At 38.6% G+C, this 65,436-nt stretch overlaps 1 protein-coding gene and 1 long non-coding RNA gene across 2 annotated transcripts; both read right to left on the bottom strand.

Annotated features, from left to right (window-relative positions):
• Window positions 1-31,810: 31,810 nt before the first annotated feature.
• On the bottom strand, window positions 31,811-35,420 carry LOC121881966. Its single transcript, XR_006091971.1, has 3 exons — window positions 35,361-35,420; window positions 32,137-32,184; window positions 31,811-31,831 (listed from the first exon to the last, which is right to left on the bottom strand). It is a non-coding gene; the product is annotated as an uncharacterized LOC121881966 (long non-coding RNA).
• A 3,637-nt stretch (window positions 35,421-39,057) lies between these two features.
• On the bottom strand, window positions 39,058-64,924 carry LOC121881885 (NLR family CARD domain-containing protein 3-like). The gene is made up of 9 exons (XM_042389679.1): window positions 64,651-64,924; window positions 64,240-64,468; window positions 62,157-63,960; window positions 61,068-61,241; window positions 60,701-60,874; window positions 45,764-45,937; window positions 45,396-45,569; window positions 40,405-40,451; window positions 39,058-40,176 (listed from the first exon to the last, which is right to left on the bottom strand). Exons 1-9 carry the CDS (start codon window positions 64,843-64,845, stop codon window positions 39,602-39,604), a joined length of 3,546 nt encoding a protein of 1,181 aa, XP_042245613.1. The 5' UTR covers window positions 64,846-64,924; the 3' UTR covers window positions 39,058-39,601.
• Window positions 64,925-65,436: the final 512 nt, after the last annotated feature.

The raw sequence follows: 65,436 nt of genomic DNA, 5'->3' as shown, positions 1-65,436 counted from the left end.
GAAGCTCATGTGATGTGGTCGAAATCCCCAGAACGAGCCAGTAAGTGGACCTTGAGTTGAGACTTCTCTGTTTCCATGGTGAAGAATAAACTTTGAAGCTCAGTTTGATCTTTAATGTTTTCAGTCTGCAGGTCGGAGTTAAAGATCTCTGTCTCCTGTTTGTTTACATTACCCAGAATGCAAAGCTGTGGCTCGATTGGAAGTCGCGGCTCCGTCCGAGAGGAGTCTCAGGGGGGTCGTGGGAGGGGAGGGGATCGGAGGGGGGGTCGGCGAATGGGAGCGCAGACCGCAAGCACAGCATGTTTTCTCAACTGCTGCTGATTATCAGGAGGCTGAAGTGACGAGACTAAACAGACGAGCCGTCAGACTGCAGACAGAAGAAGAAGAAGAAGAATCTGAGTCACTGAGTTCAGGGAGGTTTAGTCGTGTAAATAAGCAGCGTGAAAATACGACGTTTGTCCTTGAACTAAACAATTTTATAAGCAATTTCTGATCTGATGCCTCTGTGGTTCAAGGATGAATTCACAATTATTCCAGTGTGTTAAAGCAGCAGTCAGGTGTCTGTAATCATTCCTCCTGTTCATACTGGATATTAAAAGATCCTTCAAATGTGCTTTCAATGGAAGTGATGGAGGCCAAAATCCACAGTGTGTCCACACAGTCATTTAAAAGTCTGTGTGAAGCTTCTATTCAGCTTCAGCAGTCTGAGTTAGTCATATCAAGTGGATATCTGACACATTTACAGTCTTTTTAGCATCAAATTCCCTCTTTGTGTTTCCTCGGACAGTGTTTCCCTGTTGAGCTGCAGGTGGAAGTATAGTAACAAAAAGAGGAACTTTGGCACTAAAAAGACTGTAACGTTGAAAGATATCTACTTGATTTGACTCATTTGGACGCTGAAGCTTCATATTAGCTTCAGATAAACTTTTAAATACATTTTTTGCACAGAAGGAGGACTGTGGATTTTGTCCTCCATGTCAAGAAACACAGCTTTAATGTTCATTTGGGCTCCTGACTGTTGTTTTACAGACTGGAAACATTGTGAACTCGTCCTTTGATGCCGAAGGCCAAAAATTCACTTTGCAATCAGTGTGAACTCTGCGTTCAGGGAGGAGGTCGGGGGGATAGTTGTATTTACTTACTGTACATAAAAATGATCCATTTCACTTAATTTACTGATGAACTCATTCATATTTTTATTCTGTAGATGTTTTCTGTTGATACTTTGACCACAAAGTGTTTCTTCTGTTCGTCTCGTTAAACTTGCTTCTTTTTCTCCTTCAGAGCTTCACTAACAAGGAGACATATTTGAAAACACTTGACCTAAATATTCAGAGACCGTATCTCACAGCTTTGGGAATGTGTGTGTGTGTGTGTGTGTGTGTGTGTGTGTGTGTGTGTGTGTGTGTGTGTGTGTGTGTGTGTGTGTGACTTCACACTGCAAGAAGAGTGGATTTAACTTTATTCTGTTTTCACACATCGTAACATGAACGTGATGTTTCTGTGATGCTCAATATTCATTTTTAAGATTTGTCCTGATGTAGAAATGTAAATATATATATAACATTCACTAACACCACATATCACAGTATTTATAGCCTGAGCTAGTTTGTAACGCACGTCCCTGTGGGCTTTTAAAATATATAAAACTCAACAGTAAAATACAGATAAACAGATAAAACTGCACAAGACTCAATAATAGATACACTGTAGACACATTACAACATGAACCTCAACAACAAAGTACATACAAAGCAGCACAAAACAGACAACTCACAAATATAGCATAAATAAAATATATATAATCAATTATATTAGATTGTTTTCTCCTGATCACATGATCAATGTTATCAATCCACCTTCCAACAGCTCTGTGTTGATTTACTGCACATGTCTCCAGTTCAGCCAGTGTAGCCAGTAAACAGCTAGCATGATCAACATGTTTGGTAAAGCTAGTTGATGTTAGCTTATCTGTTGCTAGCTGATGTTCAGGCAGTTCAAAACACAACGATGCAATGATGAATTTAAATCTTGAGTGCTAAACGATAAAAGATGTTAAAATGATGTTGAAGAATGCTAACATTAGCTGGCAAGCTAATGCTAACGTTAGTGTGCAGAATATGTAGAAATAGTGACTGATGCTATTATCAAGCTAACATGATAGCTTGTTAAAGGAACATGTAGGTCCAGGATGTGTTTAGCCTAGTTTAGCAGACACTGCTAGCCTAGCTCCATCATAATAAGAAATAATCCACCTCTCAACACCTCCATTGCTGTCTGATTCATATGTTGTATGTTGTTCATGTAGAAACAGAAATATAAAAAGAATTATTCTGGTTTTAGCAGCAGTTAGCATTGGAGCTACTTGTTGACCAACAACCACTGGGTGCTAGCTTGTTAGCCAAAAATAACATGTTAATAAGACAAGATTGGATCAACCGGAGGGACAATTTGTGAAACTCTTGCGAGACTTAACCTTAACCTAACCTTAACCTAACCTTAACCTAACCTTAACCTAACCTAACTCTAACCTAACCTTAACCTAACCTAACTTAACCTAACCTTAACCTAACCTTAACTCTAACCTTAACCTAACCTTAACCTAACCTTAACCTAACCTTAAGCTAACCTTAACCTAACCGTAACCTAACCTTAACCACACTGGAGAGAGCTCGTCTCTCTGTCTGATCCAACCTTGCATTTACTATCAGACATGAAGTTGTTTAAAGTCACTTTAACCAAGAAATTCACTAAACATTTTCAAACATTTTGACGTTTACTGGAAACTTTGACATCATTTTGTTTGTTTGAGGAAAATAAGACTGAAAAACAGACAGAAAGTCTCTTTCAGAGGGAGATTTTTTTCAGTGTTTACATCTCATACAGCTCAGAGTTTCAGTCTGATGAGTCTTTGGATTAAAGGTCAGTCTGAGTTTCTTCACAACATTATATTATTATCAGCGGCAGCGGCGTTGGACAGTGACATCACAGTCTGTGATTGACGTGCTAATATGAGCCGAGCGCTGTGATGTTCTCGTCTGTGGATGAGTTTAAAGCTCCGGCTGCGTCATCTTTAAGGCCTCGATGACAGAAAAGCTCATTTTAGCTTCAGCGGAGGACAAAGAGTCTGTGTTTACTGCTGTGAGCTCATCGTTTCATGTTTCTGTCAAATACCATCAACCTCACTGGAGAGAAAACCTGAGAAAGACTTTTTACTTGTTACCAAATGTTCCTGAATATATAAATATAATTATATAAAACATATATTAAATTATATAAAAGGTTTTCAGACACAAATGACCAAAATACAGTAAAACACATCCAGTAGAATATGAAAGAAAACAATAAAAACACTGAAGTACTGAGAAAAAGTACTATTTCCATGTTTACATGAACCCGAAGCCTGAAGGAGGAAATAAAAGGGAGACAAACGATGGAGGACTAATAAAGACATCAAACAGAGTTATGACTGAAGACAAACAGACACACAGTTTAAATCAGTCTGCTGCTTTAAAAGTTAATGAAGAAACACTGAAGGAGGTAACGAGACAGACTGAGACTGAAAATATCAAAGAAAAGAAGAAACTCAGTTGATAATATGTCCACATTACGTAGGTTGATTACATTTAGAAATGGTTGTTTTCTCTCTTGCGTTGTCTTGTGGAACTGTTGAACCACAGGAACTCATCCTGAAAAGACTGAAACATTAGAAAGTCGACAGTTGTGAAAGGAACATGGTGAAATCTCCTGGTTCTCACTGGGACTCGTCCGCTGACGACTGGTTTGGAGTTTTAGAGACTAAAGACAACCTGAGACAAAATGTGACGACCGCTACGACCCACGACTGCAAACCAACCAATCAGAATACGACATGAAATGACTCAGAATACACTGGAGATGAACCATATGAACCATAACCTCGTTTGTATAATCACACAAAACCTGTCGGATTACAGTACTTGACAGGGAAGATCTTCAAACCCAGAAGGTGTCTGTGTAAGTTCAGAGACCGTCCTCCTTCATTTCTTCTTCTGTGGTACCAACTATAAATCCCTTTTACCCTCTGTGATAAATAATAGGACGGATTATGATAATGAATGGTGAAAAGAGATGAAACCAACATCTCCCACAGGATGAGAGAGAGGTGGGTGTCATGTCTTTTAATTCATTCATTGTCCTAATCCGTCCTGTTATAGCTCATAGTTTGTTGTGTATATTTTTGTTTTCAACAATATTATAATGTTTATAGTTATAGAAAAGATGGTGATACATTTAAAAAGCTTTAATACTTCACGGCTACTCAGTCATAGTTAAAAACATACCTACATGTTTCGGTCATTAAGGTCTTCATCAGGGCGAGAACAACATGGTCGCCTTTAGGCTGCTTCCTGTATATGTTGGCAAGTAGTCACATGATTAATGTGGACAGGTGAAGTCACATGACAGACACAGTTCAGCAGAGGAAACCACACATCTAAACGTTTACATATCAAGGCAAAAAACATCAATAAACTAACATAAGAATATCTATAAAAAACATTCAAATGTTCTAGTTTTCAGTAAACACAACAAGAAGCACATGATGCTGTTCAAAGAACCCAGAAACCAAAAACAATTACAGAAAAGGAGAGAAGTTCCTCATTCAAACCAGGATATTTGATTCTCTTCTCTGAGTCACTGAGTTTGCTAGATGTTCTCTGCCTGATATCTTCAGAGAAGGTCAGTCTCTCTATAACGTAGAGCCGTGGGGTGTTGGGGGTTGATAGTTCTTATAGCATGTTAATGTTCGGCCAGTTTGCTCTTTGTTCTCCCAGTATAAAAACAACCACATGGACACTGGAGTCTGTAAACACATATGAGGTATTGCAATTTATAAATGACTTAATGTTAAACTTACGACCTGATGTTATAACAGTAAAGTAGTTGTTATCGGTCATAAAACCACAATGATTACAATTTCCATACTTGTGGTTTCCTGCTCTGATCTCTACGGGGGGGGGGACGTGACTCTTCACCACTTCATGATTCAGGGTCGACGCTCTGCTGAAGCTGCTGCTGCTGGAGCATCTGGAAGAACTTCTCTAACAGAACTGTTGTTTTTATTATACTGGGAGAACAAAGCACAAACTGAAGGAAAGATCGTTTCCTCTGTTGAACTGTGTCTGTCATGTGACTTTACCTGTACTTTACATGTGACTACTTGCCAACATATACAGGAAGCAGCCTAAAGGTGACCATGTTGTTCTCGCCCTGATGAAGACATTAATGGCTGAAACATGTAGGCATGTTTTTAACTATGACTGAGTAGCCGTGACGTATTAAAGCTTTTTAAATGTATCACCATCTATAACTCTAAACTAGTAGGATCCACAAACTGAAGAGACTCCTCTCTACACCCAAGCAGCACTCCATACATCTGTCTCCACCTGTTCATGTATAGTTTTCAGTGCACTGGCACTTTAAAGTAGTTGTTTATAACAGTTGAGAGCCGCGAGATTAAACTAAAACTCATGTTTCGCTTGTATATTTATTTTATTTGTGTAGAAGCTTCACTGTGTTTCATCTGTTCTGGTTTTATGTGTCTGCAGGTTTAGTTGAACTGCTGCAACATTCAGAGAGAGAAACAGTCCTGCAACACACACACACACACACACACACACACACACACACACACACGCACACACACACACACACACACACACACACACACACACACACTCTGTGGAAAAATCAGACGAGGTCAGACGGGGCCAAGCGCCTGCTTCCTGTCGCTCATTTCCCACCTCCCTGAACTGACCTCAGGCTGTGTGTGTGTGTGTGTGTGTGTGTGTGTGTGTGTGTGTGAAGCAGAGCTGAGCAGGAAACTGTCTGAGGACACAAATCTGTTCTCATCAAGAAACACTGAACGATATTCAAACATTACGTGTTTCTTTGATGCATGTTGTAGGTGGTAGTAAATGAACGTCCATCACTGCAGTTTCACTGTAGCAGGGCTGCAACATCACACTCAACACGACTTTATTGTCAACTCATGTACGCAGTAGGGATGAAACCATGTTTCTGTGGTACATTCAACATTTAAACAGACATCTTCTGCTTTTAGTGGTTTTCTGTTATTTATTTAGTTCTGATGTCGGATGTTAAACTTGGTCAAAGTTCAAAAACTTGAGTTGAACATATGTAGAAATGCTGCCTGCTAGTCAAAAGTCAGGGCTTCAACCTGCCCTGAAGACTTATTTGTAATGTTTTGTTCTACCTTACTGACAACCACCTTAGCAACCTTGGTTGCTAAGGTGGTTGCTAAGGTGGTTGCTAAGGTGTTTCCATGTGTTGTTCAGCTCCAACATGTACGGATGGATTTGAGAAGTTGACATTTGGAGTAAAGGAGAAGAAAAAGAAGTGAAATCCTGCTACTATAGTTTGTTTACGTAGCCTCCGGAGCCGGAGGAAGCTTCCTGAAAGCTGACCAATCAGAACAGAGTGGGCTCATCAGGAGGCGGGGCCTTAAAGAGACAGGAGCTAAAACGGCCTGTTTCAGACAGAGGCTGAACTGAGGGGCTGCATAAAGGACCAGTAGAAGATAAATAAGGAGTTTTTAACTGGAAACCATGCAAAGATATTCCAGTAGAACCCAAGAATATAAATATAGAGGCTGGAAATATGCTGCACAAAGTGCAAAAAAGACAACAAAATAAGGTGTCAAAAAAGCAAAACAGTGCAAAGAGTCAATACAAGGATACTGATTATTTTCTCTATTAATCAATTAATCATTTGGTCTATAAAACGTTTGAATATTATGGAAGATGCTTGTCACAAGTTTGCAGAGTCCAGTAAGGTGACGTCTTCAGATGTCTTGTTTTCTCCGGCCGACAGTTCAAAAAAAAAAATTTCCGTTTACTGTCACGGAATAATAAGAAAATCACAACACAAGAAGCTGATTTTTGCTTGAAACATTACTTCAACAGTAAATCATTTGTATCTGTACTGTTTTATTATAACTGGATGTTGTGACTCGTCTGTAGTGTGTGACTGTTGTTACAGTGTTCCTGCTGCTCACTCAGCCAGGTCTTTGTGGCTGAAGAGGTCTGAATCTTAACGAGACGTTTACCTGCTTCAATGTTTGTGTTTATTTCTGCAGGTGAAGCAGATTCAGCAGATATTCGGGTCATTTTAAACACAGGAAGGATTCCCTCTTTAATACGTGTTGACTGTTTTATTCCTTCCTCCTGATGTGTCGGCGGGGCCTCAGACCTCCAGGGGCCTCCGTCAGGGGCCGCCGCTCCCAGCAGGCTTAGCTTTATATCCCAGCAAGCGGCGGCGAGTCTGCTCTCAGACACATCAGATGTGTGGATGAATAATGCATTGTGGGTAAAAATGCCACATAATGAGAGGGGCCTCCAGGGGCCACCGCAGCTCAGACTCCTGCATCCAGCTGTTGTTATAGATTCATTTGATCCTCGTATTAATCCAGGAGGAGTGATGTGTTCAGGTGCAGTTGGAACAGAGAGCGTTGCTGCTGCTTGGAGGTTTTCTACTTGAAATAAACCAGATTTTTTTAAAAATTATATTTCTTTTTGATTATTTTGATATTTTTTCACTGATATTTCATCACCTTTTAAGTTGATATGTTGAACTTGTTTCTTCATTCAGCAGTTACGGAGCAACATTATCATTCATGTGGAGTTGTGTTTCTGTCCACCTGGTGAATGTAAGTCCAATATTCACTCTCTTTTAGCTCTGTTTTTACTCTCTACCAACTCCTGAGGGAAATATCTGGCTCTTTAGCTGCTAAATGCTCCACTATGTTCACCAGCTAGTCTACAGCTAACTGTGTCTGTTTGCTGTTTGGTGCTGAGCAGGTAGTGTACAGCGGCTTTTTAGGGCTTTTTCTCTGTAAACAGCGACGACGCTATGAGACGCTGAGAGTGAATCAGAACAGTAAAGTTGCAGCCGGACAGATAAACAATGAGCTGAAACTCACTATAAAGCTCTGTAAAGCCGAGAGGAGCTGCAGAGTCAGAGAGCCATGACAAACACATGACAGTGAAAACAGTTGGGATGTGGATGAGAGGTGGGAAGGGTGTAAATTTGCCCTAACCTAGCTACATTTTTCTACTATCACTACTCTTGTCTACATGAATCACAACTCAATTACAAAAAATCCCCAAAACAAAACAAAACACTTGTTGTCAAAGAGAAAAAGTGACGTTTCAGGAAACACCCCAAAACAACACGTGTAATACTTTTTCTCTAATCTTTGATTTTTGCTGAAATATTGGATCATTTGAACATTTATTGAAATGAAAGCATGTGAGAAGTTTAGAGGGAAAAATCACTATTTGGTGGAGCTGTTAACAACTCATAGACATGTGAAATGTGACCCCGACTACACACTGCTTTTTGTAAGACGTCAAAAGACAAAAAGGTTGGAAACCACTGGTTTCATCTTTAACAATGTGTTGTATTTTAAAAGCTTGTTATATTATCCATTGTGTCAAATCTTCATCTGAAAAGTAACTTAAGCTGTCAAATAAATGTAGTGGAGTAGAAAGTACAATATTTCCCTCTGAAATGTAGAAAGTAGCATCACATGGAAATACTCAAGTAAAGTACAAGTACCTCAAAACTGTACTTAAGTAAATGTACTTAGTCACTTAGCTACAGATGAGCTACTGGCTCAGTAAACAAAAGACAAACATAGTGAGAAATACATCAAAGTACACGTGGTCTCACCTGCTTCATAACATTTTATTCCCCAAAACACCTGAGGAGGAAAATCACAGCTTTTTAACCCAAATCATGATGTTTCCCTGAACTCAAACCTTCACTTTACATCATAACAACTCTTCTATGTGTCGTTCTGCAGGAAATGAACCGACGCTGTATTTTGTATTTAATTTAAAGGACTTGTTGATGTTGATTCATTTTATCTTCAATTGAAGTGCAACAGGAAACAGATCAGACTGTAAGAAGTGGATCGTTGCTCTAACAGCAGAGGACTGTAGCCTCTGTCTCTGTCGGGGTTTCGGGGGGGTCGGGGGGGGTGGGGGGGGTCGCTCTCTTCCTGGGTGTCATGGTGAGATCAGTCGTGGGCGTCGACGTCATGCTCAGCTGCTGCCTCTAATGAAACCTTCATGGTTGGACGAGGAGGAGAATTTAACACACACACACACACACACACACACACACACACAAAACTGTGATAACAGCGGTTTTTGTCTGCATGTCGACTGGTTTTCAACAGTTTAAATATATATGAATATGTATATGTGTATATATGTTTATGGATTTTGTTCCTGGACTCTGATTGGGGGATAATCTCACTCTCAGTGTTGGAACATTTATAAAACACTTTGTGGGATGTAAACAGGAAGTGTTACTTGCATTCAGTGAGCTGTGGCCATATTTGTTTACATTTTGTCTCCATTTAAAGTCATGTGAATCAGCTGTTAGCAGCTCCTGTCTGCAGTTTAACATGATGTACAGATAACTTTAGGTTCTTCTCTGGTTTGTAAGTGGATTTATGGAGGTTTATTAGTGATGACATCATAGATAATGATCCTCAGGAGGTGTAAATCACACTGAATAATATCAATATGTGTTTCATGTGTCTCTGTGTTCAGATCTGACTGAGTTATGACTCTGAGGACGAGTTTGCACCTCTCGTCTCTGGCGTCTCTTTAACTTCTTACTTTGATCTTTACCATCACTACCAAATGCATAAACCTTCAACTGAGCAAGAGCTGCACCTAACGATCATTTTCATTATTGATTGATCTGTCAGTTATTTTCTCGGTTAGTTGATTGGTCTATAAAATGTCAGAAAATGGTGAAAAATGTGGATCAGTGTTTCCTGAAGCCCAAGATGACGTCATCAAATGTCAGTTTACTGTCAAAGACTAAAGAAACCAGGAAATATTCACAGTTAAGAAGCTGCAATCAGAGATTTATTTTGTTAAAATTAACTCAAAGTGATTAATTGATTATCCAAATAGTTGACAATTAATTTAATAGTTGGCAACTAATGCATTAATCAACTAATCATTGCAGCTCTAAACTGAACATAAACTTAATTCTAATTGACAGCAAAACAAAGGAAACAGGTCTTTATTTGGTCCAAAAACTGGGTTTATATTTACCCCCAAAAAATGACAAAAAAGCAAAGAAAAAGTGATTAAACTGGACCATAAAAGAAAGAAGTCAACAAGCTGAACTCAATACAGCAACAGAACTGTGACTGAGTGCTGACACAACGAATAAAATACCAAAATTCTTCTATTCCAGCTTTTCTTTAGTCTATGACAGTAAACTGAATATCTTTGTGGACAAAACAAGACATTTGAAGACATCATCTCAGGTTTTGGGAAACACTGACTGACATTTTTCAGCATTTTCTGACATTTTAGGACCAAACAACTAATTTCATAATCAAGAAAATAATTGACAGATTAATCAATAATGAAAATAATCAACCAAAGTATCAGTCTGCTGGTGTGTCTGTGGCTGCAGCTACAATAACCTCAACTTTAAAACCAAGGCAGAAAAAAACTACCATTTGAATGTTTGTCCTAAAGTGACGAATGACTCAATAACAGGGTTTAAAACTCAAACTGGTCCTCACAAAGATATACAGGTAAACACACACACACACACACACACACACACAGACTCTATTTAACTGAAGGAGATGATGTGGGAGGAAGAAATGTTTTTATTCTTCAAAAGCAGAAATGTTCAAGAATGTCAAAAAAGTTCCAAAACATGTTATACTGTGCAAAAAAGATAAAAATGTCTCAAGACTTTAAGAAAATCTCATATTTTGTGACGTTAGCGGCTCCGACTTGAATCAGTCTGTTGGTGGTTGCAGATATTTTTTACAGTGTGGTGTGTTCGAGGCCTCTCTGTGTTTCTGGAGTTAAATCTGATGGTTTTTAATGGGAGCTGGTCTGGAAACCATTCACACACACACACACACACACACACACGTACAGTAGCGGTGTTAGCGTCAGGCCTGGCTGCTTCAGTTTCCTCTCATGTGTTTATGGAACATTTGCTCTCAGATTATTTCCTCTAACAGCTGCAGATGTTTCACCTCCTCTTCTCTTCTCAGAAGTTTCTTTAATTTAACCTCTTAAACCCTGTTTCCCCCTTTTCTTTACTGTCGGTTACCTGCAGGGATCAATACTGAGTCCACATGTTCAAACTCTTCACACAGTCAGATTCACACAGAAAGCTTTCAGTGACTACAGCCTTGACATGTTTACATCCTCACTTCCAAACTCTTCTGTTTATGTTCAAACACTAACATGTATTCACACTGAAATACATCTATATTCAACCAAAACAACAGGATGAAAGCTTCCTGCTGCATTTCTATGACTCGTTCCTGTAGATACACGGTAGTACGTTCTATAGAGAGCTACACATCTGACTGTATTTACACTATATACACATTTATACACTATCAACCATTAAACTACATAAACACAATATACACATTTACACACTATCAACCATTAAACTACATATAAACACAATATACACATTTATACACTATCAACCATTAAACTACATAAACACAATATACACATTTATACACTATCAACCATTAAACTACATATAAACACAATATACACATTTATACACTATCAACCATTAAACTACATAAACACAATATACACATTTATACACTATCAACCATTAAACTACATAAACACAATATACACATTTACATACTATCAACCATTAAACTACATATAAACACAATATACACATTTATACACTATCAACCATTAAACTACATAAACACAATATACACATTTATACACTATCAACCATTAAACTACATAAACACAATATACACATTTATACACTATCAACCATTAAACTACATATAAACACAATATACACATTTATACACTATCAACCATTAAACTACATATAAACACAATATACACATTTATACACTATCAACCATTAAACTACATAAACACAATATACACATTTATACACTATCAACCATTAAACTACATATAAACACAATATACACATTTATACACTATCTACCATTAAACTACATATAAACACAATATACACATTTATACACTATCAACCATTAAACTACATAAACACAATATACACATTTATACACTATCAACCATTAAACTACATAAACACAATATACACATTTATACACTATCAACTATTAAACTACATATAAACACAATATACACATTTATACACTATCAACCATTAAACTACATAAACACAATATACACATTTATACACTATCAACCATTAAACTACATATAAACACAATATACACATTTATATACTATCAACCATTAAACTACATAAACACAATATACACATTTACACACTATCAACCATTAAACTACATATAAACACAATATACACATTTATACACTATCAACCATTAAACTACATAAACACAATATACACATTTATACACTATCGACCATTAAACTACATAAACACAATATACACATTTATACACTATCAACCATTAAACTACATAAACACAATATACACATTTATACACTATCAACTATTAAACTACATCAACACAATATACACATTTATACACTATCAACCATTAAACTACATAAACACAATATACACATTTATACACTATCAACCATTAAACTACATAAACACAATATACACATTTATACACTATCAACTATTAAACTACATAAACACAATATACACATTTATACACTATCAACCATTAAACTACATATAAACACAATATACACATTTATATACTATCAACCATTAAACTACATAAACACAATATACACATTTATACACTATCAACCATTAAACTACATATAAACACAATATACACATTTATACACTATCAACCATTAAACTACATAAACACTATATACACATTTATACTCTATCAACCATTAAACTACATAAACACAATATACACATTTATACACTATCAACTATTAAACTACATAAACACTATATACACATTTATATACTATCAACCATTAAACTACATAAACACAATATACACATTTATACACTATCAACCATTAAACTACATAAACACTATATACACATTTATATACTATCAACCATTAAACTACATAAACACTATATACACATTTATATACTATCAACCATTAAACTACATAAACACAATATACACATTTATACACTATCAACCATTAAACTACATAAACACAATATACACATTTATACACTATCAACCATTAAACTACATATAAACACAATATACACATTTATACACTATCAACCATTAAACTACATATAAACACAATATACACATTTATACACTATCAACCATTAAACTACATATAAACACAATATACACATTTATACACTATCAACCATTAAACTACATAAACACAATATACACATTTATACACTATCGACCATTAAACTACATATAAACACAATATACACATTTATACACTATCAACCATTAAACTACATATAAACACAATATACACATTTATACACTATCAACCATTAAACTACATAAACACAATATACACATTTATACACTATCAACCATTAAACTACATATAAACACAATATACACATTTATACACTATCAACCATTAAACTACATAAACACAATATACACATTTATACACTATCAACCATTAAACTACATATAAACACAATATACACATTTATACACTATCAACCATTAAACTACATATAAACACAATATACACATTTATACACTATCAACCATTAAACTACATATAAACACAATATACACATTTATACACTATCGACCATTAAACTACATATAAACACTATATACACATTTATACACTATCAACCATTAAACTACATAAACACAATATACACATTTATACACTGTCAACCATTAAACTACATAAACACAATATACACATTTATACACTATCAACCATTAAACTACATATAAACACAATATACACATTTATACACTATCAACCATTAAACTACATATAAACACTATATACACATTTATACACTATCAACCATTAAACTACATAAACACAATATACACATTTATACACTATCAACCATTAAACTACATAAACACAATATACACATTTATACACTATCAACCATTAAACTACATAAACACAATATACACATTTATACACTATCAACCATTAAACTACATAAACACAATATACACATTTATACACTATCAACCATTAAACTACATATAAACACAATATACACATTTATATACTATCAACCATTAAACTACATAAACACAATATACACATTTATACACTATCAACCATTAAACTACATAAACACAATATACACATTTATACACTATCAACCATTAAACTACATATAAACACAATATACACATTTATACACTGTCAACCATTAAACTACATAAACACAATATACACATTTATACACTATCAACCATTAAACTACATAAACACAATATACACATTTATACACTATCAACCATTAAACTACATAAACACAATATACACATTTATACACTATCAACCATTAAACTACATAAACACAATATACACATTTATACACTATCAACCATTAAACTACATAAACACAATATACACATTTATATACTATCAACCATTAAACTACATAAACACAATATACACATTTATACACTATCAACCATTAAACTACATAAACACAATATACACATTTATACACTATCAACCATTAAACTACATAAACACAATATACACATTTATACACTATCAACCATTAAACTACATAAACACAATATACACATTTATACACTATCAACCATTAAACTACATAAACACAATATACACATTTATACACTATCAACCATTAAACTACATAAACACAATATACACATTTATACACTATCAACTATTAAACTACATAAACACAATATACACATTTATATACTATCAACCATTAAACTACATAAACACAATATACACATTTATACACTATCAACCATTAAACTACATAAACACAATATACACATTTATACACTATCAACCATTAAACTACATAAACACAATATACACATTTATACACTATCAACCATTAAACTACATATAGTTCGAGGTTTTTTTTATATTAAACTTTGGTCAGTGAGGATATTTTGTGTAAAATCAGTAAAAGGTTTTGCACAGTTTGGTTCACTGCTGAGAGAAATGTGTTTAAAATGTAAAAAAAATGAATCTACATGCTGACATTTAGAGACTGAAAACAGGGGAGGAGGAAGAGGAGGAAGAGGAAGAGGAGGAGGAGGAAGAGGAGGAGGAAGAGGAGGACTGATGGGTGGATGATGGAGGAGTTTTTTGTGGTTTTTGTTGTTTATTTGTGGAGCCGCTCAGACAGCAGATGGAGAGCAGAGCTGAACTCCTGCTGTGTGTGTGTGTGTGTGTGTGTGTGTGTGTGTGCGTGCGTGTGTGCGTGCGTGCGTGTGTGTGTGTGTGCCTGTGCGTGTGCGTGTGTGTGTGTGTGCGTGTGCGTGTGTGCGTGCGTGCGTGCGTGTGTGTGTGTGTGTGTGTGTGCGTGTGTGTGTGCGTGTGTGCGTGTGTGTGCGTGCGTGCGTGTGTGTGTGTGTGTGTGTTATTATTGACCTGCTGCTTTATTGTTTCTTTTTATTTTATTTATTCTTTTCATCCGTTTGGCTCGTTCTAGTTCTGTTATTTAATTTCTCAGTAAATCTTTTTGACTATTTATTCAACTATTTACTATTTAGATCTATTATTATTGTTATTGTTATTAATATATTGTATTTATTTATTATTTTATTGATTTATAATTTTATTATTATTATTTTTCCAGCGTTAAATTCTCCCATCAGAGGGAGCGCCAGAAAACATTTTTTTAAAGGTTAAAGAAGGAAAAGATCATGAATTTTCTGATGAAATTAAACAATAAAAGAACTTATATTTACATAAAACAAATATTCATATTCTCACACTGCAGCTGTGTGAAAACTGAGAAGCTGTATGTTTTACATAAATCAACAAACATAAAAAAATTAAATGACTTTTGTAGATGTTTGCAGTAAAAGCTGCGCTGTTTGTTTTGTTATTTATGCATATTTTTAATTTGTGCACAAAAAATCTGAATTTGAGTCGTGAACAGAACGAGTTCCAGTTTTCCTGTTTCTCCTGATAGTCAGTGAATGCAGCGTGAGGGAGGACGGGGTGTCCGTCCCCGTTTCCTCGCCGTTTGGGACGTCCTGGTCCCGCCTCAACATGGAGTCATGTCCCCTGACGGAGGGCTTTGATTGGCTGCTCGACAGCTGAGGTCAGAGTGTGTACCGGAGGTCAGAGGTCAAAGTGTCAGTAGGTAGCACCTTCAGATGGGACGTCACCAAGCAGAGATGAGTGACGATGGATGATGATGAAGGTCTGTGTGTGTGAGGAGGAGCTGTAGCGAACACTCAGAGATCCTTTAGAGGAAGCTGCCTTTAATTAATGAACATCGTTTCCCAGAAGTCCTAGAGGTTCACAGGCTGAACGTCACGGTTCAACAGAGGAGACGAGTGGAGGACTGACAGCGAGTTCAGACATGTCTGTAATAACAGCAGGACAGATAGAAGTCGTTCCACAGCTCAGATTACAGCTGCAAACAGCAACAGTGACTGCAGGAGTTTGATATCAGGGATGATGTACAGCGAGCGTCATTATTGCCAAATGAACCCCGACCCGTCCTGCATCACCCTGTCAGGGTTCATTTGGCAATAATGACCCGCTCACTGTACATCATCCTGCTTATTACACGTCTATTTACTAAAGAAATCAATAATTTGACACAAAATATTAATTTAATATGATTTTATTGCTTCCACTAAAAAAATAGTCCATTAGATTCTACGGCTGGATCAGCGTCCGTATCCATGTAGCATACGGAAGCTACTTCAGGCAACGATGCAGCACTGCTGGTCTTCTTCTGGTCCGGACAAAATGGAAGTAAAATAGCAAATATGGCCCAAATAGGTATGTGTAGGTATGTGTATCCTGGATGTGGGCCAGTTCTGGTTTATCTGGTTTGTTCTTGGTTGACAAACAGTTTGCTTGTGGTCCAGATCTGGGAAACAGGAACGGACCGAACAAGTACCATCATTCCTACGGTATGCAGGCTGGATGAAGTGTCGGGTGTGAGCCTGATCTGGGCCACAGTTGGTTGCAATCTTTAACTTTCACAAAGGTTTAAATGTCTGACAGCAGCTGCTGTAGTGGAGCCGAGCAGCAGGAAAGTAAACTTCAGCTTCATTTTTTCACAAAGACCGATGAAAGAAAAGCTGAATGAGAGATTGTGTTGAGTTACAGAAGCTAGACAGGAAGTGATGTCATGACTTTGGCTCTGTGTAGTGAGTTTCAGCTCGTTGTTTATCTGTCCAGCTGCAACTTTACTGTTTTGGTTCACTCTCAGCGTCTCATAGCGTCGTTTCGGGCTGCAGCAGGAAGCTGTTTTCAGAGAAAAAAAGCCGTAAAACGTCACTGTGCACTACCTGCTCAGCACCAAACGGCAAACAGACACAGTTCGCTGTATTTCTAGTTTCAGAGAGGAATGAGCGGCTGCTGCTCTCACAGTAATCAGAGATATCAGAGGAAACACTGATCAGATGTTTGGCAGCAGATCAGAGGAGGCAGCGTTCACTCTCAGCTGGATCGTCTCCAGGCTGATAAATCTGCGGACTCTGTTCGGGATAATTGAGACAGATATTACAGCGAGATGAACTCGAGCATTCTGGGTAATGAAAACACAAGGTCGAACAGAGGTCACAGAGGTAAAAACACTAAAATATATAAAAAGTTTTACCTGCAGAGAGCCAGAAACCAGAGGCTCAGAGGTCAAAGGTCGCAGGACACATATAAAACATGCAGCAGATATTAAGAAGAGAGAGGAGTGAGAGCTCCTGTCGCTCTTTAACTCCTCTCTGCAGGTGTTTCTGCTGCTGCGGCTGTAAAACAGGAAGCTGCTTTTCAAAATATGGAAATGAACAAATTATCAGCTCAAAGCTCGACAGCAGGGAGCCGACGGAGGAGAGGAGGGTCATACAGGGACAGGTAACAGAGAGGATTGTGGGAGCAGTTTGAGATCTTTGGGGTTTCTCAGCTCAGCTTTTTTCTCTCTGGTTCAACCGTCCAAACTGAAACTGAGACTTTCTCCCACAAAAACTCATCCAGAGTGTTTGAATCTTACTAAATAAGCTGCTCAGTGAAGGTCTGAGTGACTTAATGTTGCGTCTAACTTTCTCAGTGACTGATCAACATACAGAGCTGCAGTCATTAACCTGCGTTTACGTTATGCAACTCAGTCGCCAGAATAAAATGTTTGCATTGTACGTTCCTGCAAACCACGTATACGTTGAATCTTTATGTTTCAACGTTCATTTAATGCTGCATTAAATGGTCATTATCAGTTGAATAATTAAGTTTTATGTTGTGACAGCACTGTAGTTAAGGTCTGGTTAGGTTTAGGGAAAGATGTCCCAACTTCTTGCTAAAAATACCTGATTATGTCAGTTGGGCAGTGACATCTAATCCCCCAGCCAACCACCCAACCTGCCTCCTCGTAATAAAATTAGCCTATATAGACGTCATCTGAACTATGTCACTTTCCCTATAATACGTATAGTAGAAATGTTGATATGAAACGTAGAGATTCAGCGTATCTGTGGTTTGTAGAAACATTCAATTCCAACATTTTGTTCTGGTCACTGAGCTGTTTGTCCTGGATCCTCAGTGGATGTTTGTGATGCTGTGATGCAGTTTTGTTGTTGGCTGACTGAAAAGAGGACGAAGAAGATATTTAACAGTTTGTTTACCCGTGGACAGAGCTCTCACATGGTTTTCACACATATTCTGCACATTTCCAGGTCTATATTTATATTCTGGTGCTCATATCTTTGAATAAACTGCAGTAAAGGATCTGAATACTTCCTCCACCACTGGCTGACTCTAATGTTGGAAATAAATCCTCCTCAGTTCGAGTCCAGACTGAGTTGAACCTCAAACATCAGCTCTGAGCTCCTGGTTGTGTTTAGCAGCAGCTAATGACAGACTGAGCAGCTGTGCAGCTTTTTAATCCTCCCTCTCATTTCAGCCTCTTATCCTCCATCTGACTCGGCTTCCTCTCTCAGTGATTTGCATATTTTCACCGAACCTTCAACTCTGTTATCTGTAAAACACGACGAGGTCAGCGGCTCACAGACGTTAACGTGATAATTTAACAGAGGTCAGTTTTATCTGAAGCATCTCAGCAAAACAGCAGGAGTTTTATTTTTAGCTCTGAAAGTCCTTATGGTCAGAATATTTAGCTTTTATCCTCTGCTGATGCTCAGACTTTATCTCCTTCAGGTCATGCTTTCCTACATTCCCCATAATGCCTTTTGGCATCAAGGCCTGGTCACACCAGAAAGTGGTGCAGCGAAAGGAATCTGCTAAATATTTGGGTCAAGAGTCTTGATGACAAAGTGACGACTCGTTAGTGACCTGCGGTAGCTGATGAGCTAACCGCTAACCTGCTATTTTAGCTCTTCCTGACATTTTATTCACCATTTCATCAATAAAAAGTTACCAAAGGGGGAAAATGAATCTAAAATGAAGCTAATAAGCTTGCTGTGATACAGTTAATAAATTCACCTGCTATTTTTCTTGATTAGCCCGACTCCTTGTGGATGGATATAAGAATTAAGAACATTTTCTTGCAGATTTTCCGGAAATTTGGTTAAAATTTTCCCCATTTGGAAAACTGAAGTGATTTAAGTCGTCTTTCCTTTTATAAAGTTCAACATCTGGGAGGATCCTTGTGCTTTTACGTTTGTGTTGGGTTACACTTAGAAAGTTGAAGCTACTGTAGTTAGCCTAGCTTGCTAACATTGGCACTGATTCCCAGGGCTGTTAATGTTAACAAGCTAACTCGTTAGCGCTAGTCAGTCACATTAGCTCTGATAGTTTCTTTCTATTTTCTCTCTGCTCTTCTGTTTACTTCCTCCTGACATTTTCTTCAAAATTTCATACAGTAAAAAGCTAACAACCAGTAAACACATTGTTTCTTTAGGTTTATTAACAACACTCAGATCTTAAATTACAACATATCAGACTCTGTTCGAGATAAAAGTCCTGGACTTTTTTCCTCCTTTCTCGGGTTTTTCACTGTTCAAATTTGTTAGCTTAGCTTGGTTTCTAACTGAACAATAAGTTCATGCAGTTTATTGTGAAGTCATATTAGTATCATGGCCTCCTGTCAATTACTGTGTGTAAAACAGTTTTTATTCCGACAGAGGACGTTCAATAAAACTGGATGTTAGCAACACAGCTAATAAGCTACAATAGCTTCCTCCATTTTGGACTCTCTGCTCGCAGGTCGATCAGCTCGGTCAGGATCATAGACTGTATAAAAATATGGACGTAGTTACCGTGACGTCACCCGTTGGTTTCTGAAGAGCGGTTTTGAAGCTCAAAGTGAGCTGCTCCGGCCGTCGCCATCTTGGCAGTGTGTGACGCTGCCTAACTCCCAGCCAATCAAAAATGGGCAAAGAGGCGGGGCCGAATGGCTGAAACAAGCCACCTAGCGGCTGGCGGACCTGTCACTCAAAGCAGCCATGTCCTTCATTATGCATAACTTTATGGCTTAATAAAATTTAAACAAGTGAGTTATAAAAAAATTCACCCCCCGTACAGTTGTCATGAAAGAGGAAATTAGCTACAGAGACCAAAACCGTTATTTATACCAGGCTGTAAACATGTTTATTTCTGCTGTAAAGTTGGGTGTTTTAACATGGGGGTCTATGGGGATTGACTCGCTTTTGGAGCCTCAAGTGGTCGTTCAAGGAACTGCAGTTTTTGGCTTCATTTTACAGCCCCGGAGGTTGCTGCTCGGTCAGGGCGGCTTGTTATTTGTTTGCATGAATTCACAGGTAAAAGTTTTCACAGATTTTCTTTGAGAGTCCATTGGAATAAATGAATGAACCTCAAAATGTGACGATTTCAAATGCCGATGTGAGCAGGACTTTATAGAGAAAGGATCTAAACATGTTGCTTACAAACTTTAGTTTTTGAAAATAGCAAGAAAAATCCACATCGTCACTGTGCATCTGCTCCTCCTCTGACTGGACAAATACATCTCTGATTTATTTCTCACTGTGTGTAGAAACAAACTCTCCTCTCTGATTCTGTGTCGCTGAAACCAACACTTTTATTTTTAACCTTTATTTATTCTCTCTTTTGCAGGAACACCCTGATCACACACAGTTACACACATTCACACGAGAAGCTGCCCAGTACAACCACAGTCTGACCTGCTGGGTTGAAGGCCTTGCTCAAGGGCACCTCAGTGATGGTGATGAGGGGGCACAGATTTATCCTGCTATCAACCTTCTGGTCATAAGCTGGCTTCTGTAACCTTTAGGCCACCGCTGCCCCAGCTTACTGTTGATGTTTCTCATGTCGGCTTTAACAACCAGCAGAGTTTCAGACGGTCAGCTGACTTTGTTTATGGAAGAAATGAACAGGACTGATCTGATGAACTGCAGGAACACCAGATAACAATCCTCACTTCCCTCTCTCCTCTGTAGATAAAACCTTTACATATTAGATTTATCCAGAGAAACTTTTGCATGTTGTTGTTTCACCTTCAGTGTTTGTTTAAACAGATTTAACCCTTTACATCCTGTTCATATTCTAACTTTCACAGTTTCTCCTCATAATGAGTCTCTGTACAAAACGTCTGAACCACAAATGTATTTTTCACTCATAAACATCTCATCAGTCATTAATAAACTAATAATAAATCCCTAATGAAGCTTTCAGAGAGCAGAGAGAGTTTATTCTTTAGTTGTTTATGGAGAAAAATTTTTCACAATCACACAATATACTGATCCGATGTTTCCTAAAACATGACAGACATCATGGTTTCAAGGAATTTTACTGAATGTGGAGAATGCAACAACATTCTTTGGATAAATACAGTCAAAGTTAACCAGGAAAACAGTTTTTTTCATGTTTGTATATTCTGGGTCACTTTCAGAAAAGTCATACAATTTCAGGCTGAAAGAAAAGTTGTTTAGGTTGTTTATACTGCTCTCGAATGTACAAATGGGTCAAATTTGACTAAATTGGTCTAACGTATGATAAAATACAGTGTTTAGAAGAAAAGAAGGATGGGGTTTTTTTCGAGTATGTTCTGTTTCCTCCCTGTCTCTCTGCAGGATCACGTTTCTGTGTGACTTAAATATCCCTGCTGACTTTGAACGCAGCACCACGGGGTGAAACCGGATCCAGGAGCCGGGCCTCAGCGCTGCTTTGAAGTGACACCGCTGGGTGTAAATGTCACCGCTGGCCAGAGGTGAAGGCGGGGGCGCCGCCTTAATAATTCAACAGGAAAGACCACCATCACCCACAGACTGAGGTCGGATATGTTAGTCAGCAGAAAGAGGACAAAAGAAACCTGCAGCTTCAGAACAAAGTCAACTTTATTGGTGTCACTTTTTTAAAACTTTCTCTAAATTCACATTTTTTAAACGATTTCCTCAATGTGACTCAACACAGAAACTCAGGACTCTCCTGGATGATGATACGATGACGTATGTTTATGTTATAAACATCCATTTCTATTATTTCAACTTTGCTTCTGACAAATCTGGTTTGTTTCTGTCAGTTTGGTGGACGGCTCTAAATACTACAATTCCCATGAGCCTCAGCTGCTGTTGCCACAGAGAAGAAGTCAGACAGAGCGGTAATGAATTTAAAATGCATCATGCTCCTCATGGTGACTGAATTCATCCAAAGTCGACTTGCACATTTTGAACTGTCCTCTCTACACATACATGGTGTCAACACAAACTCAGCTATACGTCTAATTCTTCTCATTTTGTGTCAGTTTAACAAATTATAAAACCTGAAAATAAAGAAAAATGACACAGATGATTAGAAAAGTGTTTTGTTTTGTTTGTGTGTGTGTGTGTTGGGGGGCTGAGACTGAAAAGACAAATGACACAAGACATCAAAGTTTAAAAAACCAAAACAAACAAAATAATTTAACCTGTTTTCACCCTAAAATTTAATCATTTTTATTATGGTTTTGTGCTCAAAAGGGAGGCGAGTCCTCACAACATGAGTAATACCAGAACACACACACACACACACACACACACACACACACACACACACACACACACACACACACACACACACCTGGATGTCAGCTGGTCTGTGACTCCACCTAATGGAGACTTTCCCACATTACAGTCTGTTTGGTCACATGATGTGAGAAACTGTTTCAGCCACCAGATGTCCTGATAACACCAGGACTGACTCAATCTCCCATCATCCTCTCTGTTTCTGTGTCTACCTGCAGCGACAGAAGAAGAGTTCACATCCTTTAGTTCAAGTATAAAAATACTTCGTTACAGGTAAAAGTACTGCAGTGAAAATCTTACTGAAGTAAAAGTACATAAGTTCTGTTCCCTCAGATACACTTTTAATGTTTAATTAATTATTCCAACTTTATCTCCTCATTTTGTTTGTGATTATTTGTGTCTCAAAAGACTTTCTAGTTACTATTTATGTTTAGAGTATACTGTCTAGCAGAGCTGCAATGATTAGTCGATTAATTGAATAGTTGCCAAGGATAAAATTAATCTATTTTGATAAACGATTCATAATTTTTAGTAATTTTTTAAGAAGAAAATGTCCAAATTCTCTGATTCCAGCTTCTTAAATGTGAATTAAGTAAATTATCGTAATACTTCTTCCATCACTGCCCAAATATAATGAGTGGCTACTTACCAACTTAATATATTTTCTTATAATTTGTACTAAAATTTCACCACCTTCTGTAAAATGTCCTAAAATGTACAGTTACATACCTGCAAATTACTCAGGAAAGTTTCAGGAAATTTATAAAAAAAAAAGTTAAGAGAACCCTAAAATAAAGTTTTTCAGTGGTGATGTGCAGAAATTTGTACTGTATTAACTGGGTTTGGGTGTTAAGTGACACTGAGAAGATATTTTTGCATATTCGTCACCAGTTATGATTGTGATGTGTGTTGGAGGAAGCAGCATGTTGATATATAACATCTCCATAATCCAGAACTGAGAGGAAAACTGCTTCAACAGCTGTTTACTGCTCAGAGGGAAACTGTTTGGTAAAAGAGGAGGAAGAGGAGTGTTGCTGTTTTGTTGTGAGATCGTGAATTCCCAGAATTCATTCTGTCATAAATGTTCTAATGAGAGAAAACACAAGTAGTGTAGTAGAAGTAGAAGTAGTATAACATTACACATTGATGTAAAAAACAAGTGATGTTCTCTGAATAAGTAGTGAATGAATATTTTTATTCAAGTGTAAAACACCCAAAGCTGCCCAGCATACATGAGCTTACAAGACAATATTTACATCACCTGCAGAGGCAAGAAAAACTAAAGGAAAGCAACCCATACATGTTATTATATACATACATGTCAGACACATTACATCAGATAGAAACATACGTTGATGTTCATGATTTAACACAAACTGAGCTGATGTCAAACAGACTGGGATGTCTGCTGGACATTTTCAGGAAAAACTTCACTTTAAGATCCTGATAAAATGGAATAACTAACAGCCACTAACAGCTACTAGATGCTGCTCCAAGAAAACTTTACTGAAGTCAATCAGAGTCAACACAGTTTATACACATAAATTCAGCCCAGAGGAGATCATTTCACTACTTCTAAGAGAAACAATATTCTGACATTAAAGCACAGTCAGTGATCCAAATGAAACCAGAGTGAAACCTCGTCCACCATCAACATTTAAACACAGGAAGCTGCTGTCACTTCCAGTTTCTGTTGTTCACTGGTGAACAGAGTGAACAGTGATTTCAGCAGCTGTCTTCAGTCAGCAGTGTGACTGTTTGTCTACACAGGAGGAGACTCTTCCTCAGACAGAGGACACAGAGACACTGAGGAATCAGACCCAAACCCAAACCCAGCATACAGAGGCTGAGTGAATGTGGTGTTGAAGGTGTGGAGGTGGATCAGTGTGTCAGAGGAGACTCTGTAGAAGGACAGAGTGCCAGCAGGACAGTCCACATACACTGCTACTCTGTTAGAGACAGAAGAGGAGGAGGAGGAGGAGGAGGAGGAGGAGGAGGAGGAGATGGATGTTCTTATCGTATTGTGACAGACAAAGTAACCACCATCAGAGCAGTTCAGATTCCAGGACTGATCAATACATCCAAACAAACAGTCATCATTGTTTCCTTTCCTGCTGATTCCTCTGTAAGTCACTGATATATCAACTCTTCCTCTCCACTCGACCTCCCAGTAACAGCGACCAGTCAGACCATTTCTACAAAGCAGCTGTTCCCAGTAGTCAAATCTGTCTGGATGATCAGGATATGACTGATTCTCTCCCACACGTGTCACCTTCCTGTTGTTGTCAGACAGTTTGAGGTATCTGTGTACTGTGTTTGTGTCCAGTGTGAGTTCACAGAAATCTGATGAAGAGAAGAAGAAACAACACAGCAGCAGTTTATCATCTGACACACCTGATGGATTTATTCTCTGTTTAAGTTCTGATCTGTTGTTCATTTCTATAAAGTTTAATGACACATTTTGTCAGTAATGTTTTAATGAATAAATACCGCAAAGACCAACTTTGTATTTAAAGAGAAACTGACTGTGTGCTGTTTAGTTGTCATGAATCAAATTAAATCCACACTTACACTTCTTCAGACCAGGTTTTAACCACTGCTCTCCACCATGGTCCAACCTGGAGGAAGAAACACAGTCAGAATGATTTTCTATCCAACATGAGTCGTGAAGAAGAAGATGTGATGTACAAATATGTCCTCAGACATGATGAATCAGAATATTAAATATTGACCTCTGCATGTTGTGCTGAGGATAGAACCTGTCATGACTTCAATATTAAAGGAAACTTTACTTCAAGGTGAAAATTAAGGAGCGATTTTGAAGTTATGAGAGAATAACTGCAGCTATAAGACAGCAAAACATTTTAATGCAATTATATGCATCTGCTCATTTGTTAGCTTTGAATATGATAATGATGATAATAATAATAATCATAATAATAATCATAATAATAATCATAATAATAACTAGGGATGTACGATATTGGATTTTTTGCCAATATCCGATATGCCGATATTTCCAACTCATTGTGGCCGATTGCCGATGCCGATATATGCACATATTTTTTTCCAGCTTGTTGAGGAGACTATTATGCAATCATAGATTGTACTAAGTATGATCAAGAAAGACAATATATGAAGGAATAACTTAGGAAGACTGTATTCAGTAGCTCAGCGTTAAAACTTTAATGAACCTGCCAAGTGGGAGGAGCAGTAGAGTTTTCTTTGAGTTTATTAGACAGACAGGATAAATGTGTAGGATTTAATCTCTGGTCCACACTCCGGAGCAGAAGGTGGCGGTAATGCACCTAATACGCTGGTTGCAAACTGCCGTTATAAACCAAAAAGAAGAAGATGAAGTTTTTTATTTTTCAAACAGAGTGATACATCCTGTCAGTCAAGGTGTTTCCTATCTGTGCAGCCGAACATAGCAGCTCCCCGATAGACTGTTTCTGTCTGACAGTCCTGGTGCCTCCTCCACTTTAACCTGAATAACAAACCGGGGCTCGGTGCTCCGGTTGGATCCACACAGAGAGCCGGGGCTAACATTTGCTGGGAGGCTAACCGAGCCCGGTTTGTTATTCAGGTTAAAGTGGGAAGAAGCAGCGGGTCTGACGGGCGGCTGAGTGAAGTGGAGCCTGCAGAGGAAACACCGGGACCGTCAGGGTGAAACAGTCCTTGGAGGGAAGCACAGTCAGGGGACGAAGAAGGCAACAAATTGGCCTCTCATTATGGGCCGAAATGGTCGATGCCGATATTTCACTTTAAAGCTTTTATCAGCCGATACTGATGATGTGCCGATAATATTGTGCATCCCTAATAATAACAATAATATCTAAATCAATGACAAGTAATAAAGTTCTTTTAAACATCACTGCATAACTACAGTAACCTCTTAACATATCAGTCAAACTACAAAATTCAATTTGTAATGTGTCATTTACAAACTCCATCTTGAGGCTCTGAGCATGTCATACAGGAAATGTGTGATTTGGTGCTGCATAAATAAAATTGACTTGACTTCAATACAATAATTCAATATCGAAAGAAGATTTCAAGGTGAAGATAAAGGAGTAATTTCAGAGTTAGAGAATAAATGAACCTTTAAGGCTGTTCATTTATTTGGTTTGAATATATAATAATTATAATAATAATAATAGTTGAAAGACACAATAAGAAGCAACAACAACAAGTTAGAAAGTTCTGAATAAAGTTCATGATACAAGTGAATTTCTATATAATAAACAGCAATTACATGTATAATAATATAATAGATGGACTCTTCTCTGATGAGCTCAGGGACACAAGGAGAACATGAAAGTTTAACAAAAGAATAACTTTAGGTCGACTTACTAGCCTTTTTCCAGAGGTTTCACTCACATCACATGATCTTCAAACTATTGCATTCATGATGGAGAATGAACTATTATGTTCAGCATCAAAGTTGTTTACCTGAGAGTGTCCAACTATCCCTCCATACCTGAGAGTGTCCACCTGTCTGTCCATACCTCAGAGTGTCCAGTCTCCAGTGTGGATCCTCCAGTCCAGCAGACAGCAGTTTCTCTCCTGAGGCTCCCGGATGATTGTAGCTCAAGTCCAACTCTCTCAGATGGGAGGGGTTGGAGTTCAGAGCTGAGGCCAGAGACGCACAGCCTTCCTCTGTGATCAGACATCCTGACAGACTTGAAATATAAAAAGGTTGATAACGCAATGTTTTTTAATCATAAGTACCAGAATCCTACAGATGTTGTGCAGAATAATTGACATTGATCTAAATGTAAAACAGCATGAAAAAGTCTCTCAGAGTGAGCTTTATTCCCATTGTTCAAGATAACAAAATTATAGATGCTGTATCCTGACCTGAGAGTTTCCAGTGTACACTGTGGACTCTCCAGTCCAGCAGACAGCAGCTTAACTCCTGATTTTTGCAAGTTGTTGTTACTCAGGTCAAGCTCTCTCAAACTAGAGGACTGGGAGCTGAGAACTGAGGACAGAGCTGCACAGCTTCTCTCTGAGAGGTTACAGCCACTCAGCCTGAGGAAGAATTAATGATGAACACAAACAGAATTCTTTTTCATTTATAAAATTAAACATATTTGACATTGTTGATTCACATTAATGTATCCACCTACAGAGCTTTATTTGAAGCTTTGACCACTGGCAGCAACCTCAGAAGAGCCTCCTCTGAAGCAGAATATTTCTTCAGGTCAAACACGTCCAGATCTTTTTCTGATGACAGTAAGATGAAGACCAGAGCTGACCACTGAGCAGGAGACAGTTTATCTGTGGAGAGACTTCCTGATCTCAGGTACTGTTGGATCTCCTCAACTAGAGAACGATCATTCAGCTCATTCAGACAGTGGAACAGATTGATGCTTCTCTCTGCAGACAGATTCTCACTGATCTTCCTCTTGATGTACTCAACTGTTTTCTGATTGGTCTGTGAGCTACTTCCTGTCTGTGTCAGCAGACCTTGTAGGAGAGTCTGATTGGTCTGCAGTGAAAGACCCAGGAGGAAGCGGAGGAACAAGTCCAAGTGTCCATTTGGACTCTGTAAGGCCTTGTCCACAGCACTCTCATAGAGATTTTTTAGTTTAGGGTTGTCTTTCAAAACTTTAGACAACTGGGATGTTGTTTGTTCTTCTGCCAGCAGGTTGACTCCAGAGTTGATGAATGTCAGATGGACATGAAGCGCAGCCAGAAACTCCTGAACGCTCAGATGGACGAAGCAGAACACCTTGTCCTGGTACAGCCCTCTCTCCTCTTTAAAGACCTGTGTGAACACTCCTGAGTACACTGAGGCTGCTCTGATATTGATGCCACACTCTGTCAGGTCTGATTCATAGAAGATCAGGTTGCCTTTCTGCAGCTGCTCAAAAGCCAGTTTTCCCAGAGACTCAATCATCTTCCTGCTCTCTGGACTCCAGTGTGGATCTGTCTCAGCTCCTCCATCATACTTGATGTTCTTCAGTTTGGCCTGAACCACCAGGAAGTGGATGTACATCTCAGTCAGGGTCTTGGGCAGCTCTCCTCCCTCCCTGCTTTTCAACACATCCTCCAGAACTGTAGCAGTGATCCAGCAGAAGACTGGCATGTGGCACATGATGTGGAGGCTTTGTGATGTCTTGATGTGGGAGATGATTGTGCTGGCCTGCTTATTATGTCTGAATCTCTTCCTGAAGTACTCCTCCTTCTGTGGGTTAGTGAACCCTCTGACCTCTGTCACCATGTTAACACACTCAGGAGGGATCTGATTGGCTGCTGCAGGTCGTGTGGTTATCCAGAGGTGAGCAGAAGGAAGCAGTTTCCCCCTGATGAGGTTTGTCAGCAGCACATCCACTGAGGTGGACTCTGTAACATCAGTCAGGATCTCATTGTTTTGGAAGTCCAGAGGAAGTCGACACTCATCCAGACCATCAAAGATGAACACAACCTGAAACTCTTCAAATCTGAAGATTCCTGCTTCTTTGGTTTCAGTAAAGAAGTGATGAACAAGTTCCACCAAGCTGTACTTTTTCTCTTTCAGCACATTCAGCTCTCTGAAAGTGAATGGAAATGTGAACTGTATGTCCTGGTTGGCTTTGTCTTCAGCCCAGTCCAGAATGAACTTCTGTGTTAAGACTGTTTTCCCAATGCCAGCCACTCCCTTTGTCATCACTGTTCTGATTGGCTCATCTCTTCCAGGTGAGGCTTTAAAGATGTCTTCGTGTCTGATTGTAGTTTCTAGTCTGTCTGGTTTCCTGGATGCTGTTTCAATCTGTATGACCTCATGTTCATCATTGACCTCTGCAGTCCCTCCCTCTGTGATGTAGAGCTCTGTGTAAATCTGATTCAGAAGGGTTGGGTTTCCTGCTTTAGCAATCCCCTCAAACACACACTGGAATTTCTTCTTCAGGTTAGACTTGAGTTTATATCGAGACTCTGCAGGTCCGACTGTTCCTGAATGAACAAACAACAAATAAATGATCAGATGATTCTACAGTAAATTGGTAGAATGTAAACATTAAACTGCAGATGTTTATATTTTCCTCCACTATGAAATATATTCAGCTCATCAGTTGAGGACAAACAGTTTCTGACTGTTTTCAGCTCAGAAGAATTCATAGATGTGATGCAGATGTGTGCATCATATTAACAGCAGAGATTGAAATATAAACCTCTCCCATGTTGCCTCCATTTCCTCTCCATCATGTTAAATCTGTTAAAATCCTCTTACTGCTCTGCAGACGGTCAGCCAACTCCTCCTGCTTCATTCTCCTCAGAAACTGCAGTGTGATCTTCAGAAATGCCTCTCTGCTGCTCCTCCTCTGCTCTTCATCCTCACCATCCAAGGCCTCCTCATCCTCACTCTGCCTCTCTATGCATTCTTGGTAATCTGGACTCAGAACCTTCTGGATCTTCTTCAGCTCGTTCTGCACAAAACTGATGATGTTCTCCTCCAGCAGCTGGGAGAGAATAAAATGTAAATTTAACTGGTAGAAGTCAACATCAGATCATCTGTGACAGACTGAAAACCTGCTGGTCTACAGAGCGCAGCATGTAGACTGTTAGGACCAGAATGGTAGTTTAGTATTTAGTCTGTGGTTGTTGTAGTTAGCAGTAGTAGCTGTGCTTTATATTTACACACCATAAATATGGAGTCCAGGTGTGTTTGATGCTGCTGGACAGACTGACCACTGAGAACCTCTGAGCTCTGCTGATGAACTCTGTGAAGAAAAGATGAAGTTTTAGAATAAATAATGACATGTCACAAGTGTTGTTTTTTTTTCAATGTAATTCTTCTCAGACAAAGAATGTGTTATTGTCAACATGTTAATAACAAAGACATCATACTTCTTCTGTGGTAAATATGCTAAAGGCAACAAGAAACAAGAAAAACAGATGTTGACAGTGAAAAACATGCATTTAAGGATGACTGGACTGAAAAACACGAGTTCATTTTGCCTGAGGGAAATATGAGACCATTGTGTTTGAATTGCAATCAAACAGTGACCATAATGAAGAGTCGGAATGCAAAATGCCACCATGTCACCAATTTGAACATATCCATCACAAAAATGAAGGAATAAATATATATATATATATACATATATACATATATTCTTTGTGTTTTCCAGTACAACCATCTAATATCATGTGACTGAAGTTTTGTACTTTATTCACATGATGACACCTGAGCAGCTATTTTTCACTGATTAAGGACATGGGATACAATAGAAAGTTCCAGGATTAGCTAAATGGGTGGTCCTTGTGTTAAGAATATTTACCACAGATATACTGTATGTCACCACAGTCAAGAATTAATCTTTACATCAATGATATGTCTTCTTAGGAGAGCTGGATAATAACAGAAAATATTTTACAGTCTGACCTCTGATCAGCAGACTGATGTCCATGTCTGAAGTAAATAGGTTGATCCATAGACCAGTCGCTCTTCATGGACACACAGCTGAGTTCAGGTCCAGCAAAGTGTGGTCTGTTCAGCTGCTCTGGGCTTCAACACAACACACAGAGCTTTGAGTGTGAATAATGATGGTGGAGTGATGTGAGTGGAGAACAGTGATGGACAGTTAGAGATCCTCATCTCACCTCTGAGCTTTGGTCTGGCTGTCATGTTCCCCACACAAAGAGCTTTTAGAGGGAGGGACTCCCTCCTCTCTGTCCTCACACTGATCCATAGCAGAGAAACACCTTCACACAAACACAACAACAAGCTCATTCATTACAACAAGCTGCACATCACAGAGCCACACCGCTGTCTATCACACTGTCATTCTTTATTCTACCACCAGATGGAGCCAAAGTCAGTAATTACTTTAAGATTTCCACTGTGGATACATGTTGAAGAAACTGCATTAACTATATTCCTTTTTATACAGTTGTATTTTTGTCCACTAGAGACTCATATGCAGCAAGTTATAGTTCACTTCTGTTTAAAAACTGATGACATGATATATTTTTATTCAGCTGTGTGGCAGAAAGAAGAAAATACTCACCAGGTGAATTCAGATCCACATCTGGTCACAGAGTCGTTCTACCTTCACCTGTAGAGGAAACACAGAGAGAAGCTGCAGCTGATTCTCCTTCATCAGTCCTTCATCATCAATCTGAGGACGCTGTCACTCTCTCATAACTTCACAGTCAAAGTCCAAAACCATAAAGATGATATTAAACCAGTGAACCTTGCAGCAGAGTTCAGCTCCAAACACACAGGAGGAACCTGCCAAGACTCTCTGTGAGGACATTAAACAATCTCACAGTGCCGCAGTATTCTGATTTACCTGGAAACTGATGTTCATCTGTCCACAAACTAATGTCATTGTTGTCTGTCTGATGTAAACAGAACCCTAAAGGAGGATAGGATATGGATTGTAGGATATGTAACATATGTTGTATGTGGAGGAGTCGGGGACTGTTTCATAACATCATTATTTTATCTCTTTATGATTATCATTAATGTGTCTTAATGTTTTAAGAGACTAAATCCAACAATGAATCAGTGTTATTATCTGTGTTCTCACAGTCTGATGGAACTGATGTCTTTCTGCTTCACTGCTGTTCAGAACTATTAAACTAAAACTACTGTCACTACTAAACTAAACCATCAACACTGAACCAAGAAACTGAGCATGCTCAGTGACGTCTGCAGAGATATAAAGTCACAGGTTTATGACCTTTGTTCATTTGAATGAATATAATTTGGATGTTGTTTGGTATTTTACACATCAGGCTGTTACACAAACACGACTTGTTATCAGGATGAAGAAAATGTTGGTTGTTTTCTCCTCATCATAGAAATATCTCGTACTGTCTTTATATTTTAATGCACCTGATAGTTATCACTTTCAATCACAGATCAGATTAGATTCTGTTTTATTGATCATTAAATATAAAATGTATAAAACTGTTTCTGGACATTTTGGTGCCGTAGGCGAGACGTCCCCTGCTGCCCCCGAAGGGATTGATCTGTTTGTTAAATGATTTTATAATGATTTTATAATTCTTTATTCATTTAAATCTAAATCGATTCAACTTGTGTTCTGTGTGATCAACATCATCTGTATATTTTTACCTTTACATGCACACTACTGCCTGTTGTGTCTGATTTTAATCATGTCCAGGATATGATATGTATCATAACCAGGTTATTGATTAACTGACTCCTCCACATTGGAGACAGTCTCTGTTTTTTCTCTACAGTTGCAGGTATTTGACCACACTCACCTGTCTGACCTTGTTTTACGATCCAATATTTATCTGAATTTTTCCTTCATTATACAACTTACTGTGCACAATCATTAAAACAGTATAGATGTTTTACAGCTGAATGCTTGTGCATTAAAAGAATATATAACTATTATTGTATATTGTGTATAGTGTCCTGTAGTATTTTCTATAATCTCTACAGGATGTCAGTGTTAATCTGTCTACACAGGATTTAGACAGATACTCGATAATCTCAGCATTCATGAAGTACTGAAGTTTTCCACCAACAGCAGCTGTTTAGAGGTTTGGTTCACCTGCAAAATGTCACTAAAATGGAAGCAAAACGATGCTGCTGCATCGCTGCTGCTACTGTCATATCAATAAATATGATATATATATACAGAAAGAGGGGGTTCAGGGGTTTAAAGGCAGAGGGGCGTTTTTGACATCTGTCACTACAGGATCAAACATCTGGATTTATAGGTGACATCATCAAAATGCCTTCATTTGATTGGCTCAGAAAATCAATTATTTTACTTTTATTTCAGGAAGTAGATCATTGTTTATCATCAGGTTATCTATTGTTAAATCTACATGACTCCAGTTGAGGACACATATCGTCCATATGCTGGTTGTGAGTGTTATCTATCTGGAGAATATTATGATGTTTGCTTAGAACAATAACCTGGTTCTCATTCATGATTCTGACATAATGAGGTTGTTTATTAAGTATCAGCCAGAAGTTTCTGCCTTTAGTCTCTTCTCAGTATCAGCTCTTTACTGCAGTAAGCATCAATGACTGACTTTAAAAGTAGACTGAGTGGCATTAATTATAAAATTATAAAATGAATTTAAAAATTATAAAATATTTCCTCTTCTTCCTCTATGGTGCCTTTCCACCTAGTTTGTTTATGCCTAAAACAGCCCTGACTGTACGTGTCACACTCAGGGCCATGATGAGTTTCCAACAGTCATTTACTGAATAAACATAAAGATACTGATGCAATAAAAATAAATATCACTGCAGACAATAGTTGTCAGTTATATTTTTGATTTCTTCTTAATCTTATCTTCCATGTTTTGTCTTTTATCCAGTGTTGGATAATAAGGAAGTTAGTTCAGAGGAGTATATTGTTGAATTAAAAGAACCTTGAACCTCTTGAATCTGAAACTTCTCTAACAATGAAATTAAAGGAACATGTAACTCCTGACTTCAAGAAAAGGTTTTACAAAAACAAACTTAAAACAGTTTGAAACAGTTTGAGTTCATTTTATGTAAAATCTGTCAGTAAATAATCACATCACTTTGTACAGTCAGTCAGTGTTGTGTTGAAAGCTGATCAAACTGTTTATTGATCAGATTGGTTTGCTATCAAAGCTTTGCTAGCTAGCAATACTGTTGCTAATGTCATTATAGCAGATTTTTACTGTTTTATGATCAATAAATTATCTGACAGCAAAGCATTTATTACTTTTATTGATCAAAACTAAGCTCTAACTCGCATGTTTTTATCATTTTATTTAGCTAACATGTAAAAATCAATGTGATTGTACCTTTAACCCTTTAACAGCCTGTGACAGTTGTGTTCTGTACTATATATTTGGGGAAGGTGTTCTATTTCAAAATGACTGTAAATTCACGACAGTAATGACCAAACAGATGAGTCTGATCTACTGATGCACATATTACATGTTCTTATTCACGTAAAACTAGAGGTCTGAGCTGGATATTATTATTAATATGATGCTCCTCCATATTCTTATGTAAAATATGCAGAGAAAATAATCTAGTTAGACAAATAACAGACCGCCACAGTTGAGCCTCAACATGAACCACAGCATTTAGAAGTTGAATTTCAGCTTCAACAAAATGAAGCTTTTCTTATTTCTTCTGGAGTTTCGTTCGTTCCACCAATGCAGCCAACAAATCAACATAACTCATCACTATAACAACCATCTCTACTGTTATCACATCATTTAACACAAACATGATGGAAACTGTTGGTTACGTTACCTTTAGATGCTGAAAATCATCTGAATCAAGCTGATGAGTGAAGATGAAATTAATCAGCAGCTTCAACAGGAAACCAACCAGAAGAAGAACAAACATGTAACTGACAGCAGGAAGTTTTTAAAGTCTGTAGATTCACAAACAGTCTTAACTCTCTGTATTCATCTTTAACCTGAAGTGATCTTTAAGGAAATCTGATCACAGAACAGCAGCTCTGACCTTTGGAACGAAAAATCTGGAACAAAAGTTGAATATTAACAGACAGTATGAATCTTTATCAGTTGGATCATCAAGTCTGATGTTTGACTTTTATTCCAACAAGGAAATAAAAAGTGCTGAGATGCATTAATGCAGTCTGTTGTATCTCTGTGATATATGCAAAAATAAATTGTTCTTTCTGTTCTTCATTGTTGTGATTCATTATTATAACATCTGTGTCCTCAGACACACTGGAGACAAACATTAAACTCTGTTTAACCAGGAAAACCTCATTGAAATCAGGGCCAGCACAATGCATAAACAAAGTAGGCAAACAAAGCCTGTTTAGGTCACCCATGGCCACCAGAGGGACTCCAAGAGCGCTTGAAATGTCCTACAGGAGGGTATGACAGATTTAAGCATCACTCGGTGATGGACATTAAAATGGCACCTTGAAAAACTTATGAAAATACCTCTGTGAGCTTGATGTCCCCAACCAGAGGCATTTACAAATGAAATCCTCTCTTCTGAGTTTGAGGTTCATAGGTTAAAGCCTATACATGCTGCTCCACTTGTGTTATTGTTTTGTTAATATAACACATAAAGCAGTGAAATAAGCTGCAGTAACATGGAGAAGAATAAGAACAAAATGAACGAGTCGAGGAAACAAGTTGTCGGGCAGCACCCAAGGTAACCTGAGGAAGCTACAGCAGCTCGCTGTTATTAGCTCGCCAAGTTAGTTACAAGCAGTGTTGGAAGAAGTATCCAGATCTTTTCTCAAGTAGAAGGAACGATACAAGGATGTAAAAACACTCCAGTACATTAAAAGTCCTGCTTTCAAAATCTTACTGAAGTACAGAAGTATTATCAGCAAAATCAAGTATTAGAAGTAAAAATACTCTGAAATACAGTTGAATGTTTGCTCTTAATGTTATCATTACTGTTGCATGTAAGAAGCATTCTGATGTAATATGTACTAATATCTAATATGTACTGTTGGGTAATTTAATCTGTAAAATGATAATATTTAATAAATTGATTCCATGTTTTAGATGTAAAATATTGATCTGTAAAATCCTTAGTTATTTAAACTGGCAAATAAATTTTGTGAAGTAAAAGGTACAATAATTCCCTCTAAAATGTAGCACAGATATAAAGCAGCAGAAAATTAAAATACTCAAGTAAAGTACTAGTACCTCTAAATTGTATCTCAGTACAGTACTTGTGTAAGTGTACAAAAATAAGATCCAACTCAAAGCTAATATTCATTTCCCTTTTCTTGCAGGCTACCTGGACTATAATGTGTCAAAATCTCAGGTAAGAAGCAAAAACGAGATGACAAACCCAAGAAATCCAAAGAAGAAGACCACCTCAATGGTTTTAAATCTTAAAATTTAAGAAACCATAGAAGGGTAAAAACATGCCAGGCTGACACTGGTATGATGTAAGCAACACAGCTACAACTAATAAAATTAGTATATAGTGTGTGTATATAGTGTTGGGGGTGCAGAGGTGGCGGGGGTTCCTGAAACAAATTCTGTTTAGGGCCCAATAAAGGCTTGGGCTAAATCCACCATTATAATAGCAGTTCACCAAGGTGCAAGCGCACCTGGTTTTTATAGGCAATGGGAGATGACACTCTGATTGGTTTATTGCATGTTATGCCCAAAACATACCTAGGATTAATTAAGGGACTAAGTACAAGCCTTTTGAACCATGCACTTGGCAATGTGACCATTTTTTTCGGCTGAGGCTGAAAAGACAAATGTCACAAGGCATCAAAGTAAGAAAAAAACAGACAAAAACCAAACAAAATACAGGAAACTATAAAATATATAATAATTCACAAAAAAGTTTTAAAAATCCAAAAAAAAGCTCTTAAATAATTTAACCTGTTTTCACCCTTAAATTTAATAATTTTTATTATGGTTTTGTGCTCAAAAGGGAGGCGAGTCCTCACAACATGAGTAATACCAGAACACACACACACACACACACACACACACACACACCTGGATGTCAGCTGGTCTGTGACTCTACCTGGTGGAGACTTTTCCACATTACAGTCTGTTTGATCACATGATGTGAGAAACTGTTTCAGCCACCAGATGTCCTGATAACACCAGGACTGACTCAATCTGCCATCATCCTCTCTGAAGTAAAACTACATAAGTTCTGTTCCCTCAGAGACACTTTTAATGTTTAATTAATTATTCCAACTTTATCTCCTGTATCTCTTGTTTGTGATTATTTGTGTCTCAAAAGACTTTCTAGTTACTATTTATGTTTAGAGTATACTGTATAGCAGAACTGCAATGATTAGTTGATTAATTGATTAGTTGCCAAGGATAAAATTAATCTATTTTGATAAACGATTCATAATTTTTAGTCATTTTTTAAGAAGAAAATGTCCAAATTCTCTGATTCCAGCTTCTTAAATGTGAATTAAGTAAATTATCGTAATAATTCTTCCATCACTGCCCAAATATAATGAGTGGCTACTTACCAACTAAATACTTTTTCTTATAATTTGTACTAAATTTTCACCACCTTCTGTAAAATGTCCTAAAATGTACAGTTACATACCTGCAAATTACTCAGGAAAGTTCCAGGAAATGTATAAAAAGTTGAGAGAACTCTAAATAAAGTTTTTCAATGGTGATGTGCAGGATTTTGTACTGTATTAACTGGGTTTGAGTGTTAAGTGACACTGAGAATTTATTATATTTTTGCAGATTCGTCACCAGTTATGATTGTGATGTGTGTTGGAGGCAGCAGCATGTTGATATATAACATCTCCATAATCCAGTACTGAGAGGAAAACTGCTTCAACAGCTGTTTACTGCTCAGAGGGAAACTGTTTGTTCCTGTTTCTGTGGCACTAACAAGGAAGTTAGTTTTATGTTTTCATTGAGAAATAATTTCAGATGAATAAGGTTTCAGATGTCGGGAACAAAGCAACATCTGTCCAGCTGTGACTGACTGACAGCCGCTCGGCCTGCAGGTCTCTTCAGGGAGCGTCGGAGTTTTCATCATCAGCTGCAGTTCAGAACCAAACAAACACTGTTTATCTGCATTACAGAGAGCAGAGGAGTGTTTACTATTTACACTCTGTGATCACCAGCTGCTGAGAGGAGGAGGAGGAGGGGGAAGAGGAGGAAGAGGATGAAAAGAAGGATGAGGAAGAGGAGGAGGAGGAGGAAGAAAAGGAGGAGGAGCAGGAGAGAGGAGGAGTGGGAGGAAGAGGAGGAGATGAGTAAGAAGGTGAGGAGGAGGAGGAGGAGAAGGGGTAGGAGAAAGGAAGAAGAGTGTTGTTGTTTTGTTGTTGTGAGATCGTGAATTCCCAGAATTCATTCTGTCATAAATGTTCTAATGAGAGAAAAACACAAGTAGTGTAGTAGAAGTAGAAGTAGTATAACATTACACATCCATGTAAGAAACAAGTGATGTTCTCTGAATAAGTAGTGAATGAATATTTTTATTCAAGTGTAAAACACCCAAAGCTGCCCAGCAAACATGAGCTTACAAGACAATATTTACATCACCTGCAGAGGCAAGAAAAACTAAAGGAAAGCAACCCATACATGTTATTATATACATACATGTCAGACACATTACATCAGATAGAAACATACGTTGATGTTCATGATTTAACACAAACTGAGCTGATGTCAAACAGACTGGGATGTCTGCTGGACATTTTCAGGAAAAACTTCACTTTAAGATCCTGATAAAATGGAATAACTAACAGCCACTAACAGCTACTAGATGCTGCTCCAAGAAAACTTTACTGAAGTCAATCAGAGTCAACACAGTTTTTACACATAAATTCAGCCCAGAGGAGATCATTTCACTACTTCTAATAGAAACAATATTCTGACATTAAAGCACAGTCAGTGATCCAAATGAAACCAGAGTGAAACCTCGTCCACCATCAACATTTAAACACAGGAAGCTGCTGTCACTTCCAGTTTCTGTTGTTCACTGGTGAACAGAGTGAACAGTGATTTCAGCAGCTGTCTTCAGTCAGCAGTGTGACTGTTTGTCTACACAGGAGGAGACTCTTCCTCAGACAGACGACACAGAGACACTGAGGAACCAGACCACAACCAGAACCCAGGATACAGAGGCTGAGTGAATGTGGTGTTGAAGGTGTGGAGGTGGATCAGTGTGTCAGAGGAGACTCTGTAGAAGGACAGAGTGCCAGCAGGACAGTCCACATACACTGCTACTCTGTTAGAGACAGAGGAGGAGGAGGAGGAGGAAGAGGAGGAGGAGGAGATGGATGTTTCTGTCTTATTGTGCCAGACACAGTAACCATCATCAGAGCAGTTCAGACTCCAGGACTGATCATTATATCCAAACACACAGTCACGACTGTTTCCTTTCCTGCTGATTCCTCTGTAACTCACTGATATATTAACTCCTCTTCTCCACTCGACCTCCCAGTAACAGCGACCAGTCAGACCATTTCTACACAGCAGCTGAGACCAGTGGTCAAATCTGTCTGGATGATCAGGATATGACTGATTCTCTCTCACATGTGTCACCTTCCTGTTGTTGTCAGACAGTTTGAGGTTTCTGTGTACTGTGTTTGTGTCCAGTGTGAGTTCACAGAAATCTGATGAAGAGAAGAAGAAACAACACAGCAGCAGTTTATCATCTGACACACCTGATGGATTTATTCTCTGTTTAAGTTCTGATCTGTTGTTCATTTCTATAAAGTTTAATGACACATTTTGTCAGTAATGTTCTAATGAATAAATACCACAAAGACCAACTTTGTATTTAAAGAGAAACTGACTGTGTGCTGTTTAGTTGTCATGAATCAAATTAAATCCACACTTACACTTCTTCACACCAGGTTTTAACCTGAGCTCTCCACCATGGTCCAACCTGGAGGAAGAAACACAGTCAGAATGATTTTCTATCCAACATGAGTCCTAACTGCTGTTCAACATGAAGCAGTGTTCCTCAGTTTGTCAGAGTGACACAGAAACAGGCTGCAACTCATCTGTCTCAACTGTCTGCTGGATTCTTTCACTGAAATCTGAGAGGAAAAGACGTGAAGAAGAAGATGTGATGTACAAATATGTCCTCAGACATGATGAATCAGAATATTAAATATTGACCTCTGCATGTTGTGCTGAGGATAGAACCTGTCATGACTTCAATATTAAAGGAGACTTTACTTCAAGGTGAAAATTAAGTTATCAGAGAATAAATGCAGCTATAAGACAGCAAAACATTTTAATGCAATTATATAAATCTGCTCATTTGTTAGCTTTAAATATTATAAAGATAATAATAACAATAATAATATCTAAATAAAACATCAATGACAAGTAATAAAGTTCTTTTAAACATCACTGCATAACTACAGTAACCTCTTGACAGATCAGTCAAACTACAAAATTCAACTTGTAATGTGTCATTTAATCCAACTTGAGGCTCTGAGGGAGTCAAACAGGAAATCTGTGATTTGGGGCTGAATAAATAAAACTGACTTGACTTCAATAATTCAATATCAAGATGAATATTAAGGCGTAATGTCGGAGTTAGAGAATAAATGAACCTTTAAGGCTGTTCATTTATTTGGTTTGAATATATAATAATTATAATAAAAATAATAGTTGAAAGACACAATAAGAAGCAACAACAACAAGTTAGAAAGTTCTAAATGATACAAGTGAACTTCTTTAGAATGAACAATAAATACATGTTTAATAAAATAATAGATGGACTCTCCTCTGATGAGTTCAGGGACACTGTAGGAGGACAACCGCTTGTTCTTTAATTCTGGTAACCAATCTTTGATTCTTAAGGAAAATAAGAGACAGTGGCGCGGGGAAAACTTTTGAGGAAGCCAAGTGAGACAAGGGAGACAGGAAAGACTACGTTGCTGCTTTAACAGCCAGTGTAATGTAACCAGATGAGCTATTAGCACGCCGCTGTCATTTTACACAAATGCACCCCCCAAATGCATAACCGGCCGCATAATGCACAGTACAGATCTGATAATGGATAAAAGAAACATTCATTCACAAATTAAATCAGGAGACGTTTAAAGTTTTATTTTTCGGCTACATCATAAAATATCAGTAGTCTACATGTATCAAACACATGACTTATAAGCCCCGTTGTATGTGCTTGAAATACACAAATACTCTCCATACTTCCTTATTGTTTAAAACTAGACCAAATGTTCATTATACAACATGACCTAAAACACATAACAACCCAGTAACAGACCTGCAGAGGCCATAAACAATCAAAACAAATCTCATCTATTCAGGTAACCTGGCCCTATGAGTGCTGTCCGTGGTGCTGATTTTATATGCGTTAACAACCACAATAAAACTTCAGTCTATTTCCACGGACTGACTAACACATTCAGCTAAACCCAGGCAAGCATGGCACATTAAGCAATATGACCACATCAAAAACTGCACACATAGCTACATGGGCAGTTCAGTCAACAGTAAAGCCATAGAGGGAGAAGGGGGTGTGCATTTCACTCACCCTATTTGAAGAGGAAGGCGATCCCAAGTGCTCTGAAAGTGTAGTGTCAAACTCTGCAAATGTATGTACCAGCTCCACAAAATTTCCCCCGTTTGAGCTGCCAGCGGCCTCATTGCCCTGAATGCTTGTTCTTGGCGCGCAGGGTACAAGGCTGCAACAATGAGTCTCATCAGAATATCCCGGTTCTTCTTCACTTGTTCATTGTGCTTCTTTGTGCTAATGGTTCTCACCAAGTCCAGAGCCTCGTCAATCCTGACGCCCAAAAAGCTTCAATTTCACAGCACAATCTATGTGACTCTTTGATTTACCGTGCCTCTCAATTGCTGTGACAGGTTGGCAAGGTCCATGAATCCTGTAGTGGCCCATGGATTATTCAGTGAGCACGAATCCTTGTCGAAAAGACACGGCCAGAAAAATAACCGCTGAAGTTTAGCGCTACCAGCTAGCCACTCCTTGCGAACATAATTTTCCTCATTGAATGTCTGAATCCCGCCTTTTTTCCTCTCCATACGCAGCTCTAGTTTGGGCGTTGGCCTGCCGTCAGATATAATTTTGAGTTGCTGCTGTAGTGGTAGTTTAGTAAAATTGTTTTTTTACTAAAAACTCCAAATCTCCACCCTCCATAACTACACTTGCTAATGTTGCTAACGGTGATATCAACTGGCTAACGGTTATCCCCCCTTCAATGACGTTGATAACATCCCATGATTTGATTGGTGAGAGGCCAAAGGTTGGCTGGCTTCCCTTGGTATAGTCCTGACTAATCACAGATTGGCAGTGGCATGAGGGTAGCCTCATCTGATTGGTTAATCTTTCAATTTTTTTTTCACCAAGGGATGCCAATTTCAGTCTGACATTAGTCTACAGTAGAAGTGCAATATAGTGTTTCACCACACATTCACCACATAACATTTAGAGGGGCGCTGTTTCACTCATTGTAAAATACTCAATGTGAACCGGAAGACAGGCTCTTATCAACAACAAAGCCATAAACTAATCCACATTCCTGAGGACTTTGTTAAGCCCCCTTTGCAAATCTGAGGCAAACCTGAAATTCATGTAAATTAAATGTCTAATCATTATGCAACTTATATCATGTTATTTGTCGTGTAAATACAAGAAGAACTGTATAACTTTCATATATGTATGACTATCTACTAAAGAGATATAAGACTTCAGGTAAAACTACAGGTAACAACACTGCCCTCTATTGACAAGAGTTAAATTTCCTTATGTGAGGAGTTAATGAATGTTTAATAACCATGCATTTGTACTTTAAGTGTTTAACTTGTGATCTATTAACCTCATAGACAATCATATTTTAGTAGTTAAATTAGACAAGTAGTTTGGCTCAAAGATTGACGTTTCTAAAATAATAGGAATGTAAAGATAATATTTGAAGGATTTGAGTTTAAAGTTTTCTTTTATTGTTAAACAATAGTCACATTGAATGTCATTCATATTATGAAGTAAAACTTATATTTAAATATGTTTCTGAAAGTAATCTAATCACATAAGTGTTGCAGAACTTTATTTCCTTTCACTTTAGTATTAAACTTTATTTCAGTAGATGGTTTAAGATGTGTAGATAGTTTGAGAAAGTTGAACTAATGAGGGTTGTATGCTTAGACATCGTGAAGTGTTAATATGAAGGTTAATGTTTGTTATTAGAAGAACTGACTTATCATGAATTGCGTAAACTGCTCAGCTGTTTCTTTAATGGTTTTACAAATATGATACAAGCTGACAGGACCGTTATTAATCAGAAATATCATGAATGCTTGGACATTATGACAGGAATGTGTTTACAGCTTAATGTGAAATAATAGGCAACAGTGACTTGAAGTGTGAGTTTTTGCATGTAAAAACTCAGAATTAGATTTCCCCAAATTCCTTTACTTCAGGAGACGCAGGCTGCAGACCACCAGCCACACCTAAAGCCCCTAGTACAAAGAAATTGAATATTCATCAATAATTCGGCACGAAGCCCTTTAGAACACACACAAACTCCTCCCATCTTATTCTAACTTATAAAAACAGCCTCAAAGAGATTCCTCTTTGAGCTGGCCTCCACGAACTCAAGAAAATTCTTAAGACATCTCTTTCATTTGTTTTTCAATCAAATGTATCCGAATTTAATCTTTTATCGCAACAAGTTAATTTGTTTTGTTTTATTAATAACATTAAGTCTCGTATTTCCACGTATAGTAATTTAATTTGAAGTAAACACGTACAGTATTTTATTTTGAAGTAGACGCCGCTGAAGACTTGAGCGCAGTCAGACTTAACTCATGTTACTACAAGCCAAATAAAGCCTGAATGTAAGCTCCCGAAGAAGAAGAAGAAGAAGAAGAAGAAGAAGAAGAAGAAGAAGAAGAAGAAGAAGAAGAAGAAGAAGCAATATTGAAAACCAGAAGTGAAGCCGGCCTAAAGACTCTTTCAGAGCAGCCTGAAACAGCCTGATTCTTTACTGTCATTCAACGCCTCTGCATCCACTGAGATGCGCCACAGCCCACAGCTGATCCGGGCTCTTCCACTGCAACACCACTGGTGATGCTGCACCAATAACTCTGGACCTGCCAAGATGACGCCTCTACCACGACGACACACCTCAACAGTAAGGCATAACATGGCTTTGTGATCAAGGGTTGATGTCGAATAACGTTAAAATGAAAGAATTGATTTAGAGAAGTTGAATTAGCTTTCCCCTCAGCATTCCCCGGTACAACATGTTAAGCCTGGAGTTACGCACTTCGAGCCACTTTAACTGAATAATTTTCTTTATTAATTTTTATCATTCTTAGGCCTTATTTATTTATTTATTTATTTACTTTCTTTTTATTTATTATTTTCTGTATATTATCTGTATATATTATATTATCTATGCTTTATCATGTATCCTCAAGACGTTTAGCTATTAATAAATGTCTTCATTTATCCTAAAAGTGTTTGGTTGTTTCTTTGAGCTGCAGTAAACAGAGGTCACTGTTTGGGACAAGAACTTACGACTGTAAGACTGATTCACTGATTAAACTGAACAAGGGTTAGTGCTTCCTCCTGGCACTAACAAATCCTAACCAAAAAGGAGGTGGTGCACTAATGATGAGGTAATTCATTAATAAAGTATTAATGCTCCTACAACACCATGAGAACATGAAAGTTTAACAAAAGAATAACTTTATGTCGACTTAGTAGCTTTTTCCAGAAGTTTCACTCACATTACATGACCTTCACACTATTACATCCATGATCAGGAATGAACTTTTATGTTCAGCATAAAAGTTCTTTACCTGAGAGTATCCAACTGTCTGTCCATACCTGAGAGTGTCTAGTCTCCAGTGTGGATCCTTCAGTCCAGCAGACAGCATCTTTTGTCCTGACTTTCCTGGATGATTGTAGCTCAGGTCAAGCTCTCTCAGATGGGAGGGGTTGGAGTTCAGAGCTGAGGCCAGAGAAGCACAGCCTTCCTCTGTGACCAGACATCCTGACAGACTTAAAATATAAAAAGATTGATAACACAATGTTTTTTAATCATAAGTACCAGAGTCCTACAGATGTTGTGCAGAATAATTGACATTGATCTGAATATAAAGCAGCATGCAAATGAACAACTGTTAAAATCTCTCTCCGAGTCAGCTTTATTCTCATTGTTCAAGATAACAAAATTATAGATGCTGTATCCTGACCTGAGAGTTTCCAGTGTACAGTGTGGACTCTCCAGTCCAGCAGACAACAGCTTAACTCCTGAATTTTGCAAGTTGTTGTTACTCAGGTCAAGCTCTCTCAGACTAGAGGACTGGGAGCTGAGAACTGAGGACAGAGCTGCACAGCTTCTCTCTGAGAGGTTACAGCCACTCAGCCTGAAGAAGAATTAGTGATTAACATAATAAAGAAATGTTATTTCCCTTCCATAAAATATTAAAGGTTTGTTGATATTTTTGGCTGGACCTGCCATGGACCAGCCCTATAACCCGGAATATCTATCACTGACTCACTGACTGAGTGATGAAGTATCAGTCACATGTCACTCTCAGCGCAGCCCCAAAATAAGTTTTAAAAACACACATTTACCAAGCACCTCACAAGGAGGCTCTGACACTGACAGGAGCACAAACCCATGGATACAAACAAATACAGTGGATCCGTTTTACCAGCCTTCACTGCAGCTAGAAGCTAATTAGTATGCCTAGCATTGTTAGCATAGCTGTACCATACTGTGTGTGTGTAGCCTATAGACTGTATAGAAATAAGTTGTTGCAGTGGTGTTTATAGTTTGACAGCACTGTGCTGGGTAGGTGACAGGTGTGTTTACAGTGTTTTTGTGCTCTGAAAGACGTCACAGCAGAGATACTAAGTCACAAGATGATAGACTGTTAGCTTAGCATGCTAATCCTACGTTAACATATGGATAAGACCATTTGTTTACAGACATCTGAAGATTGAAACAGATGAAAGAGAAAATAAAAATAATTAGAATAGTTACAATTGATGTTAAAATAAGTTATCTTTCAAATGAAACATCCAAAGATATGAGTGGAAAGTAATGTTCTCACAACTGCATTTATACCTTTTTTTTTTTACTCAAATGTAGCTTAACCATGTCATGTGATATGCTACTTCAGTATACTTTAACAACAAATATTACTGGGACCACCACAGAAAATTGCAGATGAACATTTAATATCCAAGAATTCACATTATAGACACTACCACTGACTATGCCTGTAAAAAAATTGACCACAGTTTCACACAGTGACCATACGCAGTCCAGCCATATACTAGGACTAGTCTTGTTAATCAAATAGTGGATAACTATTTTTCTAGTCATCCATCCACTTACAGAGCTTTATTTGAAGCTTTGACCACTGGCAGCAGCCTTAGAAGAGCCTCCTCTGAAGCAGAGTATTTCTTCAGGTCAAACACATCCAGATCTTTTTCTGATGACAGTAAGATGAAGACCAGAGCTGACCACTGAGCAGGAGACAGTTTATCTGTGGAGAGACTTCCTGATCCCAGGGACTGTTGGATCTCCTCCACTAGAGAATGATCATTCAGTTCATTCAGACAGTGGAACAGATTGATGCTTCTCTCTGCAGACAGATTCTCACTGATCTTCTTCTTGATGTACTTGACTGTTTTCTGATTGGTCTGTGAGCTACTTCCTGTCTGTGTCAGCAGACCTCGCAGGAGAGTCTGATTGGTCTGCAGTGAAAGACCCAGGAGGAAGCGGAGGAACAAGTCCAAGTGTCCATTTGGACTCTGTAAGGCCTCATTCACAGCACTCTGGTAGAGATGTTTTCGTTTAGGTTTGTTTTTAAAGACTTTAGAAAACTGGGTTGTTGTTTGTTCTTCTGCCAGCAGATTGACTCCAGAGTTGATGAATGTCAGATGGACATGAAGAGCAGCCAGAAACTCCTGAACGCTCAGATGGATGAAGCAGAACACCTTGTCCTGGTACAGTCCTCTCTCCTCTTTAAAGATCTGTGTGAACACTCCTGAGCACACTGAGGCTGCTCTGATATGGATGCCACACTCTGTCAGGTCTGATTCATAGAAGATCAGGTTGCCTTTCTGCAGCTGCTCAAAAGCCAGTTTTCCCAGAGACTCAATCATCTGCCTGCTCTCTGGACTCCAGTGTGGATCTGTCTCAGCTCCTCCATCATACTTGACATTCTTCAGTTTCAACTGAACCACCAGGAAGTGGATGTACATCTCAGTCAGAGTCTTGGGCAGCTTTCCTCCCCCTATGCTTTTCAACACTTCCTCCAGAACTGTAGCAGTGATCCAACAGAAGACTGGGATGTGACACATGATGTGGAGGCTTCGTGATGTCTTGATGTGGGAGATGATTGTGCTTGCCTGCTCCTCATCTCTGAATCTCTTCCTGAAGTACTCGTCCTTCTGTGGGTCAGTGAACCCTCTGACCTCTGTCACCATGCCGACACACTCAGGAGGGATCTGATTGGCTGCTGCAGGTCGTGTGGTTATCCAGAGGCGAGCAGAGGGAAGCAGTTTCCCCCTGATGAGGTTTGTCAGCAGCACATCCACTGAGGTGGACTCTGTAACATCAGTCAGGATCTCATTGTTGTGGAAGTCCAGAGGAAGTCGACACTCATCCAGACCGTCAAAGATGAACACAACCTGGAACTCTTCAAACCTGCAGATTCCTGTTTCTCTGGTTTCAGTAAAGAAGTGATGAACAAGTTCCACCAAGCTGTACTTTTTCTCTTTCAGCACATTCAGCTCTCTGAAAGTGAATGGAAATGTGAACTGTATGTCCTGGTTGGCTTTGTCTTCAGCCCAGTCCAGAGTGAACTTCTGTGTTAAGACTGTTTTCCCAATGCCAGCCACTCCCTTTGTCATCACTGTTCTGATTGTTTCATCTCGTCCAGATGAGGCTTTAAAGATGTCTTCTTGTCTGATTGTTGTCTCTGGTCTGTCTGGTTTCCTGGATGCTGTTTCAATCTGTCTGACCTCATGTTCATCATTGATCTCTGCAGTCCCTCCCTCTGTGATGTAGAGCTCTGTGTAGATCTGATTCAGAAGGGTTGGGTTTCCTGCTTTAGCAATCCCCTCAAACACACACTGGAACTTCTCCTTCAGGTTAGTCTTAAGTTTATATCGACACTCTGCAGCACAAGTTCCTGAATGAATAAACAAATGAAATCAATCAGATGATTCTACAGTAAATTGGTAGAATGTAAACATTTAACCACAGATGTTTATATTTTCTTCCACCATGAAATCTATTCAGCTCATCAGTTGAGGACAAACAGTTTCTGACTGTTTTCAGCTCAGAAGAATTCATAGATGCAGATGTGTGCATCATATTAACAGCAGAGTTTGAAATATAAAGCTCTCCCATGTTGCCTCCATTTCCTCTCCATCATGTTAAATCTGTTAAAATCATCTTACTGCTCTGCAGACAGTCAGCCAGCTCCTCCTGCTTCATTCTCCTCAGGAAGTGCAGTGTGATCTTCAGAAATGCGTCTCTGCTGCTCCTCCTCTGCTCTTCCTCCTCACCATCCAACACCTCCTCATCCTCACTCTGACTCTCTAAGCATTCTGGGTAATCTGGACTCAGAGCCTTATGGATCTTCTTCAGCTCGTTCTTCACAAAACTGATGAAGTTCTCCTCCAGCAGCTGGAACAGAATAAAATGTAAATTTAACTGGTAGAAGTCAACATCAGATCATCTGTGACAGACTGAAAACCTGCTGGTCTACAGAGCGCAGCATGGAGACTGTTAGGACCAGAATGGTAGTTTAGTATTTATTCTGTGGCTGTTGTAGTTAGCAGTAGTAGCTGTGCTTTACATTTACACACCATAAATATGGAGTCCAGGTGTGTTTGATGCTGCTGGACAGACTGACCACTGAGAACCTCTGAGCTCTGCTGGTGAACTCTGTGAAGAAAAGATGAAGTCTTAGAATAAATAATGACATCAGTGTTAAAGGTGTTCTATCACAGTGGATCCACATAAAACACTCAGCTGTTCTGTCTTACCTCTGATCATTTGTCTCTGTAATGACTTCGTACCTCTGTTTTAAAAACTGTGATACAGATAAAGTTTGTGGTTTTTGAAAAGTGTATGTAGGAGGAGTGTGTGTGTTTGTATTTATGAGAACATTGTGTGTAAAAATATTATTAGTCACTAAGGTCAAGAATAAATCTCCGCAATCAATCAAACTTATTAGGAGAGCTAGATATTAACAGACACAAACATTTTACAGTCTGACCTCTGATCAGCAGACTGATGTCCATGTCTGAAGTAAACAGGTCGACCCATAGACCGGTCGCTCTTCATGGACACACAGCTGGGTTCAGGGTAGCTTTGTCTTTTCTGATGGATCCTGATGGAAACAAAACACTGATAAATGCACATGTTCAATATAATTCTTCTCAGACAAAGAATATGTTATTCTCAACATGTTAATAACAAGGACATCATACTTCTGTGGTTAATATTCTAAATGTGACGTCTGTAGGAGCTTCAGCTGATAAAATAAAATGTCTTGTTCAAAACTAGCCGATACTAAAAAGAAAAAAAGATGTTGACAGTGAAAAACATGCATTTAAGGATGACTGGACTGAAAAACACGAGTTCATTTTGCCTGAGGGAAATATGAGACCATTGTGCTTGAATTGCAATCAAACAGCGGCCATAATGAATCGTGGGAATATAAATATATATATATATCTCAGTGGCGGCTGGTGACTCAAAAAAATTGGGGAGGACAGGAGGAAAACCAACCTGATGAAATTGGAGGGGTGCCAATAAAACAATTTGCTTTCAAAAACAAAAACCCCTGAGTGGTGTAAAGGCTGCTTCTTTAAAGACATTTAGCATATACATATTGTTTCTAAGGAAAGAAGAGCTCATTTTAGCCGTGCAGTGGTTCTGAATGTGTCATTTTACCAACAAAGTGAAATTCAAATTTATAGTATTGTTCTATGGTGACAACAGATTTATGTTCTCATTAAAAACAGACAATACATCACATGATTTACATGTGTTTCCTGTGTATTTTCTTAGTGTACAGAAATATATAAATGTACTTCAAAAATGAAGTACATCTGCCTCTATGGACCAGCCTCCACTGATATGTATGTTATATTATTTCTTCTGTTGTTTGTCCATCAACATGATGTCCAGTCGGTTAGCCATCACCAGTTGTCAATCTTGATGTGGAAGTCCTTCAGGATCTCTGAGGCCATTGTGAGATCCTGTGGGACATGTCATGTCATGACATGATATGTCTTCTTGGGAGAGATGGAGAGTAACAGACACAAACATTTCTTATCTCTGATCAGCAGATTTATGTCCATCGTTGAACTCAGTAGGTTCAAACATCGACTTGAGATTCTTGACAGACACCCGACTGAATACAGCAGAGTCTGGTCTGAGCTGCTGCTCTGGGCTTCAACAAAACACACACAGAGCTTTGAGTGTGAATAATGATGGTGGAGTGATGTGAGTGGAGAACAGTGATGGACAGTTAGAGATCCTCATCTCACCTCTGAGCTTTGGTCTGGCTGTCATGTTCCCCACACAGAGAGCTTTTAGAAGGAGGGACTCCGTCCTCTCTGTCCTCACACTGATCCATAGCAGAGAAACACCTTCACACAAACACAACAACAAGCTCATTCATTACAACAAGCTGCACATCACAGAGCCACACATTAGTTCTTATTCCTCTCAATAACATGTCACAAATATTCAGGGGCGATCTGAGCATTGGTGGGGCACTAAAAAGAGATTAATCTGAGAATTTGTTATACAACCCCAAAGTACAAAATGACATGATGACAACATTTATTACTTCATAGCTTGTCATAGTACACCCAAAAATGTCATCATTCCATCTCCCAGAGTTCAAATTTGTATGCCCAAAATACATTTTTCCAATCCCAAAATTCATAATCCTAATTTTTTTTTCATTTCTTAGTTACAATCCCAAAAACATAATAATGTGCCCCTCAAAATTGTTATTTGTTAAAATCTTCAAAAAATGTTATAATGTCCAAATTTGCCCTAAATCTGCGCTTATTTATATGCCGATCCAATAAAAGGCAATGTTGGGATTTAAGTGTGTTAGTTAGCACCAAGAGAAAATGAAGGCTTTAAATCTTTACATTTGTGTTTAAATATTTAAATTATGACAAAAGTTGAACAGAGAAACCCAAAGATAGTTGTTCTGTTAGTTTGGGCCCCTGATGGCTGAGGGGCCCTAAGCAGCCTCTACGTTCTTCCAGTCTGGGCTGGTTCTGGTCCACCTAGAAAGGATTCTGCAGCATTTGGGACAGCTGAGACATGGACTGTTTAAAATGAGCCTCAGTTAAACAGAGTCAGTCTCAGTGTTGTAAGATGGCTGTTTGAACATTTGGAGGATTAGCAGTTAAAAAAAAGAACCTCAGTCGAGTTGATCAAATCTGTCCAACCAGTTCTGACACTTCCTGCATTTTTCACTGATGATGGAAGATTAAAATCAAACTTCTGTTGGTTTTACCTGCTAATCACTATCAGTGATACATGTAAATCTTTCTAAAGTAATTGTAGTTTAACTTATATCTTAATATTTATACCTGCAAACATTACATCTGAAACACCCAATTAACATTAAGAAACATTTCAGCTGTAGTCAAACAGTGATACAATTCAATGTGATCAAAGTGATGGTGACAGACATTTACAGATTTCTCTGGTAGGATTCTCACCTGCTGAACTCACTTCAGGTCAACTTACAGACACTTTCCACCTTCATGTGTAGAGGAAACATCAGGAGAGAAGAAGCTGCTCGTTCTGCCTTGTCAGTCTTGGTGTCTGTCTGCATCTGATCTGAGGATGCCGTCACATCCTCATAACTTCAGAATCCAAATCTAAAAAATCATCAGTGTGACGTGAAAACCAGTCTAACCAGTCAGTGTCAGAGAAATCACATATCAGTTGATGTAGTTCTACCATCTGTCCACTAGATATTGCTAACCGGCCATCTAATAATTTAAAGAGCCTGAGCTCCCAGGCGGGCCCTTCACTCTGTTCCTTAGTTCTGGTTCCTAACTAAGAGGGACCAGCCTTTTTCTGTCAGGGTCCTTATTAAAAATACTGCTTCTAATAATACAAGTATAATAAGGATGCATACTTTTTTGTTTACCACATAAGATATGTTAGGAAAGATTTCATTTTTTTAAAGGTTATTTTTTAGCCCTTTATTTGAGAGTCAGGAAACATTGTGAAAAAGACGGGTATGACATGCAATAAAGGTCCCCCAGCCAGGAACCCAACTGAGGACGTTACAGTTATGTGGGTTGAGCCACAACCATCAGGCCACCAAGACCTTCTCTGAGACACTTAATTAATATGGGCCCTGATATCTAAAAAATATACTTAAATACATGAATAGTACATGGATTTGAATTATGCAATTTGACTGTTTATTTCTACTACTACTACCAGTACTAGTAATACATGTACATACAACTAATGCTACCACTCCTACCACTGATTGATTGATTCAAGTGTCCTGCACCTTTTCTGGTGCTCAGCTCATATGGGCTTACAAGACAGCAAATATAACCAAAAGATTATAATATAGTCTGTACACACAACAAACACTATTACTACTACCAGTAGGAGAATGATAATAATAATAATAGTAATAATAAACACATCAGCACGATGAAAAGCTTTTCATCATGCTGAAGTAGCACCTTTTACTGTCACGTATATGACTGTTCAGTTTAATCCATACATCATGTAATTCATTTTCTTAGAAAAGTATCTGAGAATAAAATTAACCTCAGTCAAGCTGATCTGACACTTCCTACACTTTTAACTTTTGTCACATCCTCATAACTTCGGAGTCCAAGTCTAAAACAACATCAATGTGACGAGAAAACCTGTCATGTGAGTGCCAGAGAAATCAAACATCAGATGATGTAGTTCTGCTATATGTCCACTAGACGGTGATAACTGACCATCGAATAAGCTACAGCGCTCTGCACAGACAGATGTAATGGAGGAGCAGTAGTTTGTTTGAATAATACGGGCCCAAATGTGTTAAACTTAAACTTCAACACAAGAATCATACAAAGATTACAATGATTAAATTTGACTGTTTACTGCTGCCACTACTATCAATACTAGTAATACATGTACATACATGTACATACAACTAATGCTCCAACTAATAACAATAATAATAATAATGGTAATGGTCATGTTTATGACTGTTCAGTGTAATCCATACATCATGTCAGTCACATAGGAAAGTGTTTGAGAATAAAATGAACTTCAGTCAAGTTGATCAAAGTTGTCCGACCAGTTCTGACTCTTCCTGCATTTTTCACTGATGATGGAGATTAAAGTCAAACTGCTGTTGATTTTACGTGCTAATCGCTAACAGTGATACATGTAAATTATTCTAAAATAATCGTACTTTAATTTAGATAGAAAACTTAGGAATATTTATATCTACGAGTATCAAACAGATATTTTTGGAACAGCCAGCCACTATGAAGAAACATTTCAGCTGTACAGTCAAACAGTGATACAACACAATGTGATCAAAGTGATCGTGTTGATCAGACATTTACAGATTTCTCTGGTAGGATTCTCACCTGCTGAACTCACTTCAGGTCAATTTACAGACACTTTCTACCCTCATGTGTAAAGGAAACATCAGGAGAGAAGAAGCTGCTCATTCTGCCTCGTCAGTCCTGGTTTGCGTTCGATCTGAGGACGCTGTCACTTCCTCGTACCTTCACAGTCCAAGTCTAAAACAACATCAGTATGATGATAAAGCCAGTTTAACCAGTCAGTGTCAGAGAAATCATAAATCAGTTGATGTAGTTCTGCTATCTCTTCACCAGATGGTGCCAACTGACCATCTACCAGCCTTCACTGTGTTCCTCAGTCCTGGTTCCTAACCATGACAGACTGGCCTTTTTCTGTCAGAGTCCTTACTACAAATACTGCTTCTAATAATACAAGTATAATAAGGATGCATTCTTTTTTGTTTACCACAGAGCCTCAGATCCCGGGCAGGGCCCTTCACTCTGTTCCTCTGTGTGCATTTGATCTGAGGATGACATCACATACTCATAACTTCAGAGTCCGTCTCTAACTAGTTAATTAAAAGCAATCGTGTTGGATTACTGAAAAATTGCTGGAATCTGAATTGTTTTATGATTCTACCAAGATTAAAGTTGCCCACAGGTGAGATCAAACTAATGAGCTGCTGTTTGATAGACAGCAAAGTTAAGCCTGAACTATCATGACTCAGAGAAAAACATCAGCATGATCAGGCTTTCAGATGTTGAGTTTAATGATCTGCACCCATTGATCTATATCTGTCTGCCTGCAGGCTTCTGCATCTCAAAGCTGCTATGAACTCAAATCTTCACTGATGTCAAATAACGTTCAGCTGTGATTCAAAGATTGTTAGCAGTTTAAATCGCTTTTTATTCAGTGTGAACTGCAGCCGGACTCTCCAGGTTAATGATTTTAGCTAGTTTTTATTTTCTATTTAATTGTTTTAAATTCTATTTAAATATGTTTTTATAATGTTTTGTGTTTCTTTTAGTTTTTGTCTCAGTGCTCTTTATGTTTCATGTAAAGCACTTTAAATTGTCTTGTTGTTTACAGGTGATAAACAGATCAACGTGTTGTTCTGCCTCCTTCTCTGAGTGTTTGTGTGGTTTTGTTCAGCTGCTGTGTGATGAGGATGATGAAGAGGATGCTGCTGCTCCACGCCAACTGCTGAATATGACGTTTCCTGGTCGGTGCAGTGAAGCCCAACAGGAAGGACTTCTGTGTGGCCGCCTTTCATCCCCCAAGCGCCGCCCCCCTCCTCCCCAGGCGAGGTGGAGGCTACCTGATGGAGCACAGAGTCCTGCTTACAACCAGCCAATCAAAGAGCTACCTGCTCCACCAGCTGGGGCTGAGCGTCGCCCCTGGGGGTCTTGAGGCCCCTGCAGCACTGCATCCATCCAGCTGCAACATCTGCACACACACACACACACACACACACACCTGGATGTCAGCTGGTCTGTGACTCTACCTGGTGGAGACTTTTCCACATTACAGTCTGTTTGATTACATGATGTGAGAAACTGTTTCAGCCACCAGATGTCCTGATAACACCAGGACTGACTCAATCTCCCATCATCCTCTCTGAAGTAAAAGTACATAAGTTCTGTTCCCTCAGATACACTTTCAATGTTTAATTAATTATTCCAACTTTATCTCCTCATTTTGTTTGTGATAATTTGTGTCTCAAAAGACTTTCTAGTTACTATTTATGTTTAGAGTATACTGTATAGCAGAGCTGCAATGATCAGTCAATTAATTGATTAGTTGCCAACCGTGAAATTAATCTATTTTGATAAACGTTTCATAATTTTGAGTCATTTTTTAAGAAGAAAATGTCCAAATTCTCTGATTCCAGCTTCTTAAATGTGAATTAAGTAAATTATCTTAATTATTCTTCCATCACTGCCCAAATATAATGAGTGGCTACTTACCAACTTAATACTTTTTCTTATAATTTGTACTAAAATTTCACCACCTTCTGTAAAATGTCCTAAAATGTACAGTTACATACCTGCAAATTACTCAGGAAAGTTCCAGGAAATGTATAAAAAGTTGAGAGAACTCTAAATAAAGTTTTTCAATGGTGATGTGCAGGAATTTGTACTGTATTAACTGGGTTTGGGTGTTAAGTGACACTGAGAATTTATTATATTTTTGCATATTTGTCACCAGTTATGATTGTGATGTGTGTTGGAGGCAGCAGCATGTTGATATATAACATCTCCATAATCCAGAACTGAGAGGAAAACTGCTTCAACAGCTGTTTACTGCTCAGAGGGAAACTGTTTGTTTCTGTTTCTGTGGCACTAACAAGGAAGTTAGTTTTATGTTTTCATTGAGAAATAATTTCAGATGAATAAGGTTTCAGAGGTCGGGAACAAAGCAACATCTGTCCAGCTGTGACTGACTGACAGCCGCTCGGCCTGCAGGTCTCTTCAGGGAGCGTCGGAGTTTTCATCATCAGCTGCAGCTCAGAACCAAACAAACACTGTTTATCTGCATTACAGAGAGCAGAGGAGTGTTTACTATTTACACTCTGTGATCACAAGCTGCTGAGAGGAGGAGGAGGAGGAAGAGGAGGAAGAGGTGAAGTATGAGGGGGAGGAGGAGGAGAGAGAAGGGGGGGGCAGGAGAGAGGAGGAGGAGGAAGAAAAGGAGGAGGGGGAGGAAGAGGAGGAGAGAGGAGGAGGAAGAGGAGTGTTGCTGTTTTGTTGTGAGATCGTGAATTCCCAGAATTCATTCTGTCATAAATGTTCTAATGAGAGAAAAACACAAGTAGTGTAGTAGAAGTAGAAGTAGTATAACATTACACATCCATGTAAAAAACAAGTGATGTTCTCTGAATAAGTAGTGAATGAATATTTTTATTCAAGTGTAAAACAGCCAAAGCTGCCCAGCAAACATGAGCTTACAAGACAATATTTACATCACCTGCAGAGGCAAGAAAAACTAAAGGAAAGCAACCCATACATGTTATTATATACATACATGTCAGACACATTACATCAGATAGAAACATACGTTGATGTTCATGATTTAACACAAACTGAGCTGATGTCAAACAGACTGGGATGTCTGCTGGACATTTTCAGGAAAAACTTCACTTTAAGATCCTGATAAAATGGAATAACTAACAGCCACTAACAGCTACTAGATGCTGCTCCAAGAAAACTTTACTGAAGTCAATCAGAGTCAACACAGTTTTTACACATCAATTCAGCCCAGAGGAGATCATTTCACTACTTCTAATAGAAACAATATTCTGACATTAAAGCACAGTCAGTGATCCAAATGAAACCAGAGTGAAACCTCGTCCACCATCAACATTTAAACACAGGAAGCTGCTGTCACTTTCAGTTTCTGTTGTTCACTGGTGAACAGAGTGAACAGTGATTTCAGCAGCTGTCTTCAGTCAGCAGTGTGACTGTTTGTCTACACAGCAGGAGACTCTTCCTCAGACAGAGGACACAGAGACACTGAGGAACCAGACCACAACCAGAACCCAGCACACAGAGGCTGAGTGAATGTGGTGTTGAAGGTGTGGAGGTGGATCAGTGTGTCAGAGGAGACTCTGTAGAAGGACAGAGTGCCAGCAGGACAGTCCACATACACTGCTACTCTGTTAGAGACAGAGGAGGAGGAGGAGGAGGAGGAGGAGGAGGAGGAGGAGGAGGGGATGGATGTGTAATTCTTATTGTGCCAGACATAGTAACCATCATCAGAGCAGATCAGACTCCAGGACTGATCGTTCTTTCCAAACAAACAGTCATAACTGTTTCCTTTCCTGCTGATTCCTCTGTAACTCACTGATATATGAACTCTTCCTCTCCACTCGACCTCCCAGTAACAGCAACCAGTCAGACCATTTCTACACAGCAGCTGAGGCCAGTGGTCAAATCTGTCTGGATGATCAGGATATGACTGATTCTCTCTCACACGTGTCACCTTCCTGTTGTTGTCAGACAGTTTGAGTTTTCTGTTTACTGTGTTTGTGTCCAGTGTGAGTTCACAGAAATCTGATGAAGAGAAGAAGAAACAACACAGCAGCAGTTTATCATCTGACACACCTGATGGATTTATTCTCTGTTTAAGTTCTGATCTGTTGTTCATTTCTATAAAGTTTAATGACACATTTTGTCAGTAATGTTTTAATGAATAAATAGCACAAAGACCAACTTTGTGTTTAAAGAGAAACTGACTGTGTGCTGTTTAGTTGTCATGAATCAAATTACATCCACACTTACACTTCTTCAGATAAAGTCTTGACCTGAGCTCTCTACCATGGTCCAACCTGGAGGAAGAAACACAGTCAGAATGATTTTCTATCCAACATGAGTCCTAACTGCTGTTCAACATGAAGCAGTGTTCCTCAGTTTGTCAGAGTGACACAGAAACAGGCTGCAACTCATCTGTCTCAACTGTCTGCTGGATTCTTTCACTGAAGTCTGAGAGGAAAAGACGTGAAGAAGAAGATGTGATGTACAAATATGTCCTCAGACATGATGAATCAGAATATTAAATATTGAGCTCTGCATGTTGTGCTGAGGATAGAGCCTGTCATGACTTCAATATTAAAGGAGACTTTACTTCAAGGTGAAAATTAAGTTATCAGAGAATAAATGCAGCTATAAGACAGTAAAACATTTTAATGCGATTATGAAAAATATAATAATAATAGTAATAATAATAATAATAATATCTCAATAAAACATCAATGACAAGTAATAAAGTTCTTTTAAACATCACTGCATAACTACAGTAACCTCTTAACAGATCAGTCAAACTACAAAATTCAACTTGTAATGTGTCATTTAATCCAACTTGAGGCTCTGAGGGAGTCAAACAGGAAATCTGTGATTTAGGGCTGAATAAATAAAACTGACTTGACTTCAATAATTCAATATCAAGATGAATATTAAGGCGTAATGTCGGAGTTAGAGAATAAATGAACCTTTAAGGCTGTTCATTTATTTAGTTTGAATATACTGACTTATCATGAATTGCGTAAACTGCTCAGCTGTTTCTTTAATGGTTTTATAAATATGATACAAGCTGACAGGACCATTATTAATCAGAAATATCATGAATGCTTGGACATTATGACAGGAATGTGTTTACAGCTTAATTTGAAATAATAGGCAACAGTGACTTGAAGTGTGAGTTTTTGCATGTAAAAATTTCCCAAATTCCTTTATTTCAGGAGACGCAGGCTGCAGACCACCAGCCACACCTAAAGCCTCTAGAACAAAGAAATTGAATATTCATCAATAATTCGGCGCGAACCCCTTTAGAACATCCCTAAAACTCCTCCCATCTTATTCTAACTTAGAAAAACAGCCTCAAAGAGATTCCTCTTTGAGCTGGCCTCCAAGAACTCAAGAAAATTCTTAAGACATCTCTTTTATTTGTTTTTCAATCAAATGTATCCGAATTTAATCTTTTATCGCAACAAGTTAATTTGTTTTGTTTCATTAGTAACATTAAGTCTCGTATTTCCACGTATGGTAATTTAATTTGAAGTAAACACACTTAACTCAAGTTACTACAAGCCAAATAGAGCCTGAACATAAGCTCCCGAAGAAGAAGAAGAAGAAGAAGAAGAAGAAGAACACTTGAAACTGAATCTGCTCTGTGAGAGCAATATTGAAAACCAGAAGTGAAGCCGGACTAAAGACTCTTTCAGAGCAGCCTGAAACAGCTTGATTCTTTACTGGCATTCAACATCTCTGCATCCACTGAGATGCGCCACAGCCCACAGCTGATCCGGGCTCTTCCACTGCAACACCGCTGGTGATGCTGCACCAACAATGCTGGACCTGCCAAGATGACACCTCTACCACGATGACACACCTCAACAGTAAGGCATAACATGGCTTTGTGATCAAGGGTTGATGTTAAATAACGTTAAAATGAAAGAATTTATTTAGAGAAGTTGAATTAGCTTTCCCCTCAGCATTCCCCGGTACAACACGTTAAGCCTCGAGTCACTCTTGCTGAATAATTTTCTTTATTAATTTTTATCATTCTTAGGCCTTATTTATTTTACTTTCTTTTTATTTATTATGCTCTGTATATTACCAGTATATATTATATTATCTATGCTTTATCATGCATCCTCAAGACGTTTAGCTATTAATAAATGTCTTCATTTATCCTAAAAGTGTTTGGTTGTTTCTTTGAGCTGCAGTAAACAGAGGTCACTGTTTGGGACCAGAACTTACGATTGTGAGACTGATTCACTAAACTGAACAAGGGTTAGTGCTTCCTCCTGGCACTAATAAATCCTAACCAAAAAGGAGGTGGTGCCCTAATGATGAGGTAATTCATTAATAAAGTATTAACGCTCCTACAACACCATGAGAACATGAAAGTTTAACAAAAGAATAACTTTATGTCGACTTACTAGCCTTTTTCAGAAGTTTCACTCACATTACATGACCTTCACACTATTACATCCATGATCAAGAATGAACTTTTATGTTCAGCATAAAAGTTCTTTACCTGAGAGTGTCCACCTATCTGTCCATACCTGAGAGTGTCCAGTCTCCAGTGTGGATCCTTCAGTCCAGCAGACAGAAGTTTCTGTCCTGACTTTCCTGGATGATTGTAGCTCAAGTCAAGCTCTCTCAGATGGGAGGGATTGGAGTTCAGAGCTGAGGCCAGAGAAGCACAGCCTTCCTCTGTGACCAGACATCCTGACAGACTTGAAATATAAAAAGATTGATAACACAATGTTTTTAATCATAAGTACCAGAATCCTACAGATGTTGTGCAGAATAATTGACATTGATCTGAATATAAAGCAGCATGCAAATGATCAACTGTTAAAATCTGTCTCAGAGTCAGCTTTATTCTCATTGTTCAAAATAACAAAATTATAGATGCTGTATCCTGACCTGAGAGTTTCCAGTGTGCAGTGTGGACTCTCCAGTCCAGCAGACAACAGCTTGACTCCTGAATTTTGCAAGTTGTTGTTACTCAAGTCCAGCTCTCTCAGACTAGAGGACTGGGAGCTGAGAACTGAAGACAGAGCTGCACAGCTTCTCTCTGAGAGGTTACAGCCACTCAGCCTGAAGAAGAATGAGTGATTAACATAATAAAGAAATGTTATTTCCCTTCCATAGAATATTGAAGGTTTGTTGATATTTTTGGCTGGACCTGCCATGGACCAGCCCTATAACCCTGAATGTCCATCACTGACTCACTGACTGAGTGATGAAGTAGCAGTCACATGTCACGCTCAGCGCAGCCCTAAAATAAGTTTTAAAAACACACATTTACCAAGCACCTCACATGGAGGCTCTGACACTGACAGGAGCACAAACCCGTGGATACAAAGAGATGCAGTGGATCCATTTTACCAGCCTGCATTGAAGCTAGCAGCTAATTAGCATGCCTAGCATTGTTAGCATAGCTGTGCCATACTTTGTGTGTGTGTAGCCTATAGACTGTATAAAAATAAGTTGTTGCAGTGATGTTTATAGTTTGACAGCACTGTGCTGGGTAGGTGACAGGTGTGTTTACAGTGTTTGTGTGCTCTGGAAGACGTCACAGTGGAAGTCACAAGATGATAGACTGTTAGCTTAGCATGCTAATCCTTAGGAGTTAGAAAATAATTAGAATAGTTACAATTGATGTTAAAATAAGTTATCTTTCAAATGAAACATCCAAAGATATGAGTAGAAAGTAATGTTCTCACAACTGCATTTATACCTTTTTTTACTCAAATGTAGCTTAACCATGTCATGTGATATGCTACTTCAGTACACTTTAACAACAAATATTACTGGGACCACCACAGAAAATTGCAGATGAACATTTAATATCCAGGAATTCACATTATAGACACTACCACTGACTATGACTGTAAAAAAATTGGCCACAGTTTCACACATTGACCATACACAGTCCAGCCGTATACTAGAACTAGTCTTGTTTATAATCAAATAGTGTATAACTACTTTTCTAGTCATCCATCCACTTACAGAGCTTTATTTGAAGCTTTGACCACTGGCAGCAGCCTCAGAAGAGCCTCCTCTGAAGCAGAGTATTTCTTCAGGTCAAACACATCCAGATCTTTTTCTGATGACAGTAAGATGAAGACCAGAGCTGACCACTGAGCAGGAGACAGTTTATCTGTGGAGAGACGTCCTGATCTCAGGGACTGTTGGATCTCCTCCACTAGAGAACGATCATTCAGCTCATTCAGACAGTGGAACAGATTGATGCTTCTCTCTGCAGACAGATTCTCACTGATCTTCTTCTTGATGTACTCGACTGTTTTCTGATTGGTCTGTGAGCTACTTTCTTTCTGTGTCAGCAGACCTCGTAGGAGAGTCTGATTGGTCTGCAGTGAAAGACCCAGGAGGAAGCGGAGGAACAAGTCCAAGTGTCCGTTTGGACTCTGTAAGGCCTCGTCCACAGCACTCTGGTAGAGATGTTTTAGTTTAGGTTTGTTTTTAAAGACTTTAGAAGACTGGGTTGTTGTTTGTTCTTCTGCCAACAGATTGACTCCAGAGTTGATGAATGTCAGATGGATGTGAAGAGCAGCCAGAAACTCCTGAACACTCAGATGGACAAAGCAGAATACTTTGTCCTGGTACAGCCCTCTCTCCTCTTTAAAGACCTGTGTGAGCACTCCTGAGTACACTGAGGCTGCTCTGATATTGATGCCACACTCTGTCAGGTCTGATTCATAGAAGATCAGGTTGCCTTTCTGCAGCTGCTCAAAAGCCAGTTTTCCCAGAGACTCAATCATCTTCCTGCTCTCTGGACTCCAGTGTGGATCTGTCTCAGCTCCTCCATCATACTTGATATTCTTCAGTTTGGCCTGAACCACCAGAAAGTGGATGTACATCTCAGTAAGGGTCTTGGGCAGCTTTCCTCCCTCTCTGATTTTCAACACATCCTCCAGAACTGTAGCAGTGATCCAGCAGACGACTGGGATGTGGCACATGATGTGGAGGCTTCGTGATGTCTTGATGTGGGAGATGATTGTGCTGGCCTGCTTCTCATCTCTGAATCTCTTCCTGAAGTACTCCTCCTTCTGTGGGTCAGTGAACCCTCTGACCTCTGTCACCATGCCAACACACCAAGGAGGGATCTGATTGGCTGCTGCAGGTCGTGTGGTTATCCACAGGCGAGCAGAGGGAAGCAGTTTCCCCCTGATGAGGTTTGTCAGCAGCACATCCACTGAGGTGGACTCTGTAACATCAGTCAGGATCTCATTGTTGTGGAAGTCCAGAGGAAGTCGACACTCATCCAGACCGTCAAAGATGAACACAACCTGGAACTCTTCAAATCTGCAGATTCCTGCTTCTTTGGTTTCAGTAAAGAAGTGATGAACAAGTTCCACCAAGCTGTACTTTTTCTCTTTCAGCACATTCAGCTCTCTGAAAGTGAATGGAAATGTGAACTGTATGTCCTGGTTGGCTTTGTCTTCAGCCCAGTCCAGAGTGAACTTCTGTATTAAGACTGTTTTCCCAATGCCAGCCACTCCCTTTGTCATCACTGTTCTGATTGGTTCATCTCTTCCAGGTGAAGCTTTAAAGATGTCTTCTTGTCTGATTGTTGTTTCTGGTCTGTCTGGTTTCCTGGATGCTGTTTCAATCTGTCTGACCTCATGTTCCTGATTGACCTCTGCAGTCCCTCCCTCTGTGATGTAGAGCTCTGTGTAGATCTGATTCAGAAGGGTTGGGTTTCCTGCTTTAGCAATCCCCTCAAACACACACTGGAACTTCTTCTTCAGGTTAGACTTGAGTTTATATCGACACTCTGGAGCACAAGTTCCTGAATCAACAAACAATAAATTAAATCAATCAGATGAATCTGCAGTAAATTGGTAGAATGTAAACATTAAACTGCAGATGTTTATATTTTCCTCCACCATGAAATCTATTCAGCTCATCAGTTGTTGACAAACAGTTTCTGACTGTTTTCAGCTCAGAAGAATTCATAGATCTGATGCAGATGCACACATCATATTAACAGCAGAGATTGAAATATAAACCTCTCCCATGTTGCCTCCATTTCCTCTGAATCATGTTAAATCTGTTAAAATCCTCTTACTGCTCTGCAGACAGTCAGCCAGCTCCTCCTGCTTCATTCTCCTCAGGAAGTACAGTGTGATCTTCAGAAATGCTTCTCTGCTGCTCCTCCTCTGCTCTTCGTCCTCACCATCCAACACCTCCTCATCCTCACTCTGACTCTCTAAGCATTCTGGGTAATCTGGACTCAGAACCTTCTGGATCTTCTTCAGCTCGTTCTTCACAAAACTAATGATGTTCTCCTCCAGCAGCTGGAACAGAATAAAATGTAAATTTAACTGGTAGAAGTCAACATCAGATCATCTGTGACAGACTGAAAACCTGCTGGTCTACAGAGTGCAGCATGGAGACTGTTAGGACCAGAATGGTAGTTTAGTATTTAGTCTGTGGCTGTTGTAGTTAGCAGTAGTAGCTGTGCTTTACATTTACACACCATAAATATGGAGTCCAGGTGTGTTTGATGCTGCTGGACAGACTGACCACTGAGAACCTCTGAGCTCTGCTGATGAACTCTGTGAAGAAAAGATGAAGTCTTAGAATAAATAATGACATCAGTGTTAAAGGTGTTGTGTTCTATCACAGTGGATCCAGTTAAAACACTCAGCTGTTCTGTCTTACCTCTGATCATTTGTCTCTGTAAAGACTTTGTACCTCTGTTTTAAAAACTGTTATACAGATAAAGTTTGTGTTTTTTGAAACGTGTATGTAGGAGGAGTGTGTGTGTTTGTATTTATATTTATGAGGACATTGTGTGTAAAAACAGTATTAGTCACTAAGGTCGAGAATAAATCTCCACATTCAATCAAACTTATTAGGAGAGCTGGATAATAACATAAAACATTTTACAGTCTGACCTCTGATCAGCAGACTGATGTTCATGTCTGAAGTCAACAGGTCGACCCATGGACCAGTCACTCTTCATGGACACACAGCAGGGTTCAGGGAAACTTTGTCTTTTCTGATGGATCCTGATGGAAACAAAACACTGATAAATGCACATGTTCAATATAATTCTTCTCAGACAAACAATGTGTTATTTTCAACACGTTAATAACAAAGACATCATACTTCTTCTGTGTTAAATATTCTAAATGCAACATCTGTAGGAGCTGCAGTTGATAAAATAAAATGTCTTGTTCAAAACTAGCTGATACTAAAAAGAAAAAAAGATGTTGACAGTGAGAAACATGCATTTAAGGATGACTGGACTGAAAAACAC

This window comes from Thunnus maccoyii, chromosome 17, assembly GCF_910596095.1.
Source record: "Thunnus maccoyii chromosome 17, fThuMac1.1, whole genome shotgun sequence".
Taxonomy (NCBI): domain Eukaryota; kingdom Metazoa; phylum Chordata; class Actinopteri; order Scombriformes; family Scombridae; genus Thunnus; species Thunnus maccoyii.
Note: the sequence above shows the minus strand (reverse complement) of the source record. Positions and strands in the feature narration are given on the sequence as shown.

Bases quoted from the DNA above. Each gene is read 5' to 3' on its own strand.
- LOC121881885 (XM_042389679.1), bottom strand. From the start codon at position 64,845: ATGATCAGAGGTAAGACAGAACAGCTGAGTGTTTTAACTGGATCCACT. The intron at 63,961-64,239 runs GTAAGAGGATTT...TTGTTGATTCAG, and splicing joins GGCTGACTGTCTGCAGAGCA to GAACTTGTGCTCCAGAGTGT. The intron at 45,938-60,700 runs GTATGGACAGAT...ATTCTTCTTCAG, and splicing joins TGGAGACTGGACACTCTCAG to GCTGAGTGGCTGTAACCTCT.